This window comes from Hippopotamus amphibius, chromosome 1, assembly GCF_030028045.1.
Source record: "Hippopotamus amphibius kiboko isolate mHipAmp2 chromosome 1, mHipAmp2.hap2, whole genome shotgun sequence".
NCBI classification, from domain to species: domain Eukaryota; kingdom Metazoa; phylum Chordata; class Mammalia; order Artiodactyla; family Hippopotamidae; genus Hippopotamus; species Hippopotamus amphibius.
This window is the reverse complement of record NC_080186.1, coordinates 145,165,832-145,237,920: the sequence shown is the minus strand read 5'-3', so window position 1 is coordinate 145,237,920 and position 72,089 is coordinate 145,165,832. Positions and strand designations below refer to the sequence as shown.

Sequence of the window (72,089 nt, the reverse complement as noted above, 5' to 3'; positions counted from 1 at the left end):
ACAATAATTTATGGAAAGGTGCTCATTGTACAGAGACCTGAAATAATTTTTATAGTCCTGGCTTGACCACACAGGGACAAGAAACTACCCTGCCCAAGCTGGAGAAGGAGCTGATGATGGAAGCATGACGTCAACTCAAGAAAGACAAAGAATATCCTTTCCTCCTCCCCACTTTTCCTTTGATTATAAAACTGTAGCCAACTAAGTTCTCGGGCACGGCTCCCTCTTGCCCGCCTGCTTGTAAGCCTCACAAGTATCCTATTCTAATAAATCACTTCTTACCTATCACTTTGCCTCTCACTGAATTCTTTCTGCACTGAGACATAAGGGACCAGGCTCCTCAGAGTCCCTGAAACCACATCTATCCGTTTCTTTACGTAAATTTATACTATATGTAAATTATACTCCAGAAATTTTTTTAAAGAACCTTGAAACATGGCGAATTGTCCCACAGGCACTGCGGCAGGGAGAGGGCCTCCTTGGGTAGATATGTTGTGGAAGACATGGAGTTGGCAAGAGCAGAAAACCTTCAGGGAATAATTTAGTTTATAAATCACTCTCCACTTTGCCAAGACCTTTCACATCTTAGAGGTTGCAGTCCCTCCTCAGGTCCCGTCGGACATGGAATTCTGGGCTGGCAGGAGCAGGGCTGCCCAAAAGACAACAATATGGAGAAAGGGGCCTGTTCTTTCAGCTCCCTGAACCTAGGACAGATGATCTGATTTAGTTCTGAGTTCTCCATAAAAGCCCTCAGGGCCTCTCTCCTCCTCTTGTCTCACATTCCCGCCTCACTTCCTTAGAGGGCTGTCTCTCCCTCTGGCTCTCACTCAGCAGCCAGGGGCCCCTCACAGGTCCTTGCGCAGCACAGACACTATGACAGCCAACAGCTCTGAATCCTTCACCTTCTCCTTCAGGGAAGCCACAGGAAACACTGGGTGGAATAAATCCCACCAGTCACAAGCATTCAGACATTCTCACAAGTACTATTCTTTTAAAAAGCTGGAAAGTTGGGTTGAGGAGTTTGGGGCTATTATTAGCACTGCACACTCTAAAAAGGAAATGCCTCTGATGATCTTAGATGGCTGTATTTTTATATGGGATAATTCAAGCTTCCTTCTTAGAGTGTCCAGTCATAAGAAATCCTTAGGAAAAATACCACCTCAGGTTGTACCCTCAAACTCAGTTTAACGTTCCTGAAACGTGTTGGGGCAGTTCCAGTCCAGACTGACTGGGAGAACGAGGATGGCATTTTTAGCCCATTTTGACGGCTGCTCCCTCTGAGTTGCTCAGGTCTACCCCACCAGAAGAAACACCCATTAATCAACCTCTGCACAAATATTCATTTGTAGTGACCACGTGGAAGCAGCATGGCAACAGGCTGGTAGGCAGGCTCCTGTCACACTGATCCGAGTCTGGTCCCCATGTGGCCTCAGGCAAGTGGCTCAGCCCTTCTGAGCTTCCCCTACAAAGTGGGTCATTGTGCACCTATGAGCTCATGCCTAATGTCTGGCACTGCATACCTTTTCAATAAATGTTACTTCCTTATTATTATGTGTTCAGCCTCTCATCACAGGGACTGCAAAAGTGTGGTTTTGCCTTTGGGAATTCTATACTCCATATTGACCCTCAAAACATACAGACAGCACAATAAAAGAACAATGGAAAAATGAGATCTCACATTAGTCAAGTGGCTAAAAAACTGGCAATTTAGTCTTTCAGAGACTGCTGGGCCCCTGCTGTGAGCTTTACTGGAGAGGAATTCATCAGTGTCTGTCAAAAGCCTTTAAAATGTGTTTGTCCTTAAGAAAGCAATCTGTCTGTCATGGACATATAAATGAGGAGTGACACAGGAGGACCGTGTGGTTCCTGTATGTAGACTAGATAACTTTAAGGTCTCTTGGAACTCCAAGAATCTGGGGCATCTTTAAACCAAACTATTAATTTGAATTTGGAAAGTCACAGGGGTTAGGGATACCTAACTCCATGTATTGGTTTTAGTTAGGTTTAGCAGATCACTAATTTTCCATCTTATTTCACAGAACCCAAGACATGACTTGGGATTTACTGACACAGAAAATAGTCATGGCGGTTGTGTTTCCATTGTATTTGCACCCATCACCTCCCATCCCAAGAACAAGGAATAAATCTGCAGCTGTTGTTTGAACGTCTACAATCTGAAACAGTTTGAAAACCACAGCTGTTAAAGGCATAAACCTGATTCCGGCTTTGTCCTTGGTCCATGTCTCATGTTTCATGGAACTCACCAAAAGCCACACTTCCGGGGGCTGAGTCAGAGAAGGCCGCTTCTCCTAATCATCACAGTCCCAGAAAAGAGAAGTACTGAGTGCTTACTCCTAAGGGGACTTCCCAGTATGAAGCAGAGCCCATGTGTACCTTGGTTCAATGGAACCAAGCCCCTGAGAAGGGTGCTGACATTCCTAAAGTCCTACGAAAAGTTCAGCTACCACCCAGCTTTGCCCACTGGCAAGCAGACATGGGTACCTATGCTGAACACCAGCATCTGGCTCCCAGGGGCCCGGCTATTTGGAGGAAGGGGCAGTCTGGAGGGCTTTAGTGCACCCCAAGTTAACCATGCTAATCTACCCTCACTTCCACAGAGAACAGCAGGCTGTATTCAGGGGTCTCAGCAACAGCTGTGCCTTCCAAACCAAGACTCTGTTCAGAAAGATGATCCGAATGTGAGCTATGTGTTTCAGCAGGATTTGGTGGGACTTTCCTACTCAAATGGCCCTTTGTGTGCTTCTCAAAGACAGAGTATTAACCTCACATGTGGCTAAAGCATGATGGATCACTTGGGATTTCTCGATTTACATTTGGCTGGTGGTCAGAACTGGACCATCAGAACGCCTGGATATCTGATGGACAGTGCCCAGCTTGTTCAGACTTGTTTGTGATGCAGTGGGTGGATCCTGGGGCTTTTTTGCTCCATCCAGGTTTGACAAGCTAAACAAAGCTGGAATATTACAAAGGTTGACTCTGGTGTTCCTCTCAAAGCAGCAGAATTCAGTGTCCTGAATCAGTAAGCTCTTTTATCAACTTTTTTTATATTTAGGATCTTTACCTACATCAGATCGACTCTGACCTCTGCTCATTTGTTGCAAGGTTGGTCCCACCAAAGAGAGCAGGCGCACAAGGCCTTTGCTCAAGTCATTTCTTCCAGCTCCTTGAAGTCACCTGCTTGGCCTTCTTGCTTTCTCAGTAAGATCCCTTGCAAATGTGAAATGCTTCTGCCTTCATCAGTGCCCTGGACTGATTGCCTGTTACAGGCTCGCACCATTATATGATAAAAGTTCAACAATCCCAGGTGGAAGTGGGGTTGGGAGTGCCCCTCCATTCTCCTACAAACCAGAGTGGAGAATGGGCTGCTTCATCTTCTGGTGAAGAACTGAGCCTTTAGAGATTCCAGAATAATTCAGATGTCTTGGTTCCCAATGAAAGCTGTTGGGGAGACTTAGGCTGCCCTGCTACACCGACTCCTACGAGGCCCAACAGCAAACAAATTATCACGTGGGAGGAGCTAGGCTAAGTACCTGTGGTGTCACAAGAAGTTATGAACCCGGAATCCCGGCATTATAAACCTAACACAGGATCCAAGGGAATGAGCACTCCTCTGGCCTGGCAGACACTTCACTCCACATGCTGAGTCTCCTCGCTCAGGGTGAAGAAGGTGTTGAGACTGAGATGTGGGGCAGAGGGCCGGAGAAGGAGGGAGGCCTGGGGTTGGGGTGGAGAGTGGCTGCATCTGCCATCATGGAGCCCTGGTTCTATGTGCAGCCTCTGCACTGCTCGCTGGCAGAGGCGACAGCGCATCAAAGAGAGAGTGACCTCAGGAGAATGGGACATCTTCTCACTTATCCTCAGACCCAAGCAGCCTCTGTGCTCTGGCCTTGCTCGGAGGAACCAAGAGAGCCTCTTAGAAAGTTTAACTCCACGGAAACTTTTACAAGTCATACTTTTTAAGCTCTGGCACTGAATTTACTTACAGGAATCTCTTCTAAAGAAAAGAATTTGTTGTGCTCTCAATGTTGGTAATCACAATACATGTCAGAAATAATTTAAATTCCAATAGAAAGGGATCAATTAAAGGCATTACGTTATATCTATACCAAGTAAACCATTAAAAGTTGTATTCTAGGTTAGTACTTCTTGGTAGAAGTACAATCCACCACCAAGAAGTGTTCTGATCAAACCTCTAGATCTAATCACCAATTGAGAGAAAATTCAGAGGGCAGAGAAACATGTTAAATGACAGCAAGGGAATGCAGTCAGGAAAATTCAGAATGTGAGTACGCTGCAAAACAAACCTAGTTTCTTCTTTGACAATAAAAAAAAAATAAAAGAAAAAAAAGAACAAATGGGAACATACAGAAAAAGAACTTAGGATATATCTGAACCAAATGCAATGGTTAGAACTTCCTTGCATCCTGACTCAACATACAATTGTAAAAAGAAAAAAAAAGTCATTTATGAGACAATTGGAAAAGTTGAATGCTGGATATTTGATATTAATGAATGATTACAATTTTAGTGTTTTCTTTTTGAGTCCCCATCTTTTAGAGGCACATACTAAAATGTTTATGGATAAAACGATATTCGCAATTTGCTTTTTAAAAATCCATGGGAGGTGAGGAGAGTAGGAAAGTATAGGATTGGTGATCATTGAATGTGAGTGATAGGTAGAAAAGGCTTATGACAGTATTTATGCTACTTGTATATAGTCTGAAATTTTTCATAATTAAAAATTTTTAGAAATCATGTTGTGGAGGAAATCTAATGTCATGGAAAAGTGTTTATGGCATATTACATTAAAAGAAGGAGGGAGTTGTACCTTAAAGTCCTATTATGATCTCATTTTTGTCACTGTGTATATGTGTGGAAAAGTCTACAAAAATATATGAAGCAAAATGACTGGTGATCTGATTAATTATGAATGACCGAACTACAACGATTTATAATTTTTTAGTGTGTTCACTGCTATAAATTTTTATAATCATTATTACTCTTACAAGCATAAAATAACAATGAATACATTTAAAATTAGAAAAAAGTACATGCATAATTATGTTTGCACAAAAAACATGGGAGGGTAGTTCTTCTAGGATTTGGGGCTTTCCTGTGTTTTCCTAATTCACTGAAAAGAGTAAAATTTATTATAAAAGGAAATTGAGAACAAAGGAATAATGGCTTCATTTGAGGGCATTGAAATGGTTTGATCACCAATTCCAGCCTGGGGTAGGGGGACATTTCCCACACCACCAGCAGGCAATTCTCCATGACACCAGCTGGGTATTCTACTGATACAATGTAGCTCAATTCTGACACCAACCCCCTGGAGATATGGTCAGATCCCACAGGTGAAGGACTCAGTCCTGCAAGACTGTTTCCACCGTACTTCAGATGCCAGTCATAAGCCCAGGTTACCACTGGTGTTTCTGACTGACCAGCTATACAATGAAGCTTCCCAATGACCCTCTCCTAGGGTTCAATCAACTTGCTAGAGTGGCTCACAGAACTCAGAGAAACATTTTACTTACTAGATTACTGGCTTATTATAAAAGCATATAAGTCAGGACCATCCAGATGAAGACGCATCAGGGCAAGGTATGGGGGAAAGGGCATGGAGCTTCCAACTTGGATGCTCTCAGAACCTCATACTTGGGAGATTTTTATGGAGGCTTCATCACATAGGCATGATAGATCAACTCCATTTTCAGCCCTTCTCCCTTCTCAAGAGAATGAGAGGTGGGGTTGAAAATTCCAAGCTTCTACTCATGGCTTGGTCTTTCTGGTGACCAGCCCTCATCCCAGAGTCATTCAGGAGCCCACCCAGAGTCACCTTATCAGAACAAAGACACTCCTATCACCCAGGAAACTACAAGGGTTTCAGGAGCCCTATGTCAGGATCAAAGACCAACTATCAGAACAGAAGATGTTCTTAGTGCTCTGATCGCTTTGGAAAGCTCTGTGCCAGAAACAAAGAACAAATCTATATTTATTGTTATAAATCTTAATATCACAGACAGTTTAAGAAAATGTTTGAGTACATCATAACTACCAATTTATGCACTATATCTCTGTACAAAGTTGAACTGTTTCCCGCTGGACCTGAGTTCTGCTCTTCCATGGAGGAGCTGTTTGCTGTGGAACAAGTCACTCGTTCTTCACTTGAGTCTCAGTTTCTTCCACTCACTTGGTGGGTGGCCTTGGATAAGTTACTTCACTTAAGTCCTCAGTTTTTTCATTGGTTAAATAAAGAAAACACCTATTTACAAGCTTGTTATGAAGACTGAGATAATCCCATAGAATACCAGATACAGTTGTACATAGTAGTGATCTTGGACAGGCAGCAGTGAACGATGGCTTGAAGCGAGATCTTAGATTCCTGCCCAGGAATCGAAGCTGGGTAGCCAGGATGAACACCAGGAATCCTAGCCACTGGACCAACAAGGGCTAGAGGTTAGAAGCAAATTTTCCCTGGTTCTTACCTCCACTGAAAAATGCATTTCTCAAGGAGGCAAAAACTGTAAAAACAAGTACAAAGCTTATTACAAGGGTGAGTCAAGAATTAACTGCACTCTGGTTATATTAAAACTTCTGTTGCCCACACTGTCTTATCAGCACTTTCTGTTGAAGGCTACTGTCTCCCCACTCACTGCTGTGCAGGTGTGAATGTGTTACATCAGTTCATTTGTAACTGCTGTGTGAGCAAAAATGGATGCCCCACTTGTGATTGCACGAAAGAAGAGCAGCGTGCAGTGATTCGTTTTTTGTGGTCTGAGAGTGTACCTGGTGCCGTTATTTATCAAGACTTTGTGTGCAGTATGGAGAAAGTGTTTTGTCGTGAAGAGGTGTGCATGAATGGCTAGAGAAGTTCAAGGAGGGTCGCACAAGTGTAAGCCATCAAGAAGGAGCTGGATTCCCTTTTTTTTTTTTTTTAGTATATTTTTCGTACTGAATATTTTTTTAAGCTCTTTATTGGAATATAATTGTTTTACACTATTGTGCCAGTTTTTTTCCATACACCAAAGTTTATCAGCTGTATTTATACATATATCCCATATGCCCCCCCTCCTGTGACTCCCTTCCACCCTCCCTATCCCAGCCCTGTAAGTCATCACCCATCATTGAGTTGATCTCCCTATGTTATGCGGCAACTTCCCCTACTCTCTCAGTTCGTCCCAGCTTCCCCTTCACCCCCTCAGCCACCCTGTGTCCTCAAGTTCGTTCTCTACATCTCCATCTTTATTCTTGCCCTGTCACTGGGTTCATCAGAACCATTTTTTTTAGATTCCATATATATGAGTTAGCATACGATATTTTTCTCTTTCTGGCTTACTTTGCTCTGTATGACAGTCTCTAGGTCCATCCACCTCACTACAAATAACTCAATTTCATTCCTTCTTATGGCTGAGTAATGTTCCATTGCATATTGGATTCACTTCTGATAAAGTGAAGACAGCAGTGCATTCATGGCTCTCAGCTCAGCCTAAAACATTTTTAATGAGGGAACCGGAAAGCTTGTTGACAGATGGAAAAAGCGTATTGAAAGGCAAGGAGATTGTGTCAAAAAATGATGTATTTGTCTTTTCTAAAAGTTAATTAAAATAAATTCTACAGCCAGAGTGCAGATAATTTTTGACTCACCCTCGTATTAGAGACACAGTACAACAAGTGGGGGAGTACACAGAGAAACAGTTTGTTTAGTTAGGAGAGAAGTAAGGCAGAGATGCACACCCAGAGAGAAAGGGTGTGGGCATCCCCCCTAATGAGGGGGAGCACAGTAAAGAGGCGGTTAAGTCATTTATACAGGGCAGTTCTCCCGGGTCTATTGACCTTTGGCCAATTATCTGGGTTTTTTTCCACACCTGACGTGTCCTAGGACCCTCCCCAACATGTGTGCGCAACTTTTTCCCAAGATGGATTCCAGCCCAGAGGCCTATGGGGTGGCCTTGGCATCACATATTATAGGGTGGTGCCCCCCTCCTTTTTGACCCCCAAGGAACCTTTCTGTGCATGTGCAATGTCTCCCTTGCCCCAAAGATGGAAAATATATGACCTCTTGATCTTTACTCAGATAGGGTTTAGCCCCTCTCTGTCCCTCCATGACTGTTATCTAAAAGTGTCCTTGAGAGACAAAGCCTGGCTATTTATTCCAGTTCCCATCCTCAAATATTCAAATTGTGGAGATCCAGGGGTTTTTGGGTTTTTTTTTTTGTTGTTTTTAAGTCCACTGGTAATTCTTACAGGCAGTCAATCATGGGAAGCAGTGCTTGTCAGGCAGCTTGTGAATTCCATTAGTCACTGGCTGAGAATACAGGGCTGTGTCTGCTAGTCTGTTGGCCGCCATATATTTATTTTTCTAGTCTCTAAGGTATTTGCCCTGGTTCGCCCTCAAGGAGCTTAGAATGTAGTGGGAGATAGAAATGAAGGTGTTGTGGGAATACAAATCAGCAACAACTAAGTCTTTGAAGGTTAGAGAAAACTTTCTGGAGGGGAAGAATTCTGAATGAGAATTTGGTCCAGCTGCATGTGGCAGAAAACACAAAATTATAGTGGATTAAACTAGTTAAAAATTTACTTTTCTCTCATATAAAAGCCTCTAGTCTGTGAGAGTGCTCATTCTGAAATCCCATCATTGAACTTTACTAGGACGAATTACTGAAACCAGTTCGGAAGCAACTGCAACCCTAATCCTTTCATATGATTAGTTGTGGCACATCTGCCTGAAGCAATATTATGCAGACATAAAAAGTCATCATTGGGCTTCCTAGGTTGCTCAGTGGTTAAGAACCCTCCTGCCAATGCAGGGGACACGGGTTCGATCCCTGCCTCAGGAAGATCCCACATGCCGTGGAGCAACTAAGCCCGTGTGCCACAACTGTTGAGCCTGCGCTTTAGAGCCCGTGAGCCACAACTACTGAGCCCATGTGCTGCAACTAATGAAGCCCATGCACCTAGAGCCCATGCTCCGCAACAAGAGAAGCCACAGCAATGAGGAGCCTGCACACCACAACGAAGAGTAGCCTCCACTCACTGCAACTAAAAGCCCGCACACAGCAAAAAAGACACAATACAGCCAATAAAATAAATTAATTTTTAAAAAGTCATCATTTATGAAGCTATAGAGTATGAAAAACAGCTCATGATAAAATATTTAGGAAATGCAAATTTGTATGTATCCAAAGTTGTGTATGTGTTGTGATTACAATTGTGTGAAAAATGTGTGTATATGGGCAAATACAGAAAGACCAGCATAAAATAAAAACAATTATTGGATGGATTACAGGTTTTTTCTTCTCTGAAAATTCCCTTTCGTGCAGTTATATTGTTTTCATAACAAAATTTTAAATGTCTTACAAACTTTACATGGTGTCAAAGGTAGGAGTGCTTAAGAATCACCTGAGGAGCTTATTAAAAATGCACATTCCCAGGCTCTAGCCAGAGAGTTTCTGATTCTGTAGATCTAGGGAATGGCTGCATTTTTAACAAGCATCCCAGATCATTTTGTTGCAAGCAGTGCACGGACCACATCTGAAGAACACCACCATAGCTAGTGTCTCAGACGCTTAAAAAAGTGTCTGAGAGTTGAAACATTCTGTGTGCCAAAACAGCCCAGCTCTGCATTGTCCTAAAGCCTCTGGCCAATAGTCCACTATCGTTGTTGGGGAAACAGTAAGAAAGTTTAAAACAAGGACTTTATATTCACAAAAATGCTTTCTTTCCCTGGTTTATAATGTGAAATATCACTAAAAGGTATGGCTTTGGTCATTTTTCTTTGTCTTCCAAGTACATTTGAAGTTGTGGGATAAAAGCATCCCAGGAACAAACAGTTATGTGTCTCCAGTTCTCTTATAGTGCTCATGCATCCTGTAATTTACCCTAAGTCTTTCTAATAGGCCCGACACAAGTTCAGCTGTAATCTGCCTTTGTGAGTGATGGTCATAGCACAATGTGCTAAGCATAGATCTGCATAGATCCAGATGATCTGACACTCACTGTATTCACTAGAGTGATCAGCTTATCTCAGTTTGCCCAGGAATTTCCCGGTTTTATCACTGGTCCTAGGTCCTGGGACCCCACCCCCACCCACCCCCAGTACTGGGCAACCAGAACTGTTGGTCACCCCACACCTTTCCGTCGCCTGTGACCCACGTAATTATGAGCAGCTTAAAAGAAAAGACCCTTTCCAGGAGGGGTTATCAGCCTCCACAGACAGTGTCCCAGGGAATACAGGCACAAATGTAGCTTTTGGAAGATCTTCCTTTGAAAAAGAATACGTAGAAAATACTTCCCTAAAATGGTTTCAGAGGAGCCAGGGATATAAAGGAACAGCAAATACTCCTCCTCCGCCATCTCCATCTCCCCCCTTTCCTGCAAGCATTCATCATTTAGTGAAAAGTTTACTAAGATTTGTGTGTGTAATAAATGGAATATTTATAAATGGAATGGAATATCTGAGAAGTGGAGTATTTCCTGCCATATCAATAAACAAATGATGTCACAGTCCTCTATGGGAGCTGTGGTAACTCAGGGCTGAAAAGAATGCCTGCCATCTAGCAGCTTTCAGACTGCAGCTACTCTCTGTGGTGAGCCCTGAGGAAACTCAGTATGTGTCAGGATACTGGCTGAGATATCTGAGGTGCACATCAAAGGAACGATTTCAGTGAGCCCAGACTCTTGCATCTTCCCACATATAGAATAGCGCTAAATTCCTTAACTTGAGATATCTGATTTCCTTTAATTAACAATAATCTCTTGACTGCCTGTCCTTTGTTACAAAACTTCCATATATTCTGGCTCCTTCCCTCGCCTCCTCAGAGCAGTTCTTGAAATGCTGTCTCCTGGGCTACAATCCTCATTTTGCCCCCCCAAAAATGTAACTCACAACTCTCACGTACTGCATATATATATTTTTAACTCAGCAAGTGTTACCCATCAGAAAGGAGACATAGGATTGGGTCAGGCAGTTAAAATGAAGAAGGTAGAGATAAAGAGTAAATCTGTCTAGAGGATGTGGAATTTTTCATCAAGTAGAATTAGAAAGTAACTAACCCCTTCTAAAAAAAAGAACTCTCTTACAATGTTGGTGGGAATGAAAATTGATACAGTCACTATGGAAAACAATATGGAGGTTCCTTAAAAAACTAAAAATATTAACTACAATATGACCCAGCAATCCCACTAATGGGCATACACCCAGGGAAAACCATAACTCAAAAAGGCACATGCACCCCAATGTTCATAGCAGCACGATTTAAAATAGCCAAGACATGGAAGTAACCTAAATGTCCATCAAGAGAGGAATGCATAAAGAACATGTGGTACATATATGTGGTAGAATACTACTCAGCCATAAAAAGGAACAAAACTGGGTCCTTTATAGAGATGTGGATGCACCTACAGAGTGTCATCATACAGAGTGAATTAAGTCAGAAAGAAAAAAATTGTATATTAATGCATATATGTGGAATCTAGAAAAATGGTACAGATGACCTTTTTGCAAAGAAGAAACAGAGACACAGATGTAGAGAACAAATGTATGGATACCAAGGGGGAAGAGGTGGGGTGGGAGGAATTGGGAGACTGGGACTGACACATATACACTCGATACTATGTATAAAATAGACAACTGATGGGAACATACTGTATAGCACAGGGAACTCTACTTAATGCACTGTGGTGTCCTAAATGGGAGGGACATCCAAAAAGGAGGGGATATATGTGTATGGCTGATTCATTTTGTTGTGCAATAGAAGACAACATTATAAAGCAACTACACTCCAATAAAAATTAGTTTAAAGAAAAGAAAAAGAAACTCACTCCTTCCACACTTGTTTTCAGAAAAGTAGTTTTATCATGAAGCTCTGGAATTTCTCTAAAATCCTAAACACTTAAGATGATTCAGAAAGCTAGAAAAGGATGTTTCTCAGCAGAGTCTGTTCTAACATGTAGGATAGCTTTTTCTGAATTATGCTGCTCACATTAACATTACACTATTTTAAAATACTGCTAGTAGCACATAGAATCCCCAGAATTTCATTTTGAAATGAACTCCAAACTAGAACTTTCAAAAGTAGCCTGTATTTGTGGCTCAGGAATAATCCTTCTGACAGCTGGTTTTCACTATGAAAAATATATAGGAATTTAGCATATTTGCCCACTTGAATTCTTGGGTGCAATATCAACTTTCATTAAAAAGCCAGTTTAGTGGACAATCAAAATTTATAACAACTGTAAGATTCAGTTCTTCAATCTTTTAAGACCATCAGATACTTAATGCAGAAAACAGTTTAATTAGCCACCACCTTCTTTCAGTAAAGGATTTAAGGATTTTTCTGATCAATGCGAAAAACCATATGTGAAGCCAACCATTGAAAACTGAAGCAACCAGCTATAAGTAGCATTTTCCAGAGTGGATTCTGTTAGTAGACATTATGCTAAAACAAAAAAAGGATACTCAAGCTAAGGTAGGTGAGCACTGAGATAAACAGAGATCAACGTGTTTCTTCACAAGATTTTTGAGAAGTTTTACAAAGACAATGGGCATTGATACTCTCCAAGGTGGGACATGGAATATATTGACATTTTCCCAAATTATTTGCCCCAATATTGTCAGAATATCTAAAAGGCTTGGGTTCCAACTTACACTCTTAGAGAAAGACTGCGCTTGACTTTCTAAATTTGATAATTCAGCTACTTGAAAGTTGGGACTAAATCTATTTTCAGACTCTTTGTAGTGAAAGAATTTTTATTTGCAAAGAGGAAGGGCAGATTTGTCCAAAGCACAAAACAGTCTGAGTGACATTCAACACACTTTTAAAGGAAGTTATTCTTATTACAAATATGGTTACCTCCAATTTATACTAAGAACAGACAAGGCACTGAAACTTATTAGGAAGTGCTTGTGGTTTCATTCTTAGAGAATTTCACTTTGATGACTTGAAGCAAATGAATTCATTCCAATAGGGCAGGGCTTTTTTAGTCTATAGGTTTCTAGTCAGAGCTAACAGCAGTTTGAAGAGCTATAAATTTATAGCTAGGCATGCTTAACTGCTATTGGATATTGGTTCACCCAAGACATACCCATATTTCCCAGCCCAAATTATCTTGTGGATCTGTAAATAATCTAAACTGACTTCTGATCCCAGCATTAAGGAAGAGAAGGAAGAAGACTGAAAGAATTGCCCTGACTCAATAGCCATTAAAATGAATATTGGGGAAGGAATTTGCAGTGTAGGACTATCCTGAAGACAGTCAGGAAACACTGAACTACGCTCTATATTATTCCACTGCCTTACAAAGGGATTCCCCCAACCAATCTGTCTATAAGAACAAGGTTTGTTGGAGATACTGCGTCACACCTCTCAGAATGGTTATCACCAAAAAGTCTACAAATAACAAATGTTGGTGCAGATGTGGAGAAAAGGGAACCCTAGTACACTGTTGTTAGAAATGTAAACTGGTGAAGCCACTATAGTACACAGGTTGCTCAAAAAACTAAAAATAGAGCCACCATATGATCCAGCAATTCCACTCCTGGGTATATATCCAAAAAGAATGAAAACATTAATTTGAAAAGATAAATGCATCCCAGTGTCCACAGCAGCACTATTTACAATAACCAAGATATGGAAACAACCAAAGTGTTCACCAATAGATGAATGGATAAAGAAGATACACACACACACAATGGAATATTACTCAACCATAAAAACAATGAAATTTTGCCATTTGCAAAAACATGGATGGAGCTAGAGGGTATTATACGTTTTTGTTTTTGTTTATTTTTTGGCCATACCATGCAGCAATGTGGGATCTTAGTTCCCCAACCCAGAGGAATTGAATCCATGCAGCCTGCAGTGGAAGCGCAGATTCCTAACCACTGAACCACCAGGGAATTCCCTATTGTGCTTAATGAAATACGTCAGACAGAGAAAGGCAAATACTGTATTTTTTCACTTACATAGGAATCTAATAAAACAAAACAAATGACTATAGCAAAACAGACTCACGGATATAAAGAACAAACTACCAGTGAGGAGAGGGAATGGGGGCGGAGGGCCGGATGGCAAAATAGGGATAGGGGATTAAGAGGTACAAACTACTATGTATAAAATAAGCTACAGGGATATAGTGTACAGCACAGAGAATATAGCCAGTATTTATAATAACTTTAAATGCAGTGTAATCTATAAAAACATTGAATCACTATGTTGTACACCTGAAAACTGATATAATATTGTAAATAAGCTATACTTCAATTAAAAAAAATAAGGTCTATGATCAAAATCCAGTTTAGTCACTAAGGTGTTGTTAAAATGAGATGGGATAAAATGGCTCAAAGTATCACATCAAATGTGCTGTAGTCCTGATGTGAAGTTACGTGTTTGCTCTCTACCAAGAAATTCAAGTTTTGGTCTTTAACCACATTCAAATGATATTGCACAGAGTAATAATGAATATAAAATATGAAAAGAAAAATTTCATTGCTAAGAGGAAATGTTACATACAATTAAGTATATGGTTGATGAAATGTATTACAGTAACAGCCTTTGCTTAAAGAACAAATACGGGTTTAGTAAAGGAAGAAGCTGGAAGCTTAGAACAGGTTTCCATACACAATTTCCAAGCAGTTTTAAGTAAAAGATTTCAACTTACATAAATTATACAGATCACTGGGGAAAAGTGTATTGGCTCATGGCTATTTCTGATCATCAATTCACTTCGTGTCCTGTAGATCTCTCTCACCCTGATCCCAACTCTGGTGGTTCTGATCCTGTGCTAATATGATTCTCTCCATCCATAAGTGGGCATTTACCAAGAGGCCACATCGCAAATAGGATTTTTTTGCTCATTGTGAATTAAACAAACTCCATGTGCTGTTAAATGAACCCCATGGCTTTAAAGACAGCTGCTTGAACCCAATCTGGAAGAGCTCTTCCATTTAGGGGCGTGCTTAAGTCATAGGTACACACCTGTAAAGAGTTTGGAAATGGCATCAGAATATGTGCACACCATCTTTGTTGATACATTTCCAAGTAAGCTAACAGCATCTGTACAATTCTAGAGACTATTAAGTAAAAATAACTATCTGCATGTGGTATGGAAACCATTCTCATTTGAACAATACTCGTTTTGCTTATTTCTATCCCCAAACAGAAAACATTCAAAAAGAACAATTTTCTCTGTTTATTTAAGTATAACAAAAATAGAACAATGTATACCAAATGGAAAAAGATATCCAAAAAAGATGATGAAAATGTTTAGGAAAAGAAATGACTAATTTAGCTGAAGGAATTACTCAGGTTCCGTTAAAACAGATTTGCAACTTATAATTGGTTATCAGTGTACATTAAATTTAGTAACTGAGTCCCAATTTACTACTAAAAGTCATCCAAATATTTGCAAAATGTTACATAAAACTGAAACAATCCATAAGTATTACATAAACACCAAACCAAAAAATCATGCAAAGAAAAATAAATGTATCCTGAGACAAAATACAAATCACACTTGTCATGCCAGATTATATATCCCCTTTCCCCTCACATATAATTGTGAGGATTCTGTATTTTTCACATTCCAAGATAAAGTAATGATAATATATGCTGATGCAAATTTCAGCCATAAAAATAAACTACTTCGTATCTCAAACATTCCTACGATGAAATATCAGGATTCCAACCTCACTAATCAAAACTTTTTGAAGGCATAAATTGCATTTGGTTTTGACTCCTCAAATCATGACTGAAATCTCTCAGCAAAGCATTCCAGGCTTTTTTTTCTCACACCCAGTGACCCAGAATATATTTTAAGAAATGTTTATTTTCTGTGCATATTTGTTTTAAAATTATAAATTCCTGAGCACTTTTTCTTCTTCCTCCTCATCACTGTCAGTGACATTGACTTGCTGGATGCTAGAGGGAGTTGATGTTGGGGCTGTGAAGACGTTCTCCAAGGCTCCAATGTCCAGCTGAGGCATGGGATTTAAGTATTCTTCCCCACTGTGGCTATGACTGTTATAGTAAGAGGTCCCATCCATGCTCTCACAACTCCGAGAATCTTCGCTGTGAGCACGTTCGTCTGGGTAGTCTCTAAAAGGGTAGTCTCTATTTAAAGCTGAAAACATAGCCTCATGTTTTTGGTATCTGTCTTCATAATAACCAAGGCATTCTGGCATTGAACTTGGAAAATTTCCATAGCCAAAGGGAGGTCGACTATAAGGGCACGTGCTGTAGCAGAAAGACAAAAAAGGAATTAGATCATATCTTGCCCACATGTTGCCTTATATACAGACTAATTGAGCAAGTATAACAGAACCCTCTTTGGGGCCTAGAGAGCTCCCAAGATAACTTTCTGCAACCACTTCATGTATTCATCCACATGTTGCCTAGTCCTAACATAAAAAAATTGGGCAAAGTAAGCTTATAACTATTATCTGTTATCAGCTTCAGGTTTCTTATCTTTTGGCAGCCTTGATAAAGAAAAATTACTTATCTGGGTCTTTCTCTCAAGATGCGTTACACCATGTAAGGTTTTAGTTTTTTTTTTTTTTTTTTGGCACACGGGCTTAGTTGCTCCGCGGCATGTGGGATCTTCCTGGAGCTGGGATCGAACCCGTGACCTCTGCATTGGCAGGCGGATTCTTAACCACTGCACCACCTAGGAAGCCCCCCATGTAAGGTTTTAGAAACCCACACACCTGTTGTGGTATGCTAAATATTGACCCTTAGTAGGCATTGTAACAATTGTTCTTACTAGTATTTGAAACAATTTATGAGGGTGGGGGAGGAGAATGTATAACTGGGTTGAAATCAAGAGCTCTTGGGGGTGGGGGGAGGGCACCCAGAGGATAACAATTTTTAAATTCATGTTCAATAATGAATTATATTAAAGGCACTCAATACCAGAAAGATTTAGTACTGATATTAAACTGTGGTCTTTAGAGATCTTTAATAAAAAAATTGGGGGGTTGGGAATGTGAAGAATTGAAAAGATTACTTTGCTGTTTTACAAACTAATGGTTTTTCTTTTAAGGCAAGTCTAAAAATTCTGCCAATCGAACCCATTTGTCAACTTTTTTAAAAAAAGTATTACTCTACCTTTCAAAGGCACAGAACAGGAATCATAGGAAGAGATATATAGAAAAGTCCAACCAAAAGTTGCCTGGACTCATGGACTCCATCTAGTGACAGATAATATAAGCATAATAACCATGCTTATTAGCAAAACCCAAGACAAGTTGGGTGTTTCATTTCACACTCCCACATTTTTTTTAAAAGGTCAACGTTGTTTCCTTCCCTTTAAAAATGTAAGTATGATTGACATAATAGGCTATCATCTCAAATTCTTTGGAAATATAGGGTTTCTTCAGTGGTTGGTTTCCTACCCCCAAATCTCCAAGTGCTAGGGACCTTGCCCATGTTCAATACCACAAATATGAGGCATAGTCTTTGAAACATTTCGGGTTTCCATTGCTACTGCCACATCCTCGTTCAGGCATTTTTTTCAGGCATTTTTAATACATACATCCTGAATGCATTGTACTTGCAGCTACTATGACTTTGCTCCATAGTTCTTCCACCTTTAGGTCTCTCCATCCACTGGATTCCACAAATACTTCAAGGGGGTGCTCAAATCTACTTCCTCCACAAAGCCTTCTTCTCTTCAGCTAGAAACAATTCACCTACTAACTATTCTTTCAGGACTCAGTGTAGGCAAGATATCACACAAAGTTTGGTGGAGAACTGAATTTAAAAAATCTAAAATCCAGGTAGGATATACTCAATATGTGCTAAAGTGTGCTATAATGCAAACATCACATGGCTATATTGGTGCAGTAAAAACAAGTTAGTGTTATAGCTGGAAAACAAAGGATCAATAAAGACAAGAATAAGCCTAAAAGGTTACATGGATGAAAGTGAATAACTACAGAAGCATCATGGTGTAACGGGAAAAGCAATTCTGAGGGGTGTGTAGTGATATCACAATGTTGTTTAAATTTGCAATTCCCTAATGATAATGGAAAATGCAGATCTTTTCATATGCTTAATTGTCATCTGTATATGTTCTCTGGTGAGGTATCTGATCAGATCTTTTGTCCATTTTTTATTGGGTTGTTCATTTTCTTATTGAATTATCAGAGTTCTTTTTATAAACAGTCCTTTATCAGATACGTCTTCCAAAATATTTTCTCCTAGTCTGTGGCTTTTCTCCTCATTCTCTTCATAGCACATTTTTTTGATATGAAGTAGCTTTGTAGAAAGTTTGTAGTCAAGAATTATGAGTCCTCCAACTTTGTTTTCATTTTTCAAGATTTTTTAACTATTCTAGGTCACTTACAATTCCATACAAACTTTAGGATCACCTTTTCCATTTCTGTGAAAAACCCACTGGGATTTTGAAAAGGACTGTATTGATTTCGTAAACCCCTTTGGAAAGTATTGCCATCTTAATAATAAGTCTGCCAATGCATATACACGAATACCTTTCTATTTATTTTGATATTCTTTAATTTACTTCAGCAATGTTTTACACTTTTCAGTTTACAGGTTTTGCACCTCCTTGGTTAGATTTATTCCTAAGTATTTTACTCTTTTTGATGCTATTGTAAAAATAATTGAATTACCAATTTCCTTTTTGGATTGCTTATTGCTAGTATACAGAAATACAAGTAACTTTTGTATATTGATCTTATACCCTGCAACTTTGCTGAATTCATTCATTCACTCTAATAAATTTTTGTGGATTCTTTAGGATTTTCTATATATAGGATTTTCCATCTATAGGATCATGTGTGCAAAGAGGTAATTTTACTTCTTTTCCATTTTGGATATCTTTTCTTTTTTTCTTGTCTAATTGCCCTGGCTGCACTTCTAGTACAATGTTGAACAGCAGTGGTGAAAGCAGACATCCTTGTCTTCTTCCCAGTCTCAGGGGGAAAGCTTTTGGTCCTTTATCATTGAGTATGATGTTAACTGTCAGTTTTTGATAAATGTCTTTTATCGTGTAGAGGAAGTTCCCTTCTATTCCTAGTTTGATGAGTAAGTTTTCAAATCAGGAATTGATTTTTATCATGAAAAGGTGTTGGATTTTATCAAATGCTTTTTCAGCATCAATTGAAATGATCAGGTGGTTTTTTTGCTTCATTCTTTTAATGAAATGTATTATACTCATTCATTTCCTGATGTTGAACCACACTTACAATTCCTGTGGTAAATCCCACGTGGTCTTGGTATATATTCCAGATTCACTTTGCTAGTATTTTGTTGATTTTGTAATTTTCTTTCTTGTGATATCTTTTCCTGGCTTTGGAAATAGAGTAATGCTGGCCTTAGAATCGTTTCCTCATATATTCTAGAAGAATGTGAGAAGGATTAGTGTTAATTCTTCTTTAAAATTTGGTAGAATTCACCAGTGAAGCTATCTAGTCCAGGGCTTTTCCTTGTCAGGAGGTTTTTAATTACTGATTCAATCTCTTGATATACATCTGTTCAGATTTCCTATTTCTTCTTGAGGGAGTTTTGGTAGTTCATGTATTTGCCCATCTCATCTAGGTTATCTAACTTGTTGGTGTACAATTATTCATTGTTATTACCCTATAACCATCTTTCTTTCTATGCGGTCAGAGTAATGCACTCACTTTCATATCTGATTTCAGTAATTTATGTCTTCTCTCTTAGCTTACCTATAAAAGTTTGTCAATTTTGTTGATCTCTTCAAAAAGCCAACTTCTGTTTACTTTCTTTTCTCTGTTTCATTAAACTCTCTATTGTTTTTCTATTCTTTATTTCATTTATTGCTAATCTTTATTATTTCTTTCCTTCTCCTAGCTTTGGGTTTTATTTGCTCTTCTTTTTCTAGTTCCTTAAGGCGTAAAGTTAAATTGTTAATTTGAGATCTTTCTTTTTAAATGCAGGCCAGTGAAGCTATGAATTCTTCTATCATCATTGCTCCGGCTATATAATTCCTTAAGTTTTGGTATGTTGTGTTTTCATTTTCATTCATCTCAAAGTATTTTCTAATTTTTGTTATGATGTCTTATTTGACCTATTGGTTGTTTAAGAGTGTGTTGTTTAATTTCCAATATTTGTGAATTTTCCAGTTTTTCTTTCTGTTATTGTTGACTAGTTTCATTCCATCATGGTTAGAGAAGTAACTTTGTATGATTTCAATCTTTTAAAAATTTCTGAGACTTGTTTTGTGATCTAACAGATGGTCTTATCCTACAAAATATACCATTTTCACTTGAGAAGAATCTGTACTCTGTTGTTGGGTAGAGACCATATATGTCTGCTAGATCTAGTTGGTTTAAAGCATCACACAGTCTTCTATGTCATTTTTGATCTTCATCATTTTTGGGTGGATGATTTCCATTCATTAAAATATTCACAGCTAACATCACACTCAATGGTTAAAAGTTTAAAGTTTTTCCTCAAAGATCAGGAACAAAACAAGGATGCCCACTCTTGCCACTTTTATTCAACACAGTACTGGAAGCCCTAGCCAGAGCAATTAGACAAGTAAAAGAAATACAAGGCATCCAAATTGTAAAGGAAGAAGCAAAGCTGTCTCTACTTGCAAATGACACAATAATATATTTAGGAAAACCTAAAAACTTAACCAAAAGAAAATCTGTTAGAATTAATCAATGAACTCAGTAAAGTTGCAGGATACAAAATCAATATGCAAAATCAGTTCCATTTTTATACACTAACAACAAACCATAAGAAAAAGAAATTAAGAAAAACAATCCCATATATAATTGCATCAAAAAGAATAAAATACCTAGGAATAAATTTAACCAAGGAGGTGAAAGACTCATACACTGAAAACTATAAGACATTGATTTAAAAAACTGAAGAAAACACAAATAAGTGGAAAGATATTCTGTGCTCATAGATTAGAAGAAATAATACCGTTAAAATGTTCATACTACACAAAGAAACCTACAGATTCAATGAAATACCTATCAAAATCCAACAGCCTTTTTCACAGAAATAGAACAAATAGTCCAATTTTTTTTGTGGAAATGCAAAAGACAGTGAATAGTCAAAGCAATCTTGAGAAAGAAGAACAAAGATGCAGGCATTATACTCTCTGATTTCAAGCTATGTTACAAAACTATAATAACCAAAACAGTATGGTATTGGCTTAAAAACAGACACATAGATCAATGAAACAGAAAAGAAAGCTATAAATAAACCCAGGCACATGTGGCTAATTAATTCATGGCTATTAACTAACAAAATAGACAATGGGGAAAAGATAGTAGCTTCAATAAATGGTGTTGGAAAAACTGAACAGCTATATGCAAAAGGATGAAACTGGACCTCTATCTCATATCATACACAAAAATCAAGTCAAAATGGATTAAAGACTTAAATATAAGACCTAGAGCCTTAAAACTCCTAGAAGAGAACATAGGCAATAAGCTCCTTGACATCTGAATTGACAATTTTTTTGGATGTGATACCAAAAGCAAAGGAAACAAAAGCAAAAATAAACCAGTGGGACTACATCAAACTGAAAAGCTTCTGTACTGTAAAGAAAACCATCAATAAAATGAAAATGCAGCCTACCGAATAGGAGAAAATATTTGCAAATCCTACATGTGATAAAAGATTAATATCCAAAATATATAAAGAATTCATATAACTCATTAGCAAAAAAAATCTGATTTAAAAATGGGTAGAGGGGGACTTCCTAGGTGGCACAGTAGGTAAGAATCTGCCTGCCAATGTGGGGGACACGGGTTTGATCCCTGCTCCAGGAGGATACCACATGCCACGGAGCGACTGGGCCTGTGTGCCACAACTATTGAGCCTGCGCTCTAGAGCCCGTGAGCCACAACTACTGAGCCCATGTGCCACAACTGCTGAAGCTCATGCACCTAGAGCCCGTGCTCTGTGACAGGAGAAGCCACCGCAATGGGAGGCCCACGTGCCACAATGAAGAGTAGCCCCCACTCGCTGCAACTGGAGAAAGCCCATGTGCAGCAATGAAGACCCAGCACAGCCAATAAAATTAATTAATTAATTAATTAATTTAAAAAAAATGGGCAGAGGATCTAAAAAGACATTTTTTTTCCCAAAGAAGACATACAGATAGCCAACAGGTACATGAAAACAATGTCACAATTATCAGGGAAATACAAATTAAAACCACAATGATAGCAGGAAATGCTGCCATTTGCAACAACATGGATGGACCTTGAGGACATTATGCTAAGTGAAATAAGTCAGAGAAAGACAAATACCATACGGTCTCACTTACATGAGGAAACTTAAAAACAAACAAACAAAAACCAAAAAAAAAAACCACCCAACTCATAGATACAGAGAACATTTTGGTGGTTGCCAGAGACTGGGAGTGAGAGGTGAGTAAAATGGATAAAAGTGGTCAAAATATATAAACTTCTTATTTATAAAGTCCTCAGGATGTAGTATATAGCATAGTGACTATAGTTAATTATACTGTATTGTATTTATGACAATTTCTAAGATTAAATCTTAAAAGTTCTCATCACGAGAAAAAAAAATTTGTTGTACACCGGAAACTAATATGATATTATATGTCAATTATATCTCAGAAAAAATAAATAAAATAGTGAAGTCTTCAATAATTATTGCATAACTGTGTATTTATCCATTCAAATCTGTCAATTTTTGCTTCATATATTTTGAGATACTATTGTTATATATGTATGTGATTATAATTGCTATATCTTCTTAATGTTTTAAAATAAATATGTGGGAGATCCCTGGTGGCCTCATGGTTAAGATTCCAGGCTTTCACTGCTGTGGCCTGAGTTCAACACCTGGTTGGGGAACTGAGATCCTGCAAGCTGTGCAGTGCAGCCAAATAAATAAATAAATAAAAATAAGTAAATTAATTAGTTAAATATGTAACATCTATGTCTCTTGTAACAATTTTTGACATAAAGTCTATTTTGTTAAATATTATTATAGCCACCTCAGCTCTCTTTTGGTTACTATTTGCATGGAATACCTGTTTCCATTTTTTTACTTTCAATCTATTTGTGTCATTGGATCTAAAGTGAGCCTCTTGTGGGAATTCCCTGGTGGTCCAGTGGTTAGGACTCTGCACTTCCACTGCAGGAGCTGCAGGCTCAATCCCTGGTCAGGGAATAAGATCCCTGTAAGCCACATGACATGGCCAAAAAAAAAAAAAATTTAAAATTTGCTCAGTGAATACAATGTTTATTTTTAAAAATAAAGTCTCTTGCAAATAAGATTTATTTTGATTATTTTTTAAGTTCATTCTGCCAATCTACCTTTTAATTAGAGAGTTTAATCCATTTAAAGGGATTACTGATAAGGAAATACCTACTTTTTTTTTTTTGGCTGTACCACGTGGCACTTGGGATCTTAGTTCCCCTACCTGGGGTGCAGGGGTGCAGTGGAAGCACGGAGTCCTAACCACTGGACTGTCAGGGAATTCCCTTGAATATTTTTAAGTTATTTTCTGAAGTGATTACCATGGGGATTACAACTGACATCCTAAATTTATAACAATCTAGTTTGAATTGATACTAAGTTACCTTCATTAGCATATCAAAATTCTGCTTGTATACAGTGCCACCCCTTTTATATTGCCATGTCCTAAATTACATATTAATACATTTTATATCTATTAACATAGATTTTATAATAGATGTTCTATGTATTTGCCTTTTAAATCATATAGAAAAAAGTTACTAATCAAAAATACCATAATACTTGGCTTTTAAAAACAAAAGAGGGATTTTTCTGGCAGTCCAGTGGTTAAGACTCTGTGCTTCCACTACAGGGGGCATGGGTTCGATCCCTGGTTAGGGAACTAAGATCCTGCATGTTACACAGTGAGGCCAAAAAAACAAACAAACAAAAGAAAAAAAAAACTTGGCTTTTGTTTCTACCTATTTTAGTAACTTTTACAAGTGTTTTTTTATTTCTTTGTTTGGCTTTAAGTTATGTGTAGTGTCTTTTCATCTTATTCTGAAATACTCCTTTTAGCATTCCTTGTAGGGCAGGTTTACCAGTGATGAACTCCCTCTATTTTTTGTTTATCTGGGAATGTCTTAATTTCTCCTTTTTTTTTTCCACACTGTGTGACTTGCAGGATCTTAATTCCCCAACCAGGGATCAAACCCGGAGCCCTGGCAATGAGAGCACCAAGTCCTAACCACTGGACCACCAAGGAGTTCTCTATCCTTCATTTTCGAAGGGTAGTTTTGTTGGTTATAGAACTCTTGGTTGATTGTTTCCTTCAGCACTAGGCTATGCCACTGCCTTTTGGCCTCCATGATTTCTGATGAGAAGCTGGCTGTTGACCTTATTGAGAATCTCCTGTACGATATTAATCTCTTCCCTCTTGCTGTTTTCAAGATTCTCTCTCCTTCCTCAGCTTTGACAGTTCGATTATAATGTATCTCTTTGAATTTACCCTACTTAGTGTTCATTGAGCTTCTTGGATTCATATCTTTCTTTAAATTTTGGAAGTTTTGGGTCAAGCTATTTACAAGTCTTCTTTAGCCTTGACTTCCTATTTACACAGAGCCTAGACAGCAGTCAGAAGTGAAAGCATAGGATCTTCTCAGGTGTTTGCTGAACATGTGTCTAGCCCTGGATACACTTACTCTGGATATGTGTGTGCCCTTCTGGATTCTTCAATATACACAGGAGATTTTCAAAGCCTTTATTCCCCCATATATCTCCTTTCCCAGTCTCTTCTAGGCTTTTTCAGTCTGTCTGCTCCTTGTCCTGTCTGTTGTCCCTTAACCCAGGCAGCTGTGGATAGTATACACCTTTAAATATTTTCCACAAACAGCTGCTGGGAGGCCACTCCAGCTCTAAGGGAGTTCTTAGGAGAGTCAAACTAAGGTAAGCCCAAGCCAATTCCTCAGGAAGTCACCAGACAGGTCAAAGATACACAATCATAATGCTTTAAGAACAAAGTCTGTATTGCCTCCTCTAATAGCAACAAGTCACACCAGGAACATGGGTTACCATCCCCTTGGTCATCACTGAACTAGAAAATGTGGGATGGTTGCAGCAAAAATGCCACAATGCTCTCTTATCAAAATTTAGCAGCTTCTTTCTTCATTAAACACCCCTCCAGTTGATTCTTACAGTTTTTGCCAGCTTAATTATTGCTTCACTGGAGAGACAGATTCTTGGAGCTCCCTATTCTTTAACTGTCAGTGATTTTCTACCTCAATGGTGTTTTGTACTTTTCACAATATGAGTTTTGCACTTTTGTTAAATTGATTCCTAAAGTTTTTAGGTTCTTTTGTATTTTATTGCAAATGGAACTGTTTTCTCAATTTCATTTTCTGTTTATTCATTGCTACTGTATAGAAATGCAATTGTTTTATATACATTGGTCTTATAGCCTGAAAACTTGCTGAATTCATTTGTTACTTATAATAGCTTTGTTTGCAGATTCCTCAGGATTTTCTATATATAAGATTGTGTAATATATAAACATATTTCTTCCTTTACAACCTGGATACATTTTATTTCTTTTTCATGTACAATTCTCTTGAATTAAACCTCCAATAAAATGTTGAATAGAAGCGGCAAAAATGTTCATCCTTGTCTTATTCTTGATCTTAAGCAGATCTTGAAGATCTCCATTCTTTGCCATTAAGTATTATGTTAGTTTGGGATTTTTTTTGGTACATGCCCTTTAACTAGCTGAGGAATTTTTCTTGTATTCCTAGTTTGCTGGAATACTTCATGTTCAACATGAAGAAGTGCTCAGTTTTGTCAAATACTCTTTTCTGGGTCTGTTGAAATGATTGTGTGGTTTTTTTCCCTTATCCTACTGATATGGTATTTTACATTAATCAACTTTCAAATATTAAACAACTCACATTCCTGGAATAAATCCAAGTTGGTTACAGTGTATAATCCTTTTGTTATGCTGCTAAATTCAGTTTGCTAGTATTTTGTTGAGGATTTTTGTCTCTGTATTCATAAGAGATCCTGACCTGTAGTTTTTCCTTCTTGCTTTATCTTTCTCTGGTTTTGGTATCAGAGCAGTACTGGCCTCATGGAATGAGGCCCTCCTAGTTTTTGGAAGAATTTGACTATATAGTGTGCCTACTATAGACAACATAGTTAGCTCTTGATTTTTATCCAGTTGTACCAATAACTGCCTTTTGATTGTTTAATCATTAATAGTTAATGTGATTACTGAAACAGTTGGATTTGTGTCTGCCATTTTATTTTTTGTTTTCTATGTGTCTCATATTTTCCTCTTGGTCTTCTAGTCCTTCACTGCTTTCTTTTGCATGAAGTAAATATTTTCTAGTGTATCTTTTTAGTTCCTTTAACAACTTTTCCACTATTTTTTGGTTATTTTCTTAGTGGTTGCTCTAGGGCTAATCAAATACATCTTACCTTATCAGAATCAACTTCAGATTTTTACTAAATTAATTCCAGTAAAATACACGAATTTTTCTTAATATTTACTTATTTATTTATTTTAGCTGCACTGGGTCTTAGTTGCAGCATGCAGGATCTTTTAGTTGTGGCATGCATACTGCTTACTTGCAGCATGTGGACGTCTTAGTTGCTGCATGCCTACTCTTGGTTGCAGCATGCAGACTTCTTAGTTGCAGCATGCAGACTCTTAGTTGTGGCATGCATGCAGGATCTAGTTCCCCAAGCAGGGATCAAACCTGGGCCCCCTGCATTGGGAGCATGGAGTTTTACCCACTGGACCAAAAGAGAAATCCAAAGATATAGAAATGTTGCTTGTATATAGCTCAATTCCTTCTTTCCCCTTTTTGCACTACTATTGTTATATAAATTATACCTATATGTATTATAAACCAGCAATATATTGGTATAATTATTACTTTATATAATGTATGCCTATTAAGTAAGCTGAGAAGAGAAAGGAGAGTAAGTATATACTTTGAAGTTTGTTACATTCGCCTTCTTATTCACTACTACTGGTTCTCTTCATTTGTTTCTGTGCATTCAAGTTACCATCTGTCATCATTTCCTTACTCCAAAACAACTTTGACCCCACCTACCTCCTTGTGCTTTTATTATCAAATATATTACATTTCTATATGTTACGGGTCCCAAAAAACAATTATTTCCATATTGTTTTATACAACTGCTTTTAAAACCAGTCAAAAGAAGATTTATACTTTTATATTGTCTTTTTTATACTTTTATTTTTAATAATTTTTACTGTAGTTGCTTTACAACGTTGTGTTAGTTTCTGCTATACAGCAAAGTGAATCAGTTATATATATGCGTATATACACTCTCTTTCAGATTTCCTATACTATCTTTTATAATTGCATTTTTATCTTTACTGGGGCTCTTTGGTATTTTGTTTGTTTGCATTCTAACCACCATTAGAGATCACTTACTTTCAGCCTGAAGAACTCCCTTTAGTATTTCTCATAATGCAAGTGTGCTAGCAATCTCAGTTTTAGATTACCTAAGAATGTCTTTACTTTTATTTCTCATAATGCAAGTGTGCTAGCAATCTCAGTTTTAGATTACCTAAGAATGTCTTTACTTTGGCTTCACTTTTTTTTTTTTAGTAGCATTTTTTTTTAAGAACTTTTATTGAGATACAGTTAACAGACAGTAAACTGCATATATTTAGAGTGTACAATTTGGTATTTTTTTTCTTATTAGTAATGTGTATATGTCAATCCCAATCTCCTAAATCATTCCCCCCAACCCTCCCCACTTTCCCCACTTGATGTCCATAAGTTTGTTCTCTACATCTGGGTCTGTATTTCTGCCTTGCAAACCAGCTGATTGGTACCATTTTTCTCTATTCCACATATATGTGTTAATATATGATATTTGTTTTTCTCTTTCTGACTCACTTCACTCTGTATGACAGTCTCTAGGTCCATCCATGTCTCTACAAATGTCCTAGCTTCATTGCTTTTTACAGCTGAGTAATATTCCATTGTATATATGTACCACATCTTTTTTATCCATTCATCTGTGGATGTACATTTAGGTTGCTTCCATGTCCTGGCTATTGTAAATAGTGCTGCAATGAACATTGGAGTGCATGTGTCTTTTTGAATTATGGTGTTCTCTGGGTATATGCCCAGCAATGGGATTGCTGGGTCATATGGTAACTCTATTTTTAGTTTTGCAAGGAACCTCCACACTGTTCTCCATAGTGGCTGTATCAATTTACATTCCCACCAACAGTGCAAGAGTGTTCCCTTTCCTCCACACCTTCTCCAGCATTTACTGTTTGTAGATTTTCTGATGATGCCCATTCTAACCGGTGTGAGGTGATACCTCATTGTAGTATTGATTTGCATTTCTCTAATAATTAGTGATGTTTAGCGGCTTTTCCCGTGCCTCTTGGCCATCTGTATGTCTTCTTTGGAGAAATGCCTATTTAGGTCTTCTGCTCACTTTTTGGTTGGGTTGTTTTTTTGATATTGAGCTGGATGAACTGTTTATATATTTTGGAGATTTGGCTTCACTTTTGAAAGATGGCTTCACTAAATTTAGGTTGACAGGTTTTTTTCAGTACTTTAAATATGTATCCTGGCCTCCACTGTTTCTCATGGGACGTCAGATGTCAATTTTATTGGGGTTTCCTTGTACATGACGCATGTTTGTCTGTCTGTCTCACTTTGATTTTTTCTTTGGCTTTGGATTTCAGTATTTTACTATGATGTGTCTCGCTGTGGATATCCTGGCTTTTAGACTACTCATAATTCATTAAGTTTCTTAAATGTGTAATATTTTTCATCAAATCTGGGAATTTTTCAGCTATTATGTCTTCAAATACTTTTTTCTGATCCTTTTTCTCTCCTTTCTCCTTCTGATACTCCTTATTTATATATACATTGGTGAGCTTAATGATGACTATTCATATTTCTTCACTCTTTTTTTCTCTCTATTCTTCAGATTGTATAATCACTACCAGTCTATTTTCAAGTTTTCTGATTCATTCTTGTGTCAGTTCAATTTTACTATTGAGCCCCTCTAGTGAATTTTTCATTTTGGTTATTGCACTTTTCAACTCCAGAATTTCCATTTGGTTCTTTTTATAATTTCTATGTCTTTATTGATAGTATCTCTTTGAAGAGACATCATCATCATAACTCCCTTTACTTCTTTAAAAATGGTTTCCTTAAAAAAAAAAAAAGGTTTCCTTTAGTTGTTTGAATATATTTATAATGGCTTGGAACCCTTTGTCAAACTTGAAATCCAGGCCTTACCACAGGTAGTTTCTTTTGCCTGTTTTTCTCCCCCATGTACAAATTGTGCCTTCCTGTTTCTTTGAGTGTCATAATTTTTGGTTGAAAACTGGACATTTTAGGTAATATAGTGTAGGAACTCTGGACAATGCCTCTCTTTCACTTCTCCAGGGCTAGCTTTTGTTTTTTGCTTGTTTTTTGTTTAGTGACTTGATTAGACTATTTTATGTTTTATTTTTTTTAATATTTAAATATTTATTTATTTTGGCTGTGCCAGGTCTTAGTTGTGGCATGTGGGATCTTTGGTACAGCATGCAGACTTCTTGGTGGTGGCATGCGGACTTCTTAGTTGCAGCATGTGGACTCTTAGTTGCAGCAGTATGCTGGATCTAGTTCCCTGACCAGGGATCGAACCCGGGCCCTCTGCATTGGGAACGTGGAGTCTTACCCAATGGACCACCAGGGATAGACTATTTTAGTGAAGTCTGTTTCCTCTGCAGTGTGAACCTTGAGTGTCATTCCTCAGAGCGCACAGACTTGGACTTGAGTACAGTCACCCTAGGATGATACTTTTTTTTTTTTTTTTTTTTTGATGATACTGATTTTAACAGGACTCTCTTTGACTATCTCTTTTCCTGATTTTTGTGTTAAGTTCTCTGACTCTTTCGCCATCACATACAGCTGTAAGATTCCACTAATTGCTGGCTGATTGCTCTGTTTTCAAAATGCCTCAGGACAGAGATTGTTCCACAGTCTGATCCAATTAAATTCAGACAAGGGTAAATTTTGAGGAGTCTTTGAGGTTTGTTCTGACTGCAGGAGGGCTCTTCCTAGCTGTTTCTTTCCCTAGTTCTCTTTGGTATACTAGCTGGCATACAGTTAGCTTCTTGGTCTTAATTAAAAGGAGTCTCTTTTTATTTGCTTACCACCAAAATCTCATTGTTTTCAAGAGTGTCCTTAGGCTTGAACTTCCCCACACTGTTTCAGATAAAGTCAAATTCCTTTTGCGGAGAGCTTCTGAGCTCTCTGTTCTTATGGCAAAATCTCTGGTCTTCTTAGCTTGCCTCTGCCAGCATAGAACATCTCTTCTACAAGTGAGCTGGGTCCAGGGTGCTCAGGGTTGCAGTGTTCTCTGCCTGTCATCCTTAAGAGTTGAGCAGCTATCCTGTTAGTAGGGGTTGAGAAAAGAAAAGGAACCCTCAAACTCTTGGTCACACTCACCTATCAATTTGGCTTTTTAACTCAGAGCTGGAGAGGATGAGAAATGCTACTGCTCTCTGTTAGATATTGTATCCATTGATTAGGAGCTGAGGGGAGTGAGAGCTATCTTCTTAGCCATATCCTCCCAGAGTTGGGATTCCATCAAGATAAATAGAGGATGGGAATGGGGGATGGTATTTGTTATGGCTCAAGTGTCATAGACTTGCTGTTCTTACCAAGTTTTAGGATGTTTTCTTGAATAAATGAATAAATGTTTCTTCATTTGCTATATGCCCTTAGGACACTTCCCAGAGAATTTAACGGGTTAGTTTTTAAAAATAGTTTTTACCAGTTATGCTTCTTTACTTGGAAGGAGGTTCACAGAGCTTCTCATACTGCCATCCCAGAAATGAAACTCCCTCCCACTTATCTTTTTAATCATATTATTTCTATTAATATCCTTGAGCTTTGTTTCAGATGCAGTTCATTACTTGAAAACAGTTTGATCATTTCAGGTCTTGATTTTAAGAATTTTTAGATAAACATTTTTAAATAAAAATTGATATAAAAAATTTTAGTCTATGCCTAGCTGAAACAAGACTCCAAGTATTCAATACCCCATTAATGTTTTCCACTCTGTTTAGTGAGAACAGGAAATATTCTCAGCCCACTGTGAGCATTGGGAACTACTGTCTCTGATTTTTCAGGTAGTTTTTCCACCAGCCTTGAGCAATTTTTTTCCCAAGCACACACTGATCAGTATTCAGCTGAATCTCAAGATGGAACCTATACAGAGATCCAGAATCCTTGCACTATGCAGCTTTCTTCTCTCCAGTACTCAATCCTGAGAATTGTAACTGACTTGATTTTACTGGATTCTCAGCTCCATCTTCTCAACTCAGGGAGTTTGCAAGGATCTGCTTGTGTTTCTCCTCCCTGTGTAAGTAAGCTGGGTAGATTGCAAGGCTTACCTCATTTATTTTCTGTCTCTCAAGGATCTTCATATTCATTGCCTGATAAACAGTGTCTTGAAAACCATATCTTCATATACTTTGTATGTTTTTTTTTTTATCATTGCAGATAGTGGTAGATTCAGTCCTAATACTGCATCTTGATTGGTACAGAAGTCCTCTTTAATCATTTGAAATACTGAGTTTTTAGTCTCTTCCTGATTTTCAGTTATTTCAAATTCTTGGGGTGTTAATTTTCCTATTTGTAGCGTCTACTGACTCTTGCTCTTAATGAATACTTTCCTTGTGTTCTATAATTTTCTAAAGTTCACCTTTAATATCAGTTTTCTTTCTCTGGAAAATCCTAAGTGTCTTGAATGGTAGAAGTGTTCCTATAGAATCGTTGTCCCAGGTAAGTCACCAAGAACTAATTTCTGTGTTAAATTCTCAGTTTATCAAGTGGATAGGTTGATTTCAGATTCTCAACCAGCGTGCAGTGTAATCTGGGGTTTTGATTTCTAACAGAAGTCTTTTTTCTTTATGTAGCCTTGGATAAAAACAAGTTCCCTTCGCGCTTTCCCTGGGTCAGTGATGAAAATTTTCTATACCTTTATCAAGGTTGAGTGGCCTTTCTAAGGTCTTAGCTTTATGAAGAGGTTTCAGTTTCAGCTCCTCGCCTTGAACAAAGTCAAGACCTCATAGCCTCTCCTTATGGAGGCATTAAAACCCAAGTTTATAAATGCTGAGACTATTTCTGAATCTGCATACTACTCCAGGACCACTGTACTAGTTTTCAGCTTGCTGCTCATTTTCACAAAGGGGGATTTATTTTCCTTTCTTGTGATTTCAGCTAGGTATTAAATTGTTCATACTTAAATTCAACATTTATAGATAGTTACAGCAGGAGGTATTCCATATTAGCTAAATCTATCATGTTTGGGGACTATAAATTCTGTCCTCCATAAGGATTAGGCAAAATATTGTATATGTATGTAGATGTGCATTTATTACAGGAAATATGTCCAAAACTTCAAATTCTTAAGCAGGTCTATAAACCAAACAAGGGTTAAGGATAATTGCTTTTTACTTTTGATCTGTTTGTCTAAAATTTTACAATTAAGATGCTACATATTCCCACAAACTTAGAATTCTTTGGACGTACCTTCCCTAATAAGATACATAAAGATAGATATGTCTGATTATACTCGTATTTTTATATATTTCAAGATAATAAATTCCCATTTATCACTCACATCCTTTCTGTATCCCTAACTGCAATACACTTTTTGAACACACTTATTTACCCAATGGCCAACAGAATGAAGATCCTAGAGATCTCCTTTGCATGTGAAAGTATAAATTCTGCAAGAAGGAGGAGGAATAGAATGTGGGAGGTGAAAAGAATAACTAAGAAATTAATGTAGTACAGAAAGAGTGTGTCTCAATAAGCATAGTATGAAGATGGTTAAGATTTGAAGGCAGGAGAATGTTAGCCCTCAGAGCTAGGGATCAGCACTTCTATCACTTCTATATATCCATATGTTTCATGAAGTGACTCCTTGATTAAACTGCCTAACCTCCTTGATTTTTACTCTGGATACACAGGACAAAATACCAAATATATATATTTGGTATATATTTATATATTTAATATATATATCAAATGTCATTACAATTATGATATTGAAATGGCTGAATAATTCCACACATAAATGGATTAGATTAGGGAAGAAATATTCTTTACAGAAGACTCTGTTGTTAGTTGGGAGAAGAGACAATAGAAAAATTAAGAGGAAATCAATTAATTTTGTTATTTAGCCAGGCTGGATTTTACTGAAATATACTATCTAAACAAGCATAAATAAGATTATCCATATCCTTGGGGAAATCATCATCACACACATACCGGTAGAAGTTAGGAAGGAAATTAGACAATATTATAATTTATAAGGCTGCTCTTCTGTTTTCGAAAACTACATGCAGCTTAATGTTTATAGCTGACATACTTCTTTGACATTTTTACATGAAATAAAATTCAGTATAATACTACTAGCTCACTTCATTTGGTTCCTCTAACAGCATTAGTATTAATTAGCAATAGTGGTATTAAAGATAGAGGTATAGTTTCTGTTTTCTAAGGGCATACTTTGAGTTACTTTTCAAAATGTTCTTTAAACTATCAGATGATTTGAACATTAACAGCTGAATCCCCTAAGTCTTGTCGAGTAAGGAAGATAAATTTCTTATGATTTTATCTATTTATTATATAAGGAAACATTTCCTGCCCAAAAGACTACTTGACTATGTGATTTTTCCATTCAAAAATACAGTATGCATTTTCCATGTGATTCTCCACTAGCAATCAAGAGAAGCTATTATATTGAGAAGCCTTACTAATACAGTGAAAAAAAACAAACATGGAATTCAAAATCATATAGCAAATCCAAGTTTGACTGCTGACTCTGCCATTTACTAGTTGTGTGACTTTAACAAAGCTATTGCTATTTAACAGCTAATCAGTTTCTTTATCTGAAAAAGTAAAGGGATTATTATGCCCAAGACAAAGGACTGTTGTGAGAATTATACATAAAAATGCCAAGTTCTCTGGGACTTCCCCAGTGGTCCAGGGGTTAAGAATCTGCCTTCCAATGCAAGGGGCGTGGGTCCAATCCCTGATCGGGATCCCACATGCCATGGGGCAACTAAGCCCAGGTGCTCTAGAGGCCACGTGCCACAACTGGAGGGCCCACGTTCTGCAACTACCGAGCCTGCATGTTCTGGAGCCCGTGTACCACAACTAGAGAGAAGCCCATGCGCTGCAATGAAGATCCTGCATGCTGCAATGAAGATCTCATGTGCCGCAACTAATACCTGATGCAATCAAATAAATAAATAAATATTTTTAAATGTCAAGCTTTCAAAATGCTAAAAAGAAAAAACAATAACAACTAGAGTGATACTGTGGTACACAACCTGTTCTAGATGCCTCCTTTTCTCCCTTAATGTGAGTAAATACTGTCCAAGTCTTTCCTATATTACAAAATGAATTATGTAACAAAGATAAAATTTCCACAATTTTAGTTTGTGGACCTCAAGGTTCCAACTAAGGCTGAGCCTCTCAAACCTACTCATTTATTAAATTTCAGTTATGTTCTTAGCACTCTTCTTATATCTTAGAAAATACTGTAAAATTCTCTTAAATTCCTATAAAATCTCAGATCCTAGCAGATAGCAATAAGAAGAGATTATCAACCCCTGGCCTTAGTAGTCTCCTGAGGTTTGAGTTCTTGAACTAAAAGACTTCTGAAAGCTGTTAAAGAAGAGCCTACAGGGAAAAACAAACCAAACCACAAATAGCAAAATCTCCCTTTCTCCTGATCTGATCCCCTAGTTCCATTTTCTTCCCAGTTCTGGGTTAAGGACTTGAAAGCAAGCAATCCCATTATGAATTGAAGCAACATAATATATACCTCAAAAGCTCTTTGAGGCCTTGGTATACCCAAAGTGGGGAGTAGTTTTAACTTTCTAAATAAGTAACAATAAAAGATTGGTGTTAAACATGTAACACTCCGTTATCGACTCCGTTATCAACAGAAACCGTCTCTATCTACACACTTAACAGCAACTGAAAAGTAGAAGTTAATGCCACTCTGTTAGAATGCTTGCAAGAAGTTAAATTCTATCACCTCAAAATGAAAAGTTACAAATCTGTTTTCCCTAGATACTTTCTTGTGAAAATAAATCCCTTTACTGGTAATTTACATAAGAAACTTTGATTTGTTAAAAAGGGCACTGAGAGGGTATATAACTTCTGACAAGTCATTTAACCTCTTGGACCAAGTGCTCTCTATATCCTTGCTATTCAAAGTATGGTCCACAAACTAGCAGAACTGACATCACTTGGGAGCTTGTTACAAATGCAGAATATTAGGCTTACTGTAACTCAGTACAGAAAACTACTGTACCCCAGACTTACTGACGCAGAATCTGCATTTTAACAAGATCACATGTGATTTACATACATATAAAAGTTTCAGAACCACACTTCTATACAATAAGGGGGTTTGATTAAATGATCTTAAGGTCACTTATAACTGATTATTTTTTCAAGAGAAAAATAAGATCTGACAACATTGGAGCCTGTATTCTCATGTGGCAACAGTAGGCTCGGGCTGAGTGGCAGCTGCCCCATAAGATGGGGCATGCACTCTCCTTGGTTTCCCCAGTCCTCATCTGACTCCTCCATGTATTTGTGTTAACTACTTGGTCCCTATTTAGCCACTAATCTAAATTAGATCCCGAGCAGTACTGAGGAAGTTCCTTTTTCAATAAATAAGAGAAGCCTTCAAAGGTAAAAATTCATTAGCTATAAGTATTTTTAGGTGAAAGGAAATAAATTATTCATTTACCTTGATGGGAAGTAGTGAGGTCCAGGTAGGAAGTAAGGGTGATGAAAAGAGAATCGCGGTGGTGTCCCAAACAACGTGGCTGGATGGCCAAGGGGAGAGGGCTGGTAGACATGTGAGTGTGGAATAGGAGGAGCCTGGGGGATTGGAGCACTTCTGGGACAAGTGGAAACGCTGGGATACTCCTTGGGAGGTTGGATGGTTGAGGTTGCAAATCTGGCATGGGCAGTACTTGAACTAGTTGGAATCCTGTTGGAGCTCTCCAGAGAGACAGGAGTGGGTCTCTTCACAGAGCGATTGGCTCCAGAATGCAGCCGATGAGTGTCCGTTTGGGAGGGCCCAGCAAAGCGCTGGGGTGGGAGTGCTGGGCGGAGGGGCAAACTTGGAGCCTGGACAGCCACCTGGGCAGTACTGGAGACGCTGGGCTGGAAAAGTGTGATGGGGCTTGGGCGTTGGACTGCAGGTGTGGGCAGCTGGATGGCAGATGGAGCTTCACCTTCAGAAATAAAAATAGCATAGGTCAGGCATGAATTGAGTCACTCATTTTTCTTTTTTCAGCAGAACTTAATAAAGTGTACAGCCAGAAGCCTTCATTAACCACCGTACCTAAGAACATCAGCACTCTATTTATTTTCTTCATGGCATCTTGAACAAACTGAAGCCATCTGTTCATTTATTTTACATTCTTGTCTCTCTTTCCCACATAGATTCTAAGTGCCATAGGAGGAGAGACCTTTTTTGTTTTGTTCACTACTGTATCTTCAGGGCTCAAAATTCTGCCTAGCACAGAATAGGCCCTTAAAAATATTTTTGATGAATAAATAAATAAAATGATTGAGTGACTGAGTGAAAGACAAATACACACAAATGCTGGTATGTATATATAAATATTTCTAAAAGAAATAATATCAAACCACTGGTAGTGGTTACTTTTAAAAGGCGGTCATTGGGAAGTGGGGGCAGGGCCATGGGAAGCCAGACTTTCACTTTATACCTACTGGTACTATTTGAATTTTCTATTCTCTAAATGTACCAATTTTATTCTACATACTAATAGAGGTTTCATCATAGTGGTATGGGTCATTTTTCTTTTATTTTGTATACTTCTCAATATTAAACTAAATTATGAATGGCATTTAATATTTTAATTGAAAAAAACTAAAGAAACAGTAAAATTATTTTGCTTTATTGCATTCAGTGTGAATACATAAGGAAATTCTCAAGTGAGACTAAGACTTGCCACAGGTCAGCAATCTGTGACAGATAAGAAAGGAATATCATCTCAGTAGGCCATGATGCATATAGCAGAATTTTTAGAAGCAAGAGAAATAATCATGTATTTGATTTTTTTGATCCTGAAGAAGAAAGGACTGCTGACCGAGTTGCTGAGTTATTCAAATGACACAGCCTAAATCTAACTAAACTTTTTCAAAGAAATACAGAGAGAAGCCAAAGCAATAGATTCATGATCTTGTTTATTCCAATGCAGTTAGGTCTCTGTTAATATAGAAGATGCAGTCCAAGAACAGACGCTATGGTTAGAAATGTTTCTCTCAGAGGCCGAAAGGATTGTAAATCTTCTCTCATCCTTGGCCAGGTAATACCTTTCTCTCCTTCCTTCTCTCCACATAAGTCAGATAACTACCCCTCCTCCCCCTTAAACCTAGAGGTAGAGAATTAAGGGATATATCCATCTGTTTCAAGATGGCCTCTGACCCAGTGAAATAGAGGCAACACAGGAACAGGGTGTAGATGAAGCTGTGCTGATTCTCAGTTAATGGGGTCACATGGACTAGTCCTCCCATCTGTGAGGCACAAGCCGTAGGCCTCTCCTGATTAATCAAGCATAAAGTAATTTCCCTCTTCATGTTCCCTCAGAACCTAAAAATCTATCACATATCATAAAATAGTGTAAATCTGCAGGCCTGCCACCCTTACCACAATCACAAAACTGGGAGCTCAAGAGTAGGAAAAGTTTAATTCATGTTTGTATCCCCATTATCTGGCACAGAACCCAGTTAATAACAGTTAAGAAAGGCATGACTAGATGAAAGAAAGAACTAACAAATAAGCCTATAGCTGACAGGACCTCTACCACTGATCTGGTACAAGGATAATCTCCTCCTCTAAACAACTATGAAGCCAGGCTGACTTGTAAAATCTCTCAAAGTTTTATTCACTGAATTATCACTGCACTCAAGGCATCTGCTCCTAAAATCTACCTCTGACGCAGATTTCTATTCCTTGTACAGTATAAGAGGCTCTTAGTCCTCAGAAAAGAAATGTGGTCATTCTAGGCAAAGGAAACACAAATTATAGGAGCTGTAGAGAACAATTATATTATTTGTGTTACTGAAGAAGCAAGGGACTCATCTTTTAGCTGATACCAAATATTCTTTTCTACCAAAGATATTTTTATGAAATAAGGGGTACCAGTGAGGCATGAGGTGATAAAATCATGGATTCAATTAAACAAGTATTCACTAAGCAACTAGCATGTTCAAGCACTATTTTGGCCTGAGGTAAAAAATTGAATGCATAGAGTTATACGGAAGTACAATGAAGATGTCCTAAATGTCAAAATTCAGGTTGCTAAACAAGAGGTTCAAGTCTGCAACACTAAGTCATCACTGATAAATTGTCAGGGAACACTTGTGGAAAGGGCAGAGATCTAATGTATCACACTGTAGATAAAGTATGGAAAAGACCAGCCAGTCACCTGGTTTCTCTCCTCCTAGCATACAGGTAGGTTACATTTCTCAGCCTCCCTTGCAGTTAGGAGTGGTCACGTGGCTCGGGGTAATCAATGGGATGTAAAAAGAAGTGATGTGCACCACTTCTGAGACGGGACCATAATAAACTCTCATGCATGGTCCTCCATGCTCTTTTCCCTTCTGCAGGTTCGTGCATACTTAGATCCTACATATCAAAGATAGAAGAGCCATAGGGTAGAAGAAACCTGTGTCCATGAATCCCTCGGGAGAAAGCCAGAGATACTGATTTTGGACTTCATGTGGGTAAAAAATAAACCATGATTCTGTTTAAACCATAATGTTTAGGTTAGTGTTGAAGCAGCTAGCATTATCTAATTGTTACATGAGGTAAAGAACAGATCTACAGTACAGTATAAGAACAAAAGAAAAAATTAAAGTTATTAATAGTTTTCAACAATTCCAGCAAATTTCTCCCACTCACTCCTAAAGAGGAAGACTCCACTGCCAGTGCTGAATGGATGAAGGATGCAACCAGGCTTTTGTTGTGTGACTAGGATGAACAGGAAGGAGTAGAGAATGGAAGAAACTGAGGACAGACCAGATTTCTCTACAAGAAAAAGTTGTATAGGTAGAAAGAAGGAAAGGAGGACCAGCATGTGGCTGAGGAGAAAGAAACAGAGGCAGAGAGTGGAGGAAAGAAGAGAGAGAAATAGAGTAAGAAGCAGACATAGAGACAGAGATGGGAAAGGGAGACTTAGGAAGAACAGACAGACAACTGCTAAGGAAGGTGGGACTTTGGGGAGAGAAATGGTAATGAGGAGCCCTAAGACGACTTACTATAGTTTGAGTCATATGATTCCTCCTTCCTTGCCCCCTAAGAAAACCTACAATAATGAGCTACATCACTTTTCAAGGAATTTTCAAGCCATATCTTTGTTTCTTATGGACATAAAACTTTGCTAGAACTGATCTTAAGGGTGCAGGGACAAGACCAGATTTTTTTGGATTATAACAGTATCAGAATGTTCGAGCTTTTTTGTTTTATTTCTGTTAAACAAGAAGAGATGGGTAAACCAAAATGACACCATATGTCTACTACCAAAAAAACAAAATAGTAGTAAATATTTTTAAAGTAAAAATTTAGAGAAAATCTTTGAATTCAGAAGAGTGAAAGATGTCAACTGAGTTTAGATGTAATAAGGAAACACCATTTCAGGTTTGAGAAGTAAAATGTAGAGAATGAAATAATTTCACCAGAAAATTCATAAATATATAAAACTGGCATTTAAAAGCCAGGCTAAAATAAATATAGCTTCTACCAAATTTTCAGAAGCCTTTAAAATAAATAAATTTGATCACTTAATACAAAATGAAAATGCTGGCATTACTGGCATCAAAGACATTTGATAAAAGAAAGTATCTAAAAAGTATTCTGTACTATCAGGCTATAAGTACTTTCAGAAACTAGGAATATGAGATGAGCTCAAGATGTGGGATTAAACATGAGAGACAAAATTATTAGATTTTTGGAACTACAGATACTGGCTAGGAAAAAAAGGCTGATAGGGAGAACTAAAATAAAAAGTCCATAGAAAAATGAAGGTTGTTTTATATGACAATGCTAAAAACCCAGAAGGAGAACAATGTGTCTCAAAAATTAGAACTGGCTAACTGACCAGATCAAAGAAAACCTGTAAAAGAGAAAGATATCTTTTTAAAATGAAGAGCTTGTCCAAATGTGTAAAAGAGAAGCCAAAGTGTATGTCAGATGCAAGTAAAAATTAAGCAGTCCAAAGGAAAACTGAAGGAGTCACATCTGAGGGACCTTAAAGTCAATACTAAGTTGCTTTTTAAATACTTTTACAGAAAGAAGAGACTCAGTGAAATCAATGGAATAGTCATGGTATAAAAGGCAGAGGAACAATAAAGGAGCAGACTTGAGAACAGACTTGAGGACACGGGGAGAGGGGGAAGGAGAAGCTGGGACAAAGTGAAAGAGTAGTATTGACATTTATACCATACCAAATGTAAAATAGATAGCTAGTGGGAAGCAACTACATAACACAGGGAGATCAACTCCATGACTGGTAGGATAGGGAGGGTGGCAGGGAGGCTCAAGAGGCAGGGGATATGGGGATATATGCATAAATACAGATGATTTGCTTTGTTATAAAGAGGAAACTGGCACAACATCGTAAAGCTATTATACTCTGAAAAAGAGCGAAATAAAATACATACATACATACATACATACATACATAAAATTGGAGAAAAGATACTTGCATTTTGGGCAATACGTACTTAAAGAAAAAGTTTAAAAAATATAAAAATATCATGTCGTTTATGGAAAGTTTAAGAAATAGAGAAAAATGAAAGAGAATCGTCTGTAGCCCCAAAGAGACAACTGTTATTAACATATTGATTTATTTTTATTGTATTTTTTCTATTCTTATTTATGCTATATTATTTTAAATAGTCATGCACATAGATTATGTATTTTGCACCTCTTTCCTTCCCACATATCATTATAATACATTATTGTCATGTTATTACAAACTTTTTGTTAATATATTATTTGGCAGATATTTTTTGAGGGACCCATGGGCCACAAAATTGTTGTATGGAGGAAAAGAGCATGCATTTGCAGATTAGGTATCACAGTTACTACTTTGGGATAATTTCCTAAGTAATAACAATAAAGAATAATAATGATAATGTTGAGAAGAAAAAAAAAAGGCAACTGAAAGAACAGAGAGACCCAAAACTCCCTTCCCACTAAAGAAGACTTTGAGAAGATACATGAACCCTAATTCATTTTTGTAGCAGATAGGTTAAGAATATTAGATCAACTGCAGTATAATGGCACTTTAAGAGAATGTTCTAATCTAAATTGACAAAATGAATATCATGAGATCTTAGGTGGCATTCATTTAAGAACTTTAGAGAAACTCAAAGTTAGAACTGAGAAAATATTAGATGAAGTAAATACAAATGGTCTCTCTGCCAAAAATGCTATGACAGAGCATTTTTGGAAAGTCAACATAAGTCCAAGTTATTGGAAGTAGTGAACTTGTTATTGGAAGTAGTGAACTTGAGAATTATAGTTTGGTGAGTCTATTTTCTACACTCGAAAAGCTGGTGAAATCTATACAGTGTATTACTATATAAAGCTTACTAGAAATAAAAAGAGCAAACTGTTTCTGTTAAGAGAGAAATTATACCTCACTAACTTGATATCTTTCTTCCATGGGAATAAACAAAACAAGTTTGAAAAACACAATTACCATGAGTTTATATTTAGAATATAAAATTAGCTAAAAGAAACAAAAAAAGGGATGGTGTAAAAATTTGTATCTGTATATAATAAGTGATAAAAAGTAGATTTGCTTAGAGATTTGTGCTATAAGTTGTTCTTATCTAACAGTTTTATAAATGATTTAGAATATAAAATATACAGTGAAATTTCCAAATTTGCAACTGATACCAACTCCTCCAAGTAATATGATGCCAAGCTGATGAGTACAAACTAAAAGAGCACATTTCAAAAGTTGTATGACTGGGCAGTAGAATAACCAATAAATCTCATCATAATTATTATGTAACTATTATATCTATCATAACTATTATACATATAACTACATGTATCTGGGAAAATAATTCACAAGTTTTATACTTAAAAGATAATGATCTTTTTATCATTTGAGATCCAAGAAATAAATCTTCACTGATACTACATATTACTAGAAATAAGAGAAATTAAAAAAGAAAAAAACCAGGGACTTCCTAGGTGGTGCAGTGGTTAAGAATCTACCTGCCAATGCAGGGGACACAGGTTCAATCTCTGCCCCAGGAAGATACCACATGCTGTGGAGCAACTAAGCCCATGCACCACAACTATTGAGCCTGAGCTCTAGAGTCCATGAGCCACAACTGTTGAGCCCATGTGCTGCAACTACTGAAGCCTATGCACCTAGAGCCTGTGCTCCACAATAAGAGAGGCCACCACAATGAGGAGCCCGTGCACCACAGTGAAGAGTAGCCCCCGCTCTCCACAACCAGAGAAAGCCCGTGTGCAGCAACGAAGACCCAACATAACCAATAAAATAAACAAATAAATAAATATAAATTTAAAAAAAAAGAAAAAAACAAAAGATCATTATCCTTAGCTTTGATTATTTTGTATATGGCTCTGAAATGCTTATAATTCTACGTGTCATACTTAAAATATTATGGATGCAAGAGCTCTACCACTTTCTATCTTCCCAAATCTATGCTCAGAATTGCATAAAATTAATATATTGTATAAAACTGCCAGCTGCCTCAAGTAAAAACAATGATAAAAATGTTTCTGGGAAGAGAAAACATATAGCATTTAATTGTGGATAGACTGACATGGAAGAGAGGTCTTAGAAACAGGGGTAAAGAGAAGAAATATAGATGATAAAAAACAAATCATAAATAACAACAAATAAAAGAAGGTAAGTTTAAAAAAAAAAAAGCATAATTAAGCCTAGATTGAAATACAGGATTAAAAGAGATACTACCAAATAGCAAAGGCTAAAAGTGCCTGACTGTGCTGGGAAAGAACAGGGTGACAGGATCAGCTCTCTTTGCCTTAAGCCGAGACACCCTGAATGCGGCTTTGTTGGTATCCATAGCTATAATGATACATAGGGAAAAAAACTGAAAATGCTTAAGATCCTAATAAGCCAATTTTCAAGATATCTAAACCTCTCAGCACATAGATCTGAATAGGTAGCAACTGGAAAGAACAGTATTTTCAGGACAAGTGATAGCAAGTAGTGAATGTACAAAGCTCTGCCTAAAGAGACTAAAATAGGCTCTGGAAAAACCAACTAATGATGGATAACCCTATAACAAGTTCTTAAGATAGTAGATTCGCAATTTGGGGTTCTTAAAAGCAAAAGACAGGAATGCTGTATAGAACTGATAATAGAGGAGAAATTTAGGAAAAGACAATATAATGAACCAAATATTTGGTAGAAGATAAACTACTTGTATTGCTTTTCTAGAGCAGCCAAAAAAATGGTCTTAGATCAGTCACCACTACTCAATTGCAGGACAAGATGCTTCATACCTCATCAGCAAGGCATTCTTTCATGCTATCAAAAACACATTCCTATTTCCTATTGAATTACCTCAGTTATTTCCTGCATTATCTGCATAATCTATGGACTCATTCTGATTTGCTTAAAAGGTCTGATATAGTATATTTGCTACTCCGGCAAACCAAGGGCTTTGATGTCTTCTGAAATTTTTCCTTCTCTGATTTAACATTTTCACTCTCTCTTTTTAATTTTTTTCTTAATATTGTTGTTCTAAACTCTTAAGCCAACAGAAACAAAATATCAAGAGGTAAAATGCTCACACAGCCATTAAAAAATTTGTAATCTACAATAAAACCAACTCACCAACTGGATGAGTGATGGTGTTCTGTAGGCTGGGAATTACCACAGAGTAGGTAGGTGAGCGATAAGGATAAATTGTTGTTGGATTTGTAGAGATGATATTCTGTGTGGTACCAGAAAATACATTGGAAACGCTTAGAGGGAAGCGTTTTCGCTTCCCTGGACGAGGCTGATAAACCCAACCTAGAGAAGAAGATAAACTATTTTTAATTTGAACATATAGAGCCTATTTAGCCTTTAAGTTGTTCTTTTCACATTAAAAGTCCAAAACATTTCTAAGTCTTAATTGTCTAAACTATCTTTTCCACTTCTATGACACTATTTCTGTGCATTTTAGCGTATTTATCCATATGGCTCCTAACTAGTGGGCAGTGTTGTAACTCATAATTCAAAGGAAGAGCAAGGGCAAATGTCTTTTCTCCAAAGACACATAATGAATTTATACTAAAATCAACATTAAAGGCACTGAGTTTGAATCCCAGGCCTTTTCCTCTACCCATAAAGCAATGCCCCAGTAAGATACTATTTGTCTCCTCCTGTTTCCTCACTTTCTATAGGATACAATTATCTACATCTTACAGTGAAGTGGTTACTAATGACCAGTCACTATTTTTATGCCTTCTTTGGGAAGAGCCATTCTCTTAGACTTGGCAGTCTCCAAGTCCACAGACCACTCAATTTCCTTCCAAACTCAGAAAAGTGGAGTTATGGCAGTTGTAGCCACTGCATAACCAAGAGAATCACTGGTTCCTTGTAACTGCTGCTCTGACTTTTCCCCACTAGAACCTCTCTGCTACTACTTTAGAAAAAAAATAATTCTTTTGCCACCATGCACAATATGTTGGCCATACACTGTGCTTTCACACCAAGCTTAATATCAACATCCTCACTGCTAGGGAGAAAATCAGAATTTATTTCAAACTTTATCATGATGATAAATTTATCAATCAGAAGGCAGTACTATATTCTGATAACCATATAATATTAAAATGGAGCATGGTGTTAATGTCTGCAGCATGCACTGCATATTTTCTCTGTTGCTATGATACTTCATTTTCTAGTATATTTGAAAAATTATATCCTAGAACTCTGGAGCTTTACCTTCATTAAGTTTATATTTATATATTTAATCAAAACCACAGTAAAACTATATGTCCCCAGGTTTGCACTAGTTGGTAAATATGAAACCAGATACCCCTCTACTTTTTTCTGTTTAAGGAAACATATGCCCAGTATCAATTCAATCACTGCTATAATATTAGCCATTATTTTCTCTATTGTACATATGGGATTAGGAAAAAATTACATTTTTGTCTTTCAATCTCAACCTAACCTATTCTTTACCTAAATAAATTAAAAGAAATTAGAAAGAGGCTTTGTTCATTTCATTTGATTACCAGGAAATTCCTCTCTGTGCTTTTCTTTAATCTTTTGTGCTTCATCATAATACGGTTTCTTTTGTTCTTCACTAAGTTTGTTCCACTCTAACCCGAGCTGGACACTGATTTCTGCATTGTTGGCCGCTGGGTTAGCTTTGGCTAGTGCTGGCCGGTGGATCCTTGCCCAAACCATAAATGCATTCATGGGTCGCTTCACATGACCATTTCTGTCCTTACTGAAGGGAGTATCTGGTATTCCTACATGACAAAAATTAAGAGACTAAATTAATGTGCCACACACACACAATTTTAAAGTGAAGTGCATTTCCATCTATATTTACTTTTTAAATATCTGGAGAAAATATACACTTCAATATAGCCAAAGAACTGCCAGTATTCCAGAATTCCTCATAACCCCTGAACTCAGCATTCTAAACTGTGGCTTAGAATGACTCTTCTTTTTCTCAAAAAGAATAATATTGTTGAAGATATTGTGTAAGAAATAATGTTGAAGACACAATAAACTGCTGGCTTATTACTTCTTTGAGCTATATTAATACCTCTATCAATAGTTAATTTCCCATTAAAAATATTCTATTACTGGGGGACAGGAACTATGACTCATTCATGACTATAATCCTAGCACTAGGTGGGTATACCCTAAATGTTTAAAGGAACTCCTCTGCATGCCAGGTAATGCCCATTCAAGCAAAAATACTTATAATATTAATATACTGTATTAGCTGTATTTCATTATGAAGATGAAGCACCAGCCAAGGCGGGTCATTAACACCAGTCCCATGCCCTGGGAGAAAAATAAGAGGAAAATAAGAAAGGTGACTTTTTGAAAGTCACAGAGACAGCTGAAATTACAATAAACAAAGTTAAATTCACATCTCTTACATAACTCATCAAAAACCAGTCTATAAACTTCATATATTGTTTCTCTTTATTTTAGGGTTCCTCAATATATATAAAATTTTTAAACACACAAAGGATGAAATAAGTATTATAAAGAAAGCTTTCTTTTTCTCTCCTTTAGAAAATGAAAACAAAGTTTAAAAATTACTGACAATAAAAAGCAAGAGGGTGGGGTACAAAGGAACTTATTTGCAAAGCAGAAGTAGAGACACAGATGTAGAGAGTAGATGTATGGATGCCAAGTGTTAAAGAGGAGGGTGGGATGATTTGGGAGACTGGGATTGACATATAAACACTACTGATACTATGTATAACATAGATAACTAATGAGAACCTACTGTATAGCACAGGGAACTCTACTCAGTGCTCTGCGGTGATCTAAATGGGAAGGAAATCCAAAAAAGAGGGGATATATGTATACATATAGCTGATTCACTTTGTCGTACAACAGAAACTAACACAACATTGTAAAACAACTATACTCCAATAAAATTTTAAAAAAAAGCAAGAGGGTGGGGTGCAGAGGAATAATCAGTAAAGAAGAACAGAAACAATAAATGTAAAAGTTAATGAAACATGAACTGAAGATTAATATGACTTTCCATTGACATTTACTGGCATAGTATTGTCTGAATTAAATCTTAATATAAGAATTTTCTAGCTATATATTTGGAAATAACAGACAGAAATAAAATATCTACTTGTAATTGTTACTACTGTAACTACGGTCATTTCTTCGAAAACAACTTATTCTACAGTATTTTCACTTTCTATATTTCTATGTCTTTACTTTTAGAATACTGTTACAATTAATTATGTAATGTTTTGTCCTAGAAAATGTTTACCCTTCATTTTAAAAGATAAATCACCTCTAAATCCAGTATAAATTTTCCTAATTATTGTTTCGTTAAACACTATTTTTTCTTGTTTCTTGATACACGTAAAAATACTTAGCTACTATAATACGATATTTTAAAATGTTATGTGTAACATATCAACTGAGGGCTTTGTGTTACCTAGCAAGAATATTTCTATTTTTGGATATAAACATTGGTCACATCTAAATCTCATCCTTCAATGCGCCTCAGAAAAACAGATTATTTTTAATGTTTGGGAATCTTGAACGTGTTAGTGCATTTTACTGGTATATGTACAAGTCAGAAGTGATACCTGTGCAAACTCTGCCCTGAATCCATGATTTAATTTTTCTAGTTTAGGCTTCTCAACAGCTGACATGTCAGCTATGAGGCAACAGACGAAGTCTGAAAACCAGATTGATTTCCCCGCCGTCTAATACCTGCATCTGAGGGAAGCACGGTGAGCGGGACATCTTTGGTTTCAATTTTTACAGACGGCTCCAGTAAGGACTGCATTTTAATAGGCACTGGTGTCAAGGGGACCTTAGTCAATCGTATCAGCTCTGAAGGTGGCGGTCCCTGAAACTGGATCCGGGCCCCAGGGGGTACGGTGTGAAGAGTCAAAGGGATCCTGAGGTCTTGCTGGTGCGGCCCAAAGGCACTGGACGGCTGTGTCAGGATGACATCCTTGCTGCCATGGACCAGGCCATTGGACGCGGGCTCCGTGCCGAGCCTGCAGTCCTCGCGGAGTCGCTCAGGCTCCTCAGTTTTGATGACTCCTTCTCTAACCACTGCCAGGCTTTTGCCTTCCCCACCTCTCACCGCGTAGCTCATGACCTCCTCCGCCTCCAACCTGCCCTTCTTCTCGTCTCCTCGGCGGCTTTCGAGGGCCAGTCCGGGGCCTTCCGCCTTCGCCGCCCTGGAGGCCTTAGGGCTGGCCTCGACGGCCCTCCGAGGCCCCACCGACGGATGCAAGCCGGCTCCCGGCCCCTGCTTCTCCGCCTTAACGTGCAGCGCCCGGGGCTGCACCGGGTGCAACTCAGGCCTGCAGGGGGCGCCCTCGGACGCGGGCGGCGGCGGCGGCAGCAGCAACAGCTCGGGCCTCAGCTGCAGCAGCCGCGCCTGTGCGGGAGAGGCGGCTACGCCTTCCTCACGGGCCTGAGGTAGTGGTGGCCCAGGCGGCAGCAGTAACACCTGCTCTGGCTTTACCTGAAGCACCCGCCGTGCCGCAGGCTGTACGCCCGACGCCGGGGCCTCCCCGCACGACGAGGCCACAGTAGCAATGGAGGCCGCGCACGGGGCGGGCGGCGACAGAGAGGGCTCCGCAGCCGCTGCCCGAAAGCAGGCGCCCTCGACGGGCACCGGGGGCAGGGCGGGGCGCAGCGGACGCGGCGGGGTCGCCCGCGGCAGTTGGTGTGGCTGAGGCGGCGGCTCTGGCCTGGCTCTCTCCATGGGGGGAGGGGGACGCCCCGGCTTGATCCCGTCCGGGATTGTGAGCTCAGCCGTTTGTTGGCGACATTCCCCCTCCCCCTTTCAGTTAAGACCCTTACAAGGCCTTTGCTACCCAGAACCCTAAGCGGTTCAAAAAGCAGCCCTCGGTCTTGGCCTCGCCCAATCACAAACGTCTGGGTACGGGCTCGCCAATCACAGGTGCAGCCTCCGGCCCCTCCCGCCCTCCACGCTCCCCTGGTGCAGAGCCCTCGAATCACCCGCGATGGCCTGGGCCGCGGCGCACGTGCTGCCCATTTTCCCCCTCTGACGCTCCCTCTCTTCCGGAGTTCTCTTCCGGCCGTGGTCTTTAGTTACCCCTCCCCGCCCGGAGTGCCCGACAATGGCGTTGCCCAGGAAACAGTGCGGTTTCACGCCACTGACCTCCAATGCCGTTGCCCAGGAAACAGTGCGGTTTCACGCCACTGACCTCCGAAGGATAAAGTCGCTTGAGTCCTTCATAAGAGTTGGAGATCCCGGCCTTGTACATGCGGTTTGCAATTCCAGAATGCCATGTGAGCCCTGACCCTCACTGGGGACTGGATTTGTGCCACGGGAAAAGGAGGCAAATTTTGCCCCCTTTTCAATAACCCCATTAGTTTATCTCGCAGGGAAGAGTTACGACTTGGCAACGACTGTGCTAGTTATACTTTTCATTAATTGCCACTCCTGTGGGCCCTGCTTGCAAAATACATCCGAAATTTATCCACCCGTTTCAGTTTCTCCCACCATTACTCTGTTCTGATCTTACATCGTCTTTCACCTGGATACTGCTATAGCCCTGTAAATAGTCTCCCAGCTTTTGGCTTTTGTACCACTATGCTCCAGCTGCCAGGAATCTTTGAAAAATACAAATCTAGTTCTCTCACACCCTCTCCCTCCAAAAAATCTTCTCAGGCAAAACAATAAAGATTTAATATTCTTGGCAAAGTCCATAAGGCCCCAAATGGCTTGGGCTCCAGTTCTCCTACGTATCACTCTAGACCCAGCTTCAGCTATGCTGCTTCTCATCATTCTTTCTCCTACTTCAAAGATGTTTGAATATGCCCTCACTTGTAATTCTTCCTTGTGTCTCCTTTACGCCTCCTGCTTGTATTTCAAATTGCAGCTCAACTAGTAATTCCTCAAAGACGTGTTCTCTGACTCTGAAAATCAGGCCAAATCTGCTTTATGGACTCATACCTCTGTCACTTCTTTTAAAGTTCTTTCCATGGGGCTTCACCGGTTGCACAGTGCTTAAGAATCTACCTGCCAATGCAGAGGACACAGGTTCGATCCCTGGCGGGAGAAGATCCCATATGCCGCAGGGCAACTAAGCCCACTCCTCGTAGAGTCTGAGTGTCACAACTACTGAGCCCATGTGCTGCAACTACTGAAGCCCAAGCGCCTGGAGCCCATGCTCCACACCAAGAGAAGCCATTGCACTGAGAAGCTCATGCACCTACAATGAAGAGAAGCCTCTGCTCACCACAACTAGAAAAAGCCAGCGGGTAGCAACAAAGACCCAGCACAGCCAAAAATAAATTAAAAAAAAAAAAATAGCTCTTACCACAATTCGTAATTACATATTTTCTTTTTATCTTTATTCTGCCACCTCCCCCACTTTACTATATACTCCTTGAGGGCAGACTGTGTTTTGCTCATTACTGAATCTCCAATGCCAACCATAGAGCCTGGCATGTAGTAGACATTCAATAAATACTTGAATGAATACGGGCTGCCGTAGTCTAACAATAAAATAGTAGTAATCGCTACCTATATTAAGGGCTTTTATGCTAGGCATTGCCTCAAGTCCTTCTCATGCTTATGCCTCTCCTTTTGTTAGTGCTGTATTGTGTCTCTTTCCATTAAATATCACCAAGAAAAAAGAAATCCTGTATTAACACTTGTTAACATTTCTAAGTGATGTCCTGACTAAAAGCTATAGGCTTATCTTGAAACAGATAATTTTTTGCCACCAAGACAATTTAGCTCTCAAAGAAGACCTGACCCAATTCTCTTTCTAATCCCCTGTTATCAAATGTGGCAAATAGGAGTTATTACAACTGGCAGGTAAAGGGCAGTGGTTCTTAAATTTTTATCTCAGGAACGCTTTATATCCAGAAAAATGATTGAAGATTACAAAGAACTTTCATTTATGTGGTTTTATCTATCAATATTTTCCATATTATAAATAAAAACAAAACTGAGGACTTTTAGTTATTTTAAATATCAATAATAAACCATTACATATTAACATAACACATTTTCATGATGAAACTGTTTTCCCCCAAATTAGAAGAAATTGTGACTCTAATTCTGACTTAGTCTGACTTAATAAAAAAAAAAAGTTGGATTCGCATGGTTGCCTCTGCATTCCATTTGTTGCGATTCATGTCATATAGGCTTTAGAAAGCTTCACTATACACTCATGAGAGTATGAAGTAAAAAAGGCAAATATTGTCTTAGAATTATTATGAAAGTAGTGTTAACCTAGCAGACAACTTGTGTCAGTCCTTGAACCACACTTTGAGAAACACTGACAAAACAAAGGCTAATGAAAGAGGCACAGAAATCATATTAGTGTCGATTTTGTACAAGACTAGTTCATATTCCAATCTAATTAGATAATCCCATATTCCAATTAGTAATTCAAAACAAGTGATGTGACAATCCTGTGACAGCAATGCAAACAGTACATGGGGAGTATATTTTAAGCAGAAAGCAATCTTTTTTAAAAAACAAAAAACAGGGACTTCCCTGGTGGTCCAGCAGGTAAGATTCCGTGCTCCAAATGCAAAAGGGTCCAGGTTGGATCCCTGGTCAGAGAACTAGATCCCACATGCTGCAACTAAAGATTCTGCATGCTGCAACTAAAAATGATCCCGTACACCAAAACTAAAAGATCCTGCACACTGAAATGAAGATCCTGCATGTGGCAACAAGATCCCACGTGCTGCAACTAAAGATCTGGTGCAGCCAAATAAATAAATATTAAAATATATATATACATAAAAAACAGAAAACAATTTTACAAAGATTTGATTTATATATCACGTTTACAATTAAATGTACAATTCAATTTTTAATAAATATTTAAAGTTGTTTAACCATCACTACAATCCAGTTTCAGAACATTTTCATAAATTCAAAAAAGTTGGGGTAAGGTAACTCAAAAATTTCACTTGTTCCCATTTGCAGTCAATATCTGCTCCCACCTTCAACCCCAGGCAACCACTTACATGCTTTCTGTCTCTGTAATTTTGCCTTTTCTACAAATTTCATATAAACAGAATCAAATAATATGTAGGCTTATATTTCTGGCTTCTTTAACTTAGTGTAATGTTTTTGAGGTTCATCCAAGTTTAATATATCAGTAGTTTATTTTTTTACAGTGTAGTATTCCATAGTATGGAAATACCAAATTACACAAGGATGTTTTATTGTAATAGGTCTCCCACTCATTTTGTTTATCCATTGACTGGTTGATGAGCATTTGGATTATTTCTAGGTTTTGACTGCTATGAATGTGATATCCATTTATGTACAAATGTTTGTGGGGACAGGTTTACATCTTACTTGGATAGGCACCTAGGAGCAGAATGACTAGGTTATATGGTAAGTTTATGCATAACATTTTACAAAAATGGCAAACTGTCTTGCAAAATGAATCATTTTACATTTCCACCCACAACATATTGAGGGTCCCAGTTTCTCTACCTCTTCTCCAGTATTTGGTATCAAAAGCCTTTAAATTTTATCCTTTCTATATAGTATATATAGAATATGTTATTGTAGTAGTATATAATAGTAAATAATTGTGTTTTAAAACTACATTTCCATAGTGAATAATAATGTTGAGCATCTCTTCACGTGCTTAGTTGCTATTCATATATCTTCATTGCCTAGTTCAGTTAGTTTCTTTTGCCTACTATTTAGATTGTGTTGTTGATTTTATTTTTGATTTTTAAGGATTCTTAACATATTCTGGATATAAGTTTTTTTTTTTTTTTAAGTTTTTTATTAGATATATGTTTTGCAAATATTTTCTTCTAGTCTGTGGCTTATCTTTTCATTCTCTCTTTTTTTTTTTTTTTTCGTTCTTAGCAGTGCCTTCTGGAGAGCAACATTTTTACCTTTGATGAAGTCTAATTTATCAATATGTCATTGACCATATTTAAGAAATCTTTGCCTAACCTAAGGTTACAGAGATTTTTCTCTCGTGATTTTCTTTAGAAGAGTTTTAGTTTTAGTTCTTATATTTAGCACTCTGATCCATTTGAAGTTAATTTTTATGCAAAGTTTTTATGCAAAGAATCTAAATCCTTACCTAACACCATACAGTTGTCTCAGTATCATTTGTTGAAAAGACTATTCTTTTCCCATTGAATTACTTTAGTATTTTTGTTGAAAATTGACAGTATATGCATGGCTTTATTTCTGAACTCTGTTCTATTCCTCTGATCTATGTCTGTTTTTATGTTAATACCACATTGTCTTGATTACAATATATGGTAAATTTGGGGATTATGTCATATAAGTTCTCAAACTTAGTTCCTTTTCAAAATCATATTGGCTAGTCTTGGTCTTTTAGGTTTTCATATAAATTTTAATATCAACTTATAAATTTTCACCAAAAACAAGCCTGCTGATATATGTAGTCTGCACTGGATCTATAGGTCAATTTTGGAAAAATAGACATCTAAGCAACATTGAGTCTTCAATTTGCAGACATGGGAAATATGTCCATATATTTCAGTCTTTAATTTTTCTTGACAATGTTGTATAATATTCAGTGTACAGTTCTGCACTTCTTTTGTTAAATTTATTCAAAATATTTTAATTTTTGATGTCATTATGAATGTAATTTTTCCTTAATTTCATTTCTAGTTGGTTATATATTGATTTTATATTCATTGCCTTATTGCACTGGCTAGACGCTCCAGTCCAATGTGGAATACAAGTGGTGAGAGTGGACATCCTTGCTTTGTACCCAGTGTTGGGGGAAAGCAATGTCTTTTGTCTTTAAACATGATGTTAGTTGTAGGTTTTATGTAGCTGCCTTTTATCAAGTTAAAGAAGTTTCTATTCCCAGTTTGTTGAGAGTGTTATCATGAATGTTTGTTGCATTTTATCAAATGATTTTTCTTTTTTTAAATTCACTTCTAAATTTTTTCTTTTTAAATTTACATAGTTACAAATGATTTGATTTCTGATGTGTTATAAATATTGATATTTTATCAAAAGCTTTTTCTAGGGCTTCCTAGGTGGCACAGTGGTTAAGAATCCGCCTGCCAATGCAGGGGACACGGGTTCAATCCCTGCTCCAGGAAGATCCCACATGCTGTGGAGCAATTAAGCCCGTGTGCCGCAACTATTGAGCCCATGTGCTGCAACTACTGAAGCCCACGCATCTAGAGCCCATGCTCCGCAACAAGAGAAACCACGGCAATGAGGAGCTCGCGCACCACAATGAAGAGTAGCCCCCACTCACCGCAACTAAAAGAAAGCCTGCACACAGCAAAAAAAGACCCAACACAGCCAGTAAAATAAATAAATAAATAAATAAGAAAAAAACAACATGGTTCAAATTATATCTTTGGAAAAAAAAGTTTTTTCTACATCTTTTGAGATTATCATATTCCCCTTTATTCCAGGAGTCAGCAACATTTTCCAGAAAGGTCCATGTAGTAAATATTTTTGGTTTTCTGAGCTATATGATCTTTGTTGCAGCCAATCAACTCTGCTATTGTAGAATGGAAGCAATTATAGACCAAATGTAAATGATTGGGCATGATTGTTTTCCAATAAAACTTTATTTAGGAAAACAAAAGGCATGCTAGATTTGTCTATGAGCCGTGGTTTGTTAACAACTGCTTTATTCTATTACTACTATGTGTATTACAATGATTGATAGTCAGATGTTAAACTAGCCTACATCATTGTATACACCTACTTTGTCATAATATATACTCTTTTTTACACATTATTGGATACAATTGTTATTCTTTTAAGAATTTTAGCATTTATATTCATGATGGGTATTGGTCTGTAGTTTTCTTGTGATATCTTTGAAACTTTGGTTTCAAAGGGTAAAATGAGATGGAAAGTGTTCCATTCACTTCTAGTTTTAAAAGGATTTGTGTTGGATTGGTATTATCAATTCCTTAAATGTTGATAGAATTCACCAGTAAAGCCAATCTGGGCCTGGAATTTCCTTTGTAGGAAGATTTTTTAGTAACTCAAATAATTTAATGTCTTTACTTGATATAGGTCTATTCAGATTTTGTTTTTCTTCTCAAGTCAATTTGATAATTTCTATGAATTTGCCCCCTTCAGCTAAGTTGTCAAAGTGTTGGCATAAGGTTGTTCATAATCTTTCTTTATAATCTTTTAAATTTCTGTAGAGTTCTGGGTGTTTCCTTTTCATTCCTAATTTTGGTAATCTGTATCTTTTCTCTTTTTTCTTGGTCATCTTACTAAAATTTTGTCAATTCCACAAATCTTTTCAAAGAACCAACCATCAGTTTCACTGATTTTTCTCTATTGTTTTGCTGGGGTTTTTTTCTTTTAATTTCTGCTGTGGTCTCTGTTATTTTGTTCATTCTACTTACTTTTGGTTTGACTTGCTCTTCTTTTTCTAATTTCTTAAGAAGAAAGCCTAATTGATTTTTAAGTTATTGGTTTTAAGTCTTATTTCCTTTTAATAGAAGCATTTAAAGCTGTAAGTTTCCCTCTGTCCACTACTTTACCCGTTTTCCTTTAATTTTGCTATGTCATGATTTTGTGTTCATTCAGTAAAAGATATTTTCTAATATCTCTGGTGATATCTTCTTTGACCTATGATTTATTTAGAAGCGTATTGTTTAATTTTCAACTATATGGAGATGTTCCAGATTTCCTTCTGCTCTTTATCTCTAATTTAATTCTACTGTGGTCAAAGAGCATTCTTTGTATGAACATTCTCAGTCCTTATAAATGTACTGTGACTGGTTTTATCACCTTGCATATAGTCTATTCTATAGAATGTTTCATGTGTACTTGAGAAGACTGTATATTCTACTGTTGTTGGGCAGAGCGTTCTAGCTATTTAATAGTATGCAAGTATTCTGTATCCTTTCTGATCTGCTTCTTGTCATATCTATTAGTATTATAAATTATTGAGAGAGAAATATTGAAATATTCAACTGTAGTTACTGAATGGTCTAATATGTCCTTTAATTTTGTCAGATTTTGCTTCATATGTTTTGGGGCTCTCTTGTTAGGTGCAAGGACATTTGTAATTGTTGTATCTTTTTGATGAATTGACCCTTTTGTCATTATGAAATACCCCTCTCTGTCTCTAGTGATATTTTTGGTATTAAAATCTATTTTAATATAGCCTCTCCAGTTTTCTTATGGTTACTGTTTGCTTGGTATACCTTTTCCCATCCTATTACATTTGATGTATTTTAAATATGAAGTATTTCTCTTGTAAATAGAATATGCTTTTAAATTCCATCTGACTGTTCTGCCTATTGGAGTTTTTAATCCAGTACAATTTAATGTAATTATTGATATGCATAGAATTGTGTCTGTCATTTTGGAATGTGTTTTCTATGTGCTTTTTGTTCTTTGGTTACTCCTATACTGCTTTCCTTTGGTTATACAGATATTTTTAGTTTACCATTTTAATTCCTCTGTTTCTTTTTTTAGATGAGTTTTTGAAGTTTAGTGTGTGTGTATGAAAGTATATGTGCGCACACACACGTGCATGCTCTTTAGATTACAATATTCATCTTTAACCTATCACAGTCTTCTACAGTCTTCCTATACTGACTTAATTCTGATAAAATATCATAACATGACACCAGTAGAACTCCATTTCCTCCTCCTTCATGCTATTATTATCATATATATTAAGGCCATATATGTTATAAACCAAATAATAGAGTAATATATTTATTGCCTTAAACAAACTTGCATTTTTCAAATTAGAGAAAAATTGTAGTCTTTTATGTTTACCCACACATTTACTATTTCCCATATTCTTTCCTTCCCACAGATACAAGCTATTGTCAAGCATCATTTCCTGTAGTATTTTTTTTGGAAGGCAGGTCTGATAGCAACAACTTCTCTAATTTTTTTTTTATCTGCAAATATTTTTATTTCACCTTCATCTTTGAAGGCTAGTTTAATTGGATGTAGAATTCATGGTTGACCTGTTTTTCTTTCAGCACCTTGAATATGTCATTCTACTACCCTTTTGTTTCTGAGAACTCAGACAGTAATTATACTTTTTGTTTTCTCCATACATAATGAGTCATTTTTCTTTTGCAGATTTTACAATTTTCTCTTTGTTTTTGGTTTTCAGGAGTTTGACTATAGTAAGTGTAGGTGTGGTTCTTCTCTTTATTTTTATCCTACTTGGGATTTGTTGAGACTCTTGGATCAGAGGTTTTGTTTTCTCTTAAATCATATTTGGAAAAGTTTTAGCCATTATTTCTTCATGTATTTTTTTCTACCCATTCACTTTCTCTTTTTCTTTGGGGACTCTCATTAACATGTGTTGGGACCCTTACCATTATTGTGTAAGTCTGATGCTCTATTCATTTCATTTCTTTTTATCTGTATTCTTTGGATTGGATCATTTCTTTTTTTTTTTTTAATTTAAAAATTTTTTTATTTATTTATGTTTTAAATAAGTTTATTTGCTTATTTACTTATTTATTGGCTGCATTGAGTTTTCATTCCTGTGTGCGGGCTTTCTCTAGTTGCAGAGAGTGGAGGCTACTCTTCATTGTGGTGTGTGGGCTTCTCATTTTGGTGGCTTCTCTTGTGGAGCACAGGCTCTAGGCACATGGGCTTCAGTAGTTGTGGCACGTGGGCTCAATAATTGTGGGTCGTGGGCTCAATAGTTGTGGGTCATGGGCTCTGGAGCACAGGCTCAGTAGTTGTGGCACACAGGCTTAGTTGCTCAGAGGCATGTGGGATCTTCCCAGACCAGGGATCAAACCATGTCCATTGCATTGGCAGGTGGATTCTTAACCACTGTCCCATCAGGGAAGCCCCTGGATTGCATCATTTCTATTGATCCAACACAATCTTCAAGCTTGCTGATTCTTTCTTCGACCATCTGAATTCTACTTTTGAGCTATCTAGTGAAATTTTCATTTTAATTGTAGTACTTTTTAACCCTAGAATTTCACATTCTAATAACTTCTGTTTATTAAGATTCCTATTTGTTTGTACTAACATACATTTCTTTAATTCTTTGAACATATTCTTAATAGCTTCTTTGAAGTTTTTACCTGCTAAATTCAATATCTGAACCCCTCTCACAGTAAGTTTCTATTCACAGAAAGCTATCTTTTGATATACTAATGGGTTTAATAGACTCTAGTTTTCTTCCCTCATCTCTCATGGAAAGTCATTAATAATAATTGTCAAATAACACAAGATATTTTCGGTAGTTGGTTCCTTGACAGTTTGTATAAGGCATAGCAGAAAGTGTTATTTATTTATTTACTTAATGATGGAACTCTATCTGCCAGTAGTCATTTCCATCAGATTCCTTGTAGTGTTCAGAACTTCACAATGTGGCCTTATTTGGAAATAGGGTCTTTGGAGACGTAATTACTTAACAAGTGAGATGAAATCATACTGGATTTGGGTGAATCCAATGACTGGTGTCATAGGAAGAGGAGAGGAGACAGAGAAGATGACATAAAGATGGAGGCAGAGATTGGGCAGATGCATTTACAAGCCAAGAAATGCCAAGGATTGCCGAGAGCCACCAGTAGCCAGGAAGAGGCATTGAAAAGATTTTCCTTCAGAGCTTCCAGAGGGATCAGTCTTAATTTTAAAGTGCTAGTCTCCAGAGCTGTGAGAGAATAAATGTCTGTTGTTTTAAGCCAACTGGTTGGTGATGCTTTGTTACAATAGCCCTTGGAAAGTATCATATTCCCTTTTGTTTTCTTAATAGATAATGTGTTACAGAAAGTTCTGGGATTGGTTCTTTTCTGTGACTGCTACCATCCATTGACTAAGTCCTGGAGAATTTCCATTCACTGATTGATTTATTCATTCAGCAAATATTTACTGAATCCCTAGAATGTACCAAGCTCTGTGCTAGGCACTAGGAATATAACCAGGAATAGGATAAATGATTCCCCTTCCCTTACACAACTTACCTTTTAAAAAGAAATTTTAAATTCATACCAAAACTGTTCAAGGTCACAACAGTGTCCCCAAAGATGGTCAGTTAAAATGAATCCAATAAAACAATGTTATAAACTGAGTGTCTGAGGCCCCCAAAATTTCTATGCTGAGCCCCCCCTCCCCCACAGTGTGCCTATCTTTAGATCTCTAAGGAGGTAGTTGAGGTTAAATGAGGTCATAAACGAAGTCATAACGGTGGGATTCTGAACTGAAAGGATTAGTATCTTTATGAGAAAAGACACCTGAGAGCTCTCTCCATTCCCATACTCACCTCAAGAACACACTGAGGAAAGGCCATATGTGGACATAGTGAGAAGTTGACCATCTACAAGCCAGGAAGAGAGCTCTCACCAGGAACCAACTCTACTGGACCTTGATCTGGGACTTTCAGCCTCCATGATTGTGAGAAAAGAAAACTCTATTGTTTAAGCAACCCAGATTGTGGTATTTTGTCAGGGCAGCCCAAGCAGATTAAAACAAATAAGAACCAAATATCCATGGTAATTAGCAGGAAAGGGGTGTTTTTAATCCTGAAAAAATTATGAAATTGGTTTAATTAAACATATTTTAGAAATCTTAGATTATAGGTGCCACTACATGCTAATTCTTAGAAAAAACACAGAATGAACCAAGTGCTAATTGTTTATGGGGGAAGATAGACTTGGGGGCAAGGGAGGCTTTCAGTGCAGAAAATTGAGTTATTTTCCACAGATCCAGCGGATTATCATCTTTGGTCTGTGCAAGTCCCTGTATTAATTTCCTATTGCTGTTGTAGCAAATCACCACAACTGCAGTGGTTTAAAACAGCCCAAATTTGTTACTTTATAGTTCTATAGGTAAGAAGTTCAAAACGGGTTACATGGGACTAAAACCAAGGTGTCACGAAGGCTGCGTTCCTTCTGGAAGCTCTAGGAAAGACTCCATTCCTTGACTTTTCCTCTTTCTAGAGGCTGCCCACATTTCTTGGCTCATGGACCTCTTCTATCTTCAGAGCTAACAGTTGCATCCCTCTGACCCCTGCTTCCATCATTATCTCATCTTCTTTGACTCATTTATCTCCCTTTCCACCTTTTACATAATCTTGTGATTACATTGGGCCCACCCAGATAATCTAGGATAGTCTCCCTATTTTAAAATCCTTAATCACATCTACAGAATCTTTTTTGTCATGCAAGGTAAAACATTCACTCTTTTCTAGGATTAGTACCTGGACATCTTTGGAGGCACTATTATTCTACCTACTGCAGTCCTCATTTCTGTTTTATTTTCTGTTACATTACGTTATGTCATGTCATATCATGTCATTTTATTTTTTTATGACACTTCTCCTTCATTCACCATTTCCATTCACATTCCAATTCTACTCTCCCTCACCTCCATCCCCCAGGCACCCACTTTAAAATACTTAATGGGTCTTTGGTTATATATGTACCATTTAGTGAGATACAATGTTTTGTGTATACATGTATTTGTTTTTTAATTTACATATATTATCTTAGATATAGACTCAGTTTTTTTCTTTTTCTTTTTCACTTAGCATACTTTTTTGGAAATATCCTTTTGCTTATCTGTGTTTTCTACAGTGGTTATGTTCACTGATTTTGTGTGTGTGTGTGTGTGTGTGTGTTTAAGTGTGCAATTTATTTTATTTTTTTTGGTGGGGGGAAGTCCCCCTATGAAGGAGAATTGTTCTTTTTTTTTAATTAATTAATTACTTTATTATTATTATTTTTTGGCTGTGTTGGGTCTTTTTTGCTGTGTGCAGGCTTTCTTTTAGTTGCGGTGAGTGGGAGCTACTCTTCGTTGTGGTGCGCAGGCTCCTCATTGCCGTGGCTTCTCTTGTTGCAGAGTATGGGCTCTAGGCACATGGGCTTCAGTAGTTGTGGCACATGGGCTCAATTGTTGTGACTCATAGGCCCTAAAGCACAGGCTCAACAGCTGTGGTTCAGGGGCTTAGTTTCTCTGCGGCATGTGGGATCTTGCCAGAGCAGGGCCTGAACTTGTGTCCCCTGCATTGGCAGGTGGATTCTTAACCACTGCGCCACATAGGAAGCCCCAAGTGTGTAATTTAGAGAGTTTTAGTATGTTCACAACATTGTGCAACAATCACCATTATCTGATTCCAGAATATTTTCATCATCCCCAAGGTAACCCTCAAACCCATTAGTAGTTACTCCCCATTCCCCTTTTCCCAGGCCCTGGAAACCACTGATCAACTTTCTCCCCTTATGAAGCACAATTTTAAAAAGATCTACCCTTGTCATATAGGTACATCTGGTTCTGAGCTCCTGAATTCTGCATTCTGTGCATCAAGTGCTTTTTACTTCTCCATTCCTCCAATGATGGACTCCTAGGGTGCCTCTAGTGAGCTCCTATCACAGGCAGTGTTGTTGTGGACGTGCCCCCATAAACCTGTACAGCAGTTTCTCTGCAGATATACTCAGAAGTAGGATTGCTGTGTCCTAGGTACGCACATAAAACTCTTCACTAACTAACGGGTTGCTCTCCCAGGTGGCTAATCCATTTTAAACTCCAAACAGCAGTACATGAGGATTTCCTTTTTCCAACTTCCTTACCAACACTTGGTTTTGTTCAATAGATTTTGCCCATCTTATAGGTGTATAGAAGCATCCAGTTGCTGTTTTAATGTGCATTTTTCTGACCTTTAGATGGGTTGAGCATCTCTTCATAAAGTTATTAGCTTTTCAGCTTTCCCCATCAGTGATGTGCACATTAAAATCCTTTGCCACTTTATTATTGTGTTTTCCACTTTTTCCTTGTTGATCTACAGGAGTACCTTGTTTATTACAGATATTTAAACAAAGTCCCTTGTTTACTGCAGGTATCTTTTCCTTATCTGTGACTCATCTGTTCATTCATCTCTGACATCCTCTGTTGAACAGAAATCCTTGATTTAACGTAGTTGTACCCATCATTTTTTCACCTTATATTTTATGCTTTGGGGGTCTTGTTTAAGAAATACTCTTCCACCCAAAATTTCTCAAAAAAATTATATTTTCTTCCATTAGTTCTATAATTTTACCTTTTATATTTAGGCCTTTAATCTGTATGGAATTTTTTATGTGATATGAAATAGGGATCAAAGTTAATTTCATATAGTAATCTAGTTATAATAACACCATCTAATGATTCATGTTACCCTGCTTCTATGTATCAAGTAGCACTATGAAGAGATCACATGGAGAGGGCTAAAAATCCTCTAGCCCCATTCAAGCCTTCAGATGACTATAAACCCAGCTGACATTTTAATTACAACCTCATGAGAGACCATGAGCTAAAAGCACCCAGCTAATCTACTGAATTCCTGACTTACAGAAACTATGTGAGATGTTTATTATTGTTTTAAGCCACTAAGCTTTGGGATAATTTGTAACACAGCAAAGGATACTAACATACTTTTAATAGTGAGTAAAGAGTAAGTGGAGCTCTTTGGTCTCTATCATGTGGTGCCCTGCGGTTTCTATTTTGTTCCTCTCAGAAGAATCAAAGTAAGTTCTAGCTTTTCAATTTTGGCGTTCCCCAAAATAAGAATGTAAGATAGTTAATAAATGGGAAAGATAGGAAAAGAAGCTGAGAAAGGAACAAATATTTAAGGCTCCTTACAGTGTGCCTACTATGTCCTTTATTATCTTATTTTGATCAAAAGAGTATCTGGTCAGCTGTGGTTTTTGCATTTATATTATCTTGGACCTCCTACCACATATAATAACTGTTGGCCAAAGTGAGGAGGCCAAAGCACTCTTGGCTTCAACTCGGCTGGAGGCATAGGTCATAGAAAGGAATGAGGTAGATTTGGAAAACACTGTGAAGGAAATGCACATATTGAATGGAGTTTGCACTAAATATTCTTTAAGGTCCATTATCCCTAGTGTTCTGAGATATTTGTCCTTTGCCTTTGAGGTAAACTCCTATCTACCCTTTAAGACTCAGTTTAAATGTATCATATCTTTAAAAGTGATTAGTTCTAGGGCTTCCCTGGTGACACAGTGGTTAAGAATCTGCCTGCCAATGCCGGAGACACAGATTGAGCCCCGGGACGGGAAGATGTCACATACCACAGAGCAACTATGCCCATGCTCCATGACTACTGAGCCTGCGCTCTAGAGCCTGTGAGACACAACTATTGAGTCCATGTGCCACAACTACTGAAGCCCACGTTCCTAGAGCCCATGCCCTGCAACAAGAGAAGCCACCGCAATGAGAAGCCCACACACCACAATGAAGAGTAGCCCCCACTCACCACAACTAGAGAAAGCCTGGGTGCAGCAACAAAGACCCGATGCAGCCAATAAATAAATTAATTAATTGCTTAATTTAAAAAGTCATTAGTTCTACATACCTCAACATAATAAATGCCATATATGACAGACCGACAACTGTCATACTCAACAGTGAAAAACTGAAAGCATTTCCTCCAAGATCAGGAACTAGACAAGGAAGAAATAAACTGTCACTGTTTGTGGATAACATGATACTATACATAGAAAATCCTAAAGACACCACCACAAAACTAGTAGAGCTCATCAATTAATTTGGTAAAGTTTCAGGATACAAAATTAATATACAGAAATCTGTTGCATTTCTATACACTAACAATGAACTATCAGGAAGAGAAGCTAAGGAAACAGTACCATTTACCATTGCATCAAAAAGAATAAAATACCTAGGAACAAATCTACCTGAGGAGATAAAAAAACCTCTTTTCAGGAAACTATAAGACACTGATGAAACAAATTGAAGATGACACAAACAGATGGAAAGATATTCATGTTCTTGGATTGGACAAATTAATGTTATTAAAAGGACAATACTACCCAAGGCAATCTACATATTCAATGTAATCCCTAACAAAATACCAATGGCATTTTTCACAGAACTAGAACAAATAATTTTAAAATTTATATGGAAACAAAAAAGACCTTGAATAACTAAAACAATTTTGAGAAAGAAGAACAGAGCTGGAGGAATCACACGCCCTGACTTCAGACTATACTACAAAGCTACAGTCATCAGAACAGTATGGTACTGGGACAAAAACAGACACATGGATCATTGGAAAAGAATAGAGAGCCCAGAAATAAACCCACTTGTGGTCAATTAATCTACAACAAAGGAAGCAAGAATACACCATAGAGAAAAGACAGTCTCTTCAATAAATCACCCTGGGAAAACTGGATAGCTACACATAAAAGAATAAAATTAGAACATTCTTTAACACCATATATAAAAATAAACTCAGGATGGACTAAAGTGGACCCCTAAATGTAAGACTGAATACCATAAAGCTCCTAGAGGGGAATATAGCCAATATTTTATAATAACTATAAACAGAGTATAATCTTTTAAAATTGTGACTCAATCAGATATTTATCAGCTATTTATTGTGACCTGTAACTTTTATAATATTTTATATAAACTATACTTCAATTAAAAAAAAGAAGGTATTAGTTATAGCCAGAGTGAAACATTTCTTTATTTAATAAGTGCTTTCATAGCACTTTCTATATACTTCTATGTTTGCACTCATATTGGAAGGGGGATATGTCAAATACTATTGGTTGTCTACCCTCCATCTTTTTCCATGCTAACAAAACCCTGCTTTTGTTTAGAAGGCACTGTGCCAAGTACTGTTTCCCATAGTCAGCGATTGGTATAGAAGTGGTCATGTGACCCACCTCTGTCCACTGAGACATAAGGAGCATATGTTGGATGCTTTGGGGTGGAGGGGAGGGAGGGGATTTTTTTTTCCTGTAAAAGAGCAAGTATATAAAACTCTTTTCTGTTCATTTCCTTCCCTTCTGCTTTAGATGTTATAGTGTGAGGACATTATGTCTGATACCAAGACAGCCATTTTGTGAACATGAGGAGTAATCTTTCTAATATGGTGTGGATAGTGAAGCAGAAGAATTAAAAGTGTCCCAGTGCTTGATGACATCATTAAGCTCCTGAATGGGCCCTGGAACTGCCAAACTCCAACCTTTTCTGTGATGTAAGTAAATTTCCCATATTGTTTAAGTTTTTGTTAGTTGGGTTCCCAGTTATTTTCAGCCAAAAGCATTCAAATTGATAGAAAGGGGAATTAAATAACATTTGTTAAACACTTGTAATATGCTTTAATTTTTTGTTAACATGCTTTTCTCACTAAATTGTTAGGGTAGGGACATTGTCTTAATCAATTCTTGGCACCTTCTATAGTCTCTGATTTAGAATGATTGCTTAAGAAGTATTTGTGAAATGAATGGATAAATCTGTGAATCAATGTGATGATATTATTAGGAGGCAGTGTGGAAAAAATGGTCAAGAGCATAGCCTCAGGTATTACATTTCTGGCTTCCAATCTTGGCTATACCACTTACTAGTTATGTGACCTTGGCAAGTCACTTAATCTCTATAAGGCTGTTTCCTCTGCTATGAAATGAGTATAATAATACTATATACTTAAAAGAACTGTTGTAAGGATATTAAATATTCTATATAAAGGGCTCAATACAGAATTTCAGAACTAGCAAACACTGAACATGTTAGCCATTATTATTACAGAAGAATAGGGAAGAGCCAACAGTGATTCCAAATTTTCAAGCCTGGTTAACTGGGAAAATAAGTAAAAGGGCCAAAATTCACTGTGGAAATGGAAAAGATGATGTTCATCTTAAGACGTGTAAAGCCTAAATATAGTTAGAGAGTGGAGATATTTTGGATATAGAGAGAAATACCCTACTTAGATTCTGATTTAATTACAGTTACTCATCCTGAAATTCTATAATCACAGAATTGTACTTTTAAATATAACAATTTAAAGAGGAGGAGAACTTCCAGATTGCATGTATGATGAGTCAAATCCAAGGAGGTAGTAGTTTCTGAGATTCTGCCTAAAAATGTTCTATAGTAGTGATCTACAAAATAAAATATTACAGAGAGAAAAGATTTCTTTAAATGGTGTAAATTCATGCAGTGTCAGTGATGTGATATGGTTCAGTCTCTGAAATCCCTTGAATTCTCTTCCCTAGTTGATGTTCCTTCACAGAAACAAAGGAAAACTATGCCAGAAATATTTAGAGGGGAAATTCTGTGTACTAGCGTTCAACCACTTTTGTTTCCCAACTCGTCAGAACCAGTAATAAAAGTCAAGCATGGGGGAGGTGTGGCTAAGATGGCAGAGTAGGAAGACCCTGAGCTCACCTCCTGCGACAGACACACTAAAATTACAACTATTTATAGAGCAAATATCTATGAGAATGACCTGAAGACTAGCAGAAAAAGTTTTCCACAACTAAAAATATAAAAAAGAAACCACAATGAGACGGGTAGGAGGGGTAGAGATGCAGTATAGTGAAGACCCAAATCCCCAGGATAAACAACCCACATATTACAGAGGTTCTCCCCAAGGAGCAAGGGATCTGAGGCCCACATTAGTCTCCCCAGCCCAGGGGTTTTGCAGCAAGAAGGTGAGCCCCCAGGATGTCTGGCTTTGAAGGCCAGCAAGACATGTATACAGAAGAGCCAGATGTCTATAAGAAATAGATACTCCCCTCTTGAAGACTGCACACAAATTTTCACACACTCTGAATTCCAGAAGCCTGGGTCAGACCCACTTGCTGATCTTGGAGAACCTGCCAAAGGGGCAGGAGGCAACTAGGAATTCCTCTGGGGACATAATTACTGGTGGCAGTCATTTTTGGGAACTTGTTTTACCACGAGGACACTGGTACTGGAAAGCACCATTTTGGAGCCTCATTCTAGCCTATTAGCACCAGGTACTTACCTCCACCCCCACCCCCCTGCCCCAGTAGGCCAGCACCAGCTCTGGCCCCCAAGGATCCCGCAGCTGGCCACTTCAGGGCCTGACCCTGCCCACCAGTAGATCGGCAGTCATCTCATGAGGCAGGGCCTGACAGCCACCAGGCTGCGGGCCACTCCCACCACAACAAGGGCCCACGCAGCCCACATAGAGCAAATAGCTCTGGTGATCAGAGTGCAATGTGCTATTGGGCCCCACAGGACATCTCCTACATAGGGTCACTTCTCTGAGATCAGGAAACATAACTGACTTACCTTTTACATGGGAATAAACAGAGAGAGTTAGACAAAATGAGGAGACAGAGGAATATGTTCCAAACAAAGGAACAAGACAAAACCCCAGAAGAACTAAGAGAATTTGAGAAAAGCAATCTACCTGATAAAGAGTTCAAGGTAAATGATCATATAGATGCTCAATGAACTCGGGAGAAGGCTATATGAAAATAGTGAGAGGTTTAACAAAGAATTAGGAAATGTAAAGAAGGACCAAATAAAGGTGAAGAATACAATAACTGAAGTAAAAAATATACTAGAAGGAATCAATTGTAGATTAGATGGTACAGTGGAACAGATCGGCAAACTGGAAAACAATAGTGGAAATTACTCAAGCTGAGCAGAAAAAAAGAAAAAATAATTTTTTAAAATGAGGATATTTTAAGAGACCTTTGGGACAACATTGTGTTTACTAACATCAAGTGTAATAACACTGGGTCCCAAAAGAAGAAGAGAGTGAGAAAGGGGAAGAGAACTTATTTGAAGAAATGATAGCTGAAAACCTTCCTAAAATAGGAAAGTAAACAAACATTAAGGCCCAGGAAAAGAGAGTCACAAATAAGATAAACCCAAAGAAGTCTATACCAAGACACGTTATAATTAAAATAACAAAAAATAAAGAATCTTAAAAGCAGCAGAGAAAAACAACTTGTTACATGAAAGAGAATTCCCATAAGGCTCTCAGCTGACTTTTCATTAGAAACTTTGCAAGCCATAAGGGAATGGCACCATATATTCAAAGTGATGGAAGGAAAAAACCTGTAACCAAGAATACCATACCCAGCAAGGCAGATCTGCTTCAGATTTGAAGGAGAGATAAAGACTTTCACTGACAAGCAAAAGCTAAAAGAGTTCAGCACCACCAAACCTGCTTTAAAAGAAGGATTAAAGGGACTTTTCTAAGTGGAAAAGAAAAGACTACAACTGGAAATATGAAAATTATGAAAGGAAAAGTCTCATTAGTAAAGGCAATCATATAGCAAAAGCAGTAGATCAACCATTTATAAAGTTATTAGGAAGATTAAAATACAAGGATAAAGTAGAAATCATCTATATCAAGAAAAAGTAGTTAGGGATGCACAAAACAAAAAGTTGTAAAATATCATGTCAAAAACATTAAATGTGTTGGGGGGAAGTAAAAATGAAGAGCTGTTAGAATGCATTTGAACATAAAAGATCATCAATTTAATATAATCATATTATAGATGATACTAATAGTAATATGTATACATGGTATATAAAGTATTATATATATACACTTGTGTGTGTATACATATATATATAGTATTATGATTCTCAAGGTAACCACAAACCAAAAACCTACAATAGCTACACATACACAAAAGAGAAAGGAATCCAAACATAACACTAAAGATAATCATCAAATCACAAGGGAAGAAAGCAAAAGAAGAAAAAAGGGAAAAAAAGAACTACAAAATCAACCCTGAAACAATTAACAAAATGGCAAAAAGTAAATACCTATCAATAATTACTTTAAATGTAAATATGCTAAATGTTCCATTCAAAAATCATAGAGTGGCTGAATGGATAAAGAAAAAAACAAACAAGACCCATCTATATGTGGCCTACAAGAGACTCACTTCAGATCTAAAGACACACAGACTGAAAGTGAGAGGATGGAAAAAAGTATCCCATGCAAATGGAAACAAAAAGAAAGCTGGAGTAGCAATACTTAAATCACACAAAATAGAGTTCAAAACAAAGTCTGTAGGAAGAGATAAAGAAGGGCATTACATAAAGATAAAGGGATCAATCCAACAAGAAGCTATAATAATTGTAAATATATGTGAATCCAACATAGTAGCACCTAAATACACAAAGCAAACATGAACAAAGGGAGAAAATGACAGCAACATAATAACAGTAGGAGATTTTAACACCCCACTTATATCAATGGACAAATCACTCAAACAAAAATCAACAAGGAAACACTGGCCTTAATCAATACATTAAACCAGATGGAATTAATAGATGTACATTACATATAGAACATTCCATTCAAATGCACCAGAATGCATCTTCTTTTCAAGTGCACATAGAACAGTCTCCAGGATAGATCACATACTAGACCACAAAACAAGTCTCAGTTAGCATAAGACAAATCATACCAAGCATCTTTTCCAACCACAGTATACAGAAATCAACTACAAGAGAAAAACAAAAAGTACAAACACATGGAGGCTAAACAATATGCTACTAAGCAACCAATATGTCACTGTATAAATCAAAGAGGAAATCAAGAAATACCTGGAGACAAATGAAAATGGAAACACAACAATCAAAAAAAAATCTATGGGCTGCAGCAAAAGCAATTCTAAGAGGGAAGTTTATTGTGATACAAGTCTACCTCTGGAAATAAGAAAAATCACATACAATTTAATCTTAAATCTAAAGGACTAGAAAAAGAAGAACAAATAAAACCTGAAGTTGGTAAAGGGAGAAAAATAAGAGCAGAAATAAATAAAATAGAGACTAAAGAAAAACAGAAATACCAATGAAACTAAGAGCTGGTTCTTTGAAAAGATAAACAAAATTGACAAACCTTTAGCCGGCCAGACTCATCAAGAAAAAAAGAGAGCCCAAATAAATAAAATGAGAAATGAAAGAGAAGTTACAACCAATACCACAGAAATACAAAAGATCATAACAGATTTTTACAAACAAGCATGTGCCAATAAAATAGGCAATCTAGAATCTAGAAGAATGGATAAATTCCTAGAAACATACAATCTCCCAAGACTGAATCAGGAAGAGATATAAAATATGAACACATCTATACCAGTAATGATATTGAATCAATAATTTAAAAAACTTTTAACAAACAAAAGTCCAGGATCAGACCACTTCACAAATGAATTCTACCAAACATTTAAAGAGTTAACTCCTATCCTTCTCAAACTATTCCTAAAAAATGGAAGAAGAAATGTTTCCAAACTTATTCTACAAGGCCAGCATCAACCTGATACCAAAACCAGACAAAGATAATCACAAAGAAAGGAAACTAAAAGCCAATATCACCAATGAACAATTATGCAAAAATTCTCAACAAAATATTAGCAAACTGAATTCAACAATATATTAAAAGGATCATAAACCATGATCAGGTGGGATTTACCCCAGGGATACAATGATGGTTTATTATCTGCAAGTTAACTAATGTGATCCAGATCTGCTGTATTAACCACCTCCCCATCCTGAGCGGATAGAGGAATAGGGCAGAGAGGGAAAGTTGCCTGCCTTGAGTGAGCACTGTGCTTTTGACCCACATTTGAATACTAACACTAATACATTTTGCTAACTGGGAAGGTATGGTTCTGGCCAAGATTCTTTAAGGAAATTGCTAACCAACAACAAAGGAGAACATGAGAGAGCAGTTATTAGAAAAAAATGAAGTTATTATTTATTTATACCCCCAATGAATTGAGATGTCTAAAAACCCAATTGCATAAATCAAAAACAAACTTATTGGCTTAATCTCTCAACAAATATTTATTGATTGCTTCCCATGTGCCAGACACTGTTTTAGGCAAGGGGGATACAGCTTTGAAAAATATTAAACAAGGGCCCTGCTTTCCTGGAACTTATAAGAGTCTAGGAGTAGCATTGGCTCCAGGCATGGTGCTCAATGTCCTCAGAAATTTTTTTTCTCCATCTCTCAGATTTTTTTGCTTTGTGTAGGCTTAATTTGGAGCAGGGAGGGGCTCTTCCCTATTGAAGCTACTGGCCACCAGTGTAGCAACTCTAATAGGAAGAGAGTCTCGTTTTCCGAGTCTTTCTAGTACAGTGCCAGACTGTCTCATCGACCTGACTTGGGCTCAGTGCATATTTCTGAACCTGACTAGCCAGATCTCAGTTATTAGTGAGGCTGCCACAAGTGTTTGTGCAGGTTATTCACTGCAAAGAGAACAAGCAAGAGCTAAGGTCCAGTGCAGGGCATACTTACCATGCTCTTGCCTAGTGTACAACTGTATCTGCTGGAGAGGGTGCATTTTTCTAATTCACACTGAGACACTAGAGTGGTTTCAGTCAAGTGCTCACCCTGGAGCAAAGGTGGAATAGGGTTATCCCCACATGAACCAAATGGTCCAAGGGTGGGAAAAGGGCAGTTGGGGTGCCTTTCCCAAAAGACAGTAAAAGGGATGCTGAGTAGATAAAACAACACCTATGCACTTCATTCCTTTAAAACATAGAAAGGCAAAGGAGTAGAGTGGAGAAGACTTGGACTCGGCATCAGAAGGACTGGGTTCTAATTCTGATTGTGGGAGCCATGGGATGCTGGGCATATCACTTAACCAACTCCCACAGAGTTTGTTTCCTTTCTTATAAAATGGAGAGAATTATTTTTCTGCCTCCCCCACAGACTCATTAAAAGGGAAAATGAGACAATAAATGAGAATACGGTTTGGAAATACTAAGTTTCTTACACTTGGAAGGTATTATTATTATTTATTTTATTTTCCCAGTCAGTACCTTGCCCAGTGCCCTTACACATTGAAGGCTCCCATTAGGTAGTTATTAATGGGCTGATCCAAGATATGGAAACTCATCTAACTCCAGATGCTTTTCCAAAACTTTACACAAGCAAAATGTTTTGGTGAAATAGTCATTCAACATTAAAATTCAAAGACTCAGACTTTCTAGGTAGCGCAGTGGTTAAGAATCTGCCTGCCAATGCAGGGGACACGGGTTCCATTGCTGCCCCAGGAAGATCCCACATGCCATGGAGCAACTAAGCCCATGTGCCACAACTATTGAGCCTGTGCTTTAGAGCCTGTGAGCCACAACTATTGAGCCCATGTGCCACAACTACTGAAGCCCACATGCCTAGATCCTGTGCTCTGCAACAAGAGAAGCCACCACAACGAGGAGCCTGTGCACCACAATGAAGAGTAGCCCTCGCTTACCGCAACTAGAAAAAGCCTGTATGCAGCAATGAAGACCCAACACAGCCAATAACAAATAAATAAATTTATTTTAAAAAAAAATTCAACAACTCTAGGAACATACAGAGCAAGCTGTCTTTTGACCTCATCATTCAGATCTCAATTTAAATACTACTTCCTTAGGGAAAACTTCATGGTTCCTCTCCAGTCCTCCAATCAAGGCAGTGCCTCCAACCTGTTTCACAACACTTAACACAATTCTAGTTTAACAGTTACTTGTGAAACTCTTGTTTAATGTCTGTCTCTGTCAATGGCCTTGAACTCCATTGTGCAGG

The 72,089-nt window shown here is 37.6% G+C and overlaps 1 protein-coding gene across 2 annotated transcripts; it reads right to left on the bottom strand.

Annotated features, from left to right (window-relative positions):
* Positions 1–15,707: 15,707 nt before the first annotated feature.
* Positions 15,708–48,849, bottom strand: SOX30 (SRY-box transcription factor 30). 2 transcript variants are annotated; one of them, XM_057702137.1, is made up of 5 exons: positions 47,533–48,849; positions 45,333–45,572; positions 43,939–44,118; positions 35,796–36,288; positions 15,708–16,253 (listed from the first exon to the last, which is right to left on the bottom strand). In XM_057702137.1, exons 1-5 carry the CDS (start codon positions 48,542–48,544, stop codon positions 15,872–15,874), a joined length of 2,307 nt encoding a protein of 768 aa, XP_057558120.1. In that variant the 5' UTR covers positions 48,545–48,849; the 3' UTR covers positions 15,708–15,871. The 2 variants fall into 2 exon arrangements, with proteins under 2 accessions (XP_057558120.1, XP_057558127.1); XM_057702144.1 differs by lacking the exon at positions 35,796–36,288 and having other exon boundaries at positions 16,135–16,253; positions 47,533–48,544.
* Between the last annotated feature and the right edge of the window lie 23,240 nt (positions 48,850–72,089).

Excerpts from the sequence above, each read along its gene's own strand:
- SOX30 (XM_057702137.1), bottom strand. The coding sequence starts at position 48,544 with ATGGAGAGAGCCAGGCCAGAGCCGCCGCCTCAGCCACACCAACTGCCG. Across the intron at positions 45,573-47,532 it reads CGTGCTTCCCTCAGATGCAG|GAATACCAGATACTCCCTTC; the intron begins GTATTAGACGGC and ends TTTGTCATGTAG. Across the intron at positions 36,289-43,938 it reads CACCATCACTCATCCAGTTG|GTGAAGCTCCATCTGCCATC; the intron begins GTGAGTTGGTTT and ends TTATTTCTGAAG.